Source organism: Gracilinanus agilis, chromosome 3, assembly GCF_016433145.1.
Source record: "Gracilinanus agilis isolate LMUSP501 chromosome 3, AgileGrace, whole genome shotgun sequence".
In the NCBI taxonomy this organism is placed as follows: Eukaryota; Metazoa; Chordata; class Mammalia; order Didelphimorphia; family Didelphidae; genus Gracilinanus; species Gracilinanus agilis.
Window position 1 is genome coordinate 276,316,382 of NC_058132.1, and position 72,089 is coordinate 276,388,470.

Below are 72,089 nucleotides of genomic sequence, written 5' to 3' on the forward strand. Positions count from 1 at the left end.
CATGAGAAGTTGAGCTGGAACAGCTGGGAAGCGTTTGGTTATCAAGAGAAAGCAAAAGTGGATTGACCCTTTCAACCTTCCAAGCAGAAAAGACTCACTTTGAAGGGTTGGAAGCCCTTTGCCCAGATCCTGGGGACCTGGGACAGAGACTGGGTCTCTGCAGCAGAGGTTAGAGTCCTCTGAGGCCTTGGGGCCTGAAAGGTGGCACTGGCAGATGTGCCAAGGGATTTCCAAGAGTAGAAATCAAGGTATTCATTCTTTGAGAACTTAGGGGGAGGGCGCGTTATATTGTCCTCTGGAAATGTTGTAGAGAGTAGTTTTAGTACCTTCATGTCGTTACTGTCCAGTCCTGTTTGCATTGTTGTTTGTGCCTTTGTCTTATTGTTGGTATTGTTATTTTTATTAGGGCCCCTGATTTCTTGGCCTTTTGGTTCAGAGAACATGGGACAGACAGAGGCTACTCCACTGGCCCTTATTCTCTCCCACTTCCAAATTTTCAAGGCCCGCACTCAAAATCTCTCTTTGCAAGTCAAAAGAGGGAAGTTAGTGACCTTCTGTAACTTCGAGTGGCCCACTTTCAACCTCGGATGGCCTAAGGGCAGCACCCTCCACAGAGACATCATTTCCAAAGTCCAGGCCAAAATCCTTGACCCCAGTTTGGAGGGCCACCCTGAACAGATCCCCTACATTCTTACTTGGTAGGACCTGGTCTTGAATTCCCCCTTTTTAGCTACAGCCCTATGTTTTCTCAGAGCCAGAGAAACCCGTCCATACCTTAGCTCTCAAAGATAAAAGGGAAGGGATGGGGAAACCCCAGGGTCCCTCAGCCCCACTGGTCCTGCCTGATTCCAATAGCACCCCTCCTGATTTACCTGTACCACCACCCCCATATGCTCCCTTGTACCCTCCCTTAGACCCAGATGGGGGACAGGTGGAAGCTGCTGAAGCCACCCCACCACTGGCTCACCACACTTGTGGTTGGGGCCAGATCCCCTCACCCAAACCCTAACCCCCATCTTCCACCACGGCCCTTCCTGTCCATACTGTGGGCCCCCTTGTCCCTGGAGGACCTTGAGTCCACCAATATTGGCCTTTCTCCTCCAGTGACCTCTATAATTGGAAGACCTAGAATCTCTCTTTCTCTGACCAACCTCAGAAACTTATTGACCTCATAGAATCCATTCTCTTCACCCACAATCCCACCTGGGATGATTGCCAGCAGTTATTACAGGTTCTTTTTACGACTGAGGAGAGGGAACAAATCCTCCTGGAAGCCAGAAAGAATGTCCCTGGTGTGGATGGTCATCCCACTGTTCAGCCCAATCTCATCAAAGATGCTTTCCCGCTGTCACATCCCGATTGGGACTTTGACCAACTCGAAGGTAGGGAGCATCTCTGTGTCTATCGCCAGACTCTAATAGCCTGTCTCCGAGCTGCAGCCCAAAACCCTACCAATTTGACCAAGGTAAATCTAGTCAGAGAGGGACCCCATGAAAGCCCAGCGGTATTCCTTGAGCGCCTCCAAGAGGCTTTTCAATTATATACCCCATGTACCCTCAGGCCAACATCAGTAAGGCGGCTATGCTGTTGGTATTAATCAACCAGGCATCCCCAGATATCAGGAAAAAAGTCCAAAAGGGGGACAACTTTGTCAACCAGTCTATTAGTGAACTCCTGAAAGTGGCCGAATGGGTATACAATACCCATGAGACCCCTGAAGAGAAAGCTGAGAGGTTGCATAAGGAAGATCAGGGGAGACTTGACAGGCTGTGCCTTGATGACCACCAGCAGGATAGAAAATGTCAGAGGGAAATGGTTAGGATAATAGCAGCCAGCATTAAAGCCCCTCTAACCCCTGGACCCACCACGGGGCCAATCCCTCCTGTTGACAACAGAGGATGCCAACGGCCAGCCCTTACAGATAGACAGGCCTCCACTCAATGCTTCTATTGCAAAGAAGAGGGTCATTGAAAGCGCAACTGCCCCTATCTGCGTCCCCCGAGATGTCAGTTGGGGGATAGTAACCAGCCCCCTAGGAACCACCCTGTGAAGATGTTGTTGGTCATTGCTGATAGTGATTAATGGGGACAGGACTTGCACCCCCTCCCCAAGTCCTGGGTAAAGGCAAAAATGGAGGGGAAATCTGTGAACTTTCTGGTAGACCCAGGCACCGAGTTTTCTGTCCTGAAAGCACCTGTGGTAAAGATATCCAAAAAGGTAAGCTGGGTGCAAGGGGTGACAGGCACTCACCAATATAACTGGACAACCACTCGGACAGTGAATTTAGGCAACCATCAAGTCACACACTCCTTCCTGGTTATCCCCGAGAGTCCAGCTCCTCTTCTCAACTGGGACCTACTTCATAAAGTAGGGGCCCACATTTACTTCTAGGACAAGGGGATATGTGTAACAGACAAAGAAGGGCCCCCCCCCACAGGTCCTTACACTGTCCCTTCAGGATGTCTCCATACCCCTCCCCTTCCTGCCAGTATACCCAACCATGTGCACCCCTGGATGGACAGGGTTCCTGGGGTCTGGGCTAAAACTGTGGGGGTGGGACTTGCTGTCCACCAGCCTCCCATCATTGTAACCCTCAAGCCTGGCATCACCCCAGTCCACGTCAAGCAATACCCAATGTCTCTGGAGGCCTGAAGGGGTATAACTGTCCATATTGATAGACTAAAAACAGCTGGGATCTTAATCCCTTACCACTCTCCATGGAATACCCCACTCCTGCCAGTTCAGAAGCCTGAGGGTAAGGACTATAGGCCTGTCCAGGATTTATGAGAGGTCAACATCCAGGTGGAGGACATACACCCCACAGTCCCCAACCCATATATTCTCTTAAGCGCCTTAACACAAGATCTTGTGTGGTACACTACTCTGGACTTGAAATATGCTTTCTTTATGCTTCTGCTTGCACTACTCAGCCAGCCCCTATTTGCTTTTGAATGGTATGATGAAGATATCCAGGTTACTGCTCAGACCATGTGGACAAGGTTGCCACAAGGTTTCAAAAACATTCCAACCATTTTTAGCAAAGCTCTGGCCACAGCCTTGCGAGATTTTCATGTCAACCACCCCCGAGTTACGCTCCTATAGTATGTGGACAACCTCCACCTCGCCGCCTCGTCAGGAGCTGAGTGTGAGTCTGTCACTCTATCTCTCCTGATCACCCTGAACGAGCTTGGATATAAGGTCAGTGGAAAAAAAGGCATCTACTGCTCAGCGGGAGGTCACATACTTGAGATATAAATTCAAGGGAGGCCAACGGTGGCTCACCCAGGCCATGAAGGACACTATCCTCAATAACCCCAGCCCCAAAATCCCAGGCAGGTCCAAGAATTTCTGGGGTCTATAGGGTACTGCAGGCTGTGGATCTCCAGGTTTGCAGAGCTGGCCCAACCTTTGTATAAGGGGTCCTGTGAATCTGCTAACTGGGAATGGACTTTTTTTTTTTAAACCCTTAACTTCTGTGTACTGGCTCATAGGTGGAAGAGTGGCAAGGGTGGACATTGGGGGTCAAGTGACTTGCACAGGGTCACACAGCTGGGAATTGTCTCAGGAATGGACTCTTGAAATGAATTCTGCCTTTGAACTTCTTCATCAAGCCATGATCACAGCACCCACGCTTACCCTCCCCAACCCAGAAAAACCCTTTCAATTTTTCATTGAGGAAAAAGAGGGGATAGCAAAAGGGGTTTTGATACAGCGTTTTGGGCCATGGGATCGCCCAGTCACATATCTGTCAAAACAACTGGATCCTGTTGCAGCAGGATGGCCACCTTGCCTGTGGATTATTGCTGCTACAACATTCCTGGTAAAAGATGCAGATAAGCTTACATATGGACAGATTCTGGTTATCACTACCTCACATGCTACTGAGTGCATCCTCCTACAGCCACCTAATCATTGGCTGTCTCACATGCTTCTAGCCCATTATCAAGCCCTGCTTTTGGATGCATCCCGCATTTCGTTCAAAGTCACCTCATCCCTTAACCCCACCACCCTGTTGCCCAACCCTTCCTTCCACTCCCTTGCATGACTGCCAAAAGATCCTTGCCGAGGCAACCACTGCCCAACCAGACCTTAAAAACACTCCACTGACGAACAGCAATTAAGAGTGGTTCACGGATGGCAGCAGCTTTATTGAAGGGCACCGAACGGCAGGGGCAGCAGTTGTCTATGCCTCTGGATCCTCAGTCTGGGCTGCCTCACTCCCAGAAGGCACATCAGCTCAGAAGGCCGAGCTGATTGCTCTAACGGAAGCCTTGAGGAAGGGCCTAATGGTGTACACTGACAGCTGCTATGCCTTTGTCACCCTGCATGTGCATGCACCCATATACCGGGAATGCGGATATCTCACGTCAGGTGGGAAGCCTATCAGGAACCTACCAGAAATACAGGAGCTCCTATTGGTGGCAAAGAAGCCTAAAGCCATGGCTGTAGTCCACACACCTGGCCACCAAAAGGGAGAATCCCTAGAAGCCCGTGGAAACCGGGCTGTGGACCAAGTGGCTCGTGAGGCTGCAGTATTTGCACCTTCCTTAATCCTTCCAGCCATCATACCACCACCACCTGAAGGAGAGCCTCAATACACCAAAGAAGATTGTACCTAGGTTGAGAAGCACCAAGGATGCCCTGATGGACACTGGTATCGGGATCAGGAAGGGCATCTTCTGCTGCTCCAAACCCTAGGCTAACTTCTTTCCACCCACCTACATCACCTGTCACATTTAGGAGAAAAGAAACTGACCCAACTACTGGATAAAGGGAAGCTTCGCTTCAACGGCCATAGTAGTTTTCTTCATCAGTTAGTGACCACATGCCAAGCCTGCCAACTCATGAAAGTGGCTAAGCCGGGCAATCATCATGGATATAGGGTTAGGGGTCAGTGGCTCTGCCAAAACTGGGAAGTAGACTTTACTGAAATCAAGCCAGGTAAATTTGGCTTCAAATATCTCCTCATCCTAGTGCACACCTTCTCAGGCTGGCCAGAAGCATTCCCTACCAAATCTGAAACAGCCCTAGTAGTAGCCAAGAAACTCCTTGAGGAAATCATCCCTAAGTTTGGATTTCCTGATATGTTGGGGTCTGACAATGGACCAGCCTTTGTAAGCAAGGTGTCCAGAGGGGTTGCCATGGCTTTGGGGATTAATTGGAAGCTATACTGTGAGTATAACTTCCAAAGTTCCAGCCAAGTAGAGAGGATGAACAGGACAATCAAGGAGACCTTATCTAAATTGGTCCAAGAGACTGGCATAGAATGGGTGACCCTTCTTCCTTTGGCCTTGCTCCATGCCCGGAACACCCCTGGCCCACATTCTCTTACCCCTTACGAAATCCTATATGGATCCCTTCCTACTATCCTCCCTTCCATTCCCTGAACCATTGAGGGCACCGATACTCCAGCTGAATTGAGGCCCATGTTGTTGGAGACCTTTGGCCTCAAGTCAAGGAGGCTTTCCAACTGGAGCCTCACCCCCCGCATGAGTACAATCTGGGAGATTGGTTTTGGGTAAGGAGACACCATAAGGGTTCCCTACAGCCCCAATAGAAGGGTCCTCATGTTGTTTTGTTCGTTACCCCTTCTGCCCTTAAGGTCGATGGCATCAGACCTTGGGTCCACCACTCCCATGTCTGAAAAGCAGAACCTCCCAATCTACAGCCTTCGGACCAGTGGCGAGTCACACGTCATTCAACAAACCCCCTGAAGCTTCATTTGACCCGACATTATGAACCCCCTTCTGTTCCTGCTACCTTTCCTCCAACTGATGATACCAAGCAACTGTTATCAGCCACATGATAGCTCCTTCTCTAATCCGCATTTACCCTGGCAATGGACTCTCAGCAGTTGGGAAAGTTCCACTACTCTCTGGACTGTTATCTCCTCTGGAGCTCCATTTTTTAAGGTCTCCCCCTGTGACCTCCTCCCAATCTTGGGGACTTGTCTTGAGAACACCCCTGGAAACCCATGCTGGCTCCCAACTTATGATCGGTTTTATGCATGTCCTTCCTCCATCCTGGGGAAATCATACTGCAATAGCCCAGGCCATTACTACTGTGGTCACTGGGACTGTGCGACCCTAACAACTGAAGAATGTTCCCTTAACAGACCAGATCCCTTTTTCTCCTTTTCATGTGGCCCCCTGGTTGCAAAACTCAACAGGGGATGAGGGATGCCGTAGTAGAAGGGGACCGGGGGCCGTGGACCAGCTGCTTTTATCTCAACCTTATGGTCCAAGCCCCACAGGATATGGGTTGGATCTTGGGTCGTACATGGGGACTAAGGGCATATATAAATGGCGTTGATCCAGGGGGGCTTTTCCTTATAAAGAAGGAGGCTGTTCTCCCCTCTACTCCCATAGGCTCCAGTAAAGCTTTAAATCCCCAGCAGACCCCTCCAGAAACCGTCATACCCACCCCCTGCCCCAATCAAGCTCCAGACACCATCATACCCACCCCACTACCTACCCCAAACCTTAACTCCTCTGTTACACTTACACCCTCGACCCCAGTCCTGATCTAGGACCCATACCCCCTATGGCCCATGTTGCAAGCCTCCTACCTTTCACTGAACCAATCCTTCCCTAATCTTACTGAGAGCTGCTGGCTCTGCCTAGATGCCAACCCCTCATACTATGATGCTATAGCACTGAATACTTCCTACAATACCTCCAACGAGGTGAACTCCCCCCCATCCCCCCGAGTGTGACTGGAATGACAGGAAGAAGGGCCTCACTTTGCAATCCATCTTAGGGTCTGTCCACTGTATAGGGAACATCTCCAAACCCCTAGCCCAGCTATGTGATAGAATCTCAAGTGCAGACAATTTCTATATTCCCCCTAAAGGAGCTCCACCACTGGACTAACACCCTGTGTAGCCCAGACCACCCTGTCCTCCACGAATGAAATGTGTCTCCTTATCACAATCCTACCCAGCATCCTCTTCCACCCTGAGGAGGACCTTTACTGCTACTGGGAAGCTTGCTCCCCAGCATCCATCAGGACAAAGCAGGAACCTATCACTATCATCACCCTCACAACTATCTTTGGTCTAGCGGGTGTAGGAACAGGTATAGCCTCCCTGACGCTTCATCATCAAAGTCTTTCAGCCCTCAGGGTTGTAGTAAATGAGGACTTAGCCAGAATAGAAACCTCCATCACCCACCTTGAAAAATCCCTTACCTCCCTGTCTGAAGTAGCTCTTCAGAATTGCAAGGGCCTGGACCTCCTTTTTCTCCAACAAGAAGGCCTCTGTACAGCACTTGTAGAGAAATGCTGCTTCCATTCTGATCACACAGGGGTCGTGAGGGAGTCCACAACCAAACTCAGAGAAAGCCTCACCAGTCAACAACGGGAGCAAGAGTCTCAGGAGAGGTGGTTCGAGCACATCTTCTACCAATCTCCTTGGCTCACTACCTTCATCTCCACCCTATTAGGCCCCCTCCTCATCTTTCTTCTTCTTCTAACCCTCAGCCCTTGTATTATCAATTGTTTAGTGGCTTTTTGTGAAAGATCATATTAGCGCTGTCCTGAAACAGCAATATCAAACCCCTCCCGACCCCCCAGAAACCCCACATGATGATGCTAACACATCTGTTTGAGGATGATTCCTCAAAGATTCATTAAAGAAGTGGGGAATGATAGGCCTGGGAAGCTAACTGAGCCCCAAATAATAAGAGCTGACACAAACAGTAATATCTGCTAACAGTAACATCTGCTAAATGACAGGAAGATCCCCAACCAGTAGCATCTGCGGAATGAATGACAGGAAGACCCTCAAACAATAGCATCTGCTGAATAAAAAAGCAAACATCCAGCCCCCAAGTCCCTACTCAAACTATGTAAGCTGGCTAAACCCTTCATTCAGGGTTCCATTTGCCTTGGAGGCTGTGGGACCCAAGCTCAAGCTTGCAATAAAGGAGTACCTCTTGCTTTTACATTATCTGGTGTGCCTCCTAATTTGGGAAATCAGAACCGGGCTGAACAGTGTTGGGTGCCATGAACTAAGATTAGTGAGAGGGAGGGGAAAATCTTTAACTAACCTGCCCTTTTAGTGACTTTTTTGTTGCTGAATTTCATTTGCTAATGAAAATTCATTTAGCCACTAAGTCTTCATTTGAAGGTTGGTATTTTGTACACTTCAAGCCCAAGGAAGTGCTACTAACTTCATCTGTCATGGTGTTTCTTTTGTTGGTTTTGATATTATTTAATGCATGCGACCGCGTGTCATCGAAAATGGCTACCTGTGACATGTGTGTCATAGGTTTATCATTAGGGCCCTAAGCTATGGAAACTGAAGTGTTTTGTTGTTATTCACTTGGGTTTGTTTGTTTGTTTGTTTGTTTTTTTCAGTCATGTACTATTATTCCTAGCCCCATTTGGGATTCTGGGCAAAGAACTGGAATGGTTTACCGTTTCCTTCTTCAGTTTATTTTACAGATGAATAAACTGAGGCAAACATAGTAAAGTGACTTGCCCAGGGTTAGCTTGCTAGTTAAGTGTCTGAGACCAATCTTGGACTCCATATCTGGCCATCTCTATTCACTGGGCCATCTAGTTGCCCCAAAGTATATTATTCTCTAATGCAATTTCCTTCCAGATTGGATCTCTTTTATTTCAAGCTTCAAAAAAATGTCAAACACTCTTAAAGAAACTTAAAATGATCTATGCAGGAACTCACTCTCTGCCAAAGGCAGAATAGCTGAAAATTTTAAAACTTGATTTAATGATCATTTCATTCCTTGAAAAGTGAATTGCTTGGGGCAGCTGGGTAGCTCAGAGTCAGGCCTAGAGACAGGAGGTCCTAGGTTCAAACCTGGCCTCAGCCACTTCCCAGCTGTGTGACCCTGGGCAAGTCACTTGACCCCCATTGCCCACCCTTACCAATCTTCCACCTATGAGACAATACACCGAAGTACAAGGGTTTAAAAAAAAAAAAGTGAATTGCTATCCAGGATGAAATTCTGGTCTTCAAGGAAGAACTGATTGCTAAAGTAGACTAGTGCTGTCAACTTGGAAAAACACAGAACTACTAGTCAGAAAAAAACAAGTCTTTAATCAGGAGATAGGTCCAATAATCTGAAACTATCACAGACATTGATATATATCTAGTGTAGGAAGGGGATTATCAGATAGTAGGGGTGTGACCTAATGACCCACCCCCAGACAATGGAACACCTGGGCCAAAGTTGTTTACTCCCTCTCCCTATTAGGAAGACTTTTGAGGGTATAATTTGGATGGGTGCTCCCCAAACTGGAAGGGTGGTGGAGATGATGGAGGAAGGTGTTAGGATTAGTTTGAATCCTAAATGACTTCTGTCCAATGTTCAGAGCCACTAAAATCTTGACAAAACTCCCCCAAGAACTTTCCAAATGTTTTTTCTTCAAGATGGAGTCTGTAATGGGAAGAAATTTGAGGAAAGGTGTGTGGTAAAGGAGATTTTGAAGGGAGGTTGTCAGGGACTTGCTAGGAAAGTAACATGGATTACAGGTAGGCTGGAATAGGGAGATTCAGGATATAATATGGGCTGAAGTCAGGGAGTATAGCACTAAAGGTAACAAAGATTTTCAGGGAGAGGAGGAATTAATCTAAACAGGCAAAGAACAGCAGGGTTTATAGACTAGGACTTAGACTAAAGACAAACTGAGGGAAATAGACTGAACTGAAATTAACTACAGGCTTTAGTTGATTTCACAGGAAGGGACTTGTTTTGAAGTTACACCTTCCTTCAAGATGGATACCCCGGCTTCCCTTCAAGCCCAGAGTATATGTTGGTTCTTTCCCTCTTCTTCCCTCTCTTACTAATTAACTGACAAAGTATCTAACAGGTCTGTTGAAACACAAAAGGGTTTATTGTCTTATAAGGTTGATTTGTCAGGAAAAGTGGATTGAGGAAGCCCTAACAGTTGTTTAAAGAAACCTCAGGTGGGGAAGGGAGGCAGAGGTGGAGTTTGAGCAAGGTCCTGCCTTAACTCAGCTCTCAAGGTGATCTTGATGTCTAAAGGGAATAAAATGATGACTAACTAACTTCTCTAGATAAAATACTGCCAAATTATAGTTAAACCTCTCACAGATTTGAACTACTCTCTGACTTACTCTCCTTATTCACTCCACAGACATTTAAGGTAAGGGAAGGAAGGTAGGAAATGAGGTAGGGTATGGAGATACAAAGGGTTTATCTAAACTAACAATTTCTTAAATATTCCAAAACTAGGCTAAATTTCAATTCTTCAGATAGGCAAGGAAGCAGCTCAGCTGATCTGACTCTCTCTCCACGAGATTCCCACACCAACTGCCCTCTCTCCCTCAAGATTCTAAACTCCTAACTGATTTCAGAACTCAGCCAAAGCTTGAAAAAAACTGTCATGACCCCCACTCTCTGTACTACAAGTCAAATGTTCTAAAACCTCCCTTCAGACACCCAACAAATACCTCCCCCTTGAAGGTCCCTACTCCAAACTCTAATCAATGTAACTAATATATCTGAACAGGGATTTATTGTGAAGATAAAGTATTTGGGGTTCAGGGAAGGGGAAGGATATGGGGAATCAGGAATGGGGGGAGGGAAAGGAATAGACTTCACTAACAACCATGAACTTCCCCCTGGGGCAGACAGCACTGGATCTCTTTTGATGCTTGATCTCAGTACTTGTACCTCACCCCCTATAATCTCCTAAACACTATTCAATAACCTAATATAAAAGGGGAGTAACAAGGATAAATGAATCAAGCAGGATCAGGGAAGGGACCACCCCCACCCCACCCACCCCCACTTCGAGCCTGGTCCCCCAGGAGTCCGGGTTCTTGGGCCAAAAATGGAGAACTGCTGTTCAATGTCTTCTTGGTTGGTAAAGAAAGCTTGTAGAAATCAATGATGGCATTTGTGGTCTCCACTCAGTCTCAAATATAGGGATATAGAGGAACCAGATTCTCTCAAAATCCACTACTCTCACATCCCTTGATCCAACCCCCTTCTCTCCCTTCCTCCCCCCTCCCCAAGTTCAAACAGGAGTGAAGTGACAGTTGAAGCTGCTCCTCCTCTGACCCCTCCTTCACATTCCAAACCTCCAGCCTCTTCCTGAGGCTGCTCCAAGTTCCAAAGCTGTATGCTTTACTTAGCTCCCTTTGCTAAATGCAATCAACACTGTTACACTAGTGAGTAAAAGACAACCAACTAACCCAATTTCACAATACAATTATGAGTAATTATCTTAAGACAGGCAGCAGCTTACTTCATGTTAGACTCTGAAGCATTTTAGGAAATGCCCTTTGCTTGACCATAATAAAAGGATCCTAGTTTTGACCACCCAAGTTCCTCATGGTTCAGGGTGTCACAGGGTTATTCTTCATGGCACAAGTTATCATGTTAGGTGGAAAGATCTTGGCTATTTGGGGAGTCCTCTGTAGCCCCTTCAGCTGATTGGTTAGTCTTAGGAAGAGCATGACTTTCTCAACTCTTTGACAAAGGTGTTTTACAACATTTTCCAACCCTGGGGACCCTGCCTCATTTCCAGAGAAATGAATTGGTAGAGATCACCTCTGCTCCTGTGAAAATGTATGGTTTTTTAAATTACTTTTTTAAAATTGAGAATATTTTCCCATGGTTACATGATTCATGTTCTTTCCCTCTTTCCCAACCCCCGCCCCACTCCCCATAGCCTACTGCAATTCTACTGGGTTTTACATGTATCATTGATCAAGACCTATTTCCATGTTGAAAATGTATGTTTTGAGTAAAGATGGAGACGCCAAAGCTTGTCCTTGTTCCAATGAGAATACAACCTGAAGGGAATCTCAGTTTCAGACTGAACAACAGACCGTAAGATATTTAATGGACTCAGCTAGGTAGGGTTAACAGATTTTAATGAAATGCAAAAATATTCTTTTACCCCAGTAGCTTCTCCCATAGTATTGGAGAGCCTTTCCCAAGAAGACCCACACCTGGGCAGGGAACATCCTTTCAGTATCCTTTGTAAGGTAGGCGCCCTAGCCTCTGGCTGTGGTTTCTTTCTTAAGCCTGATAGTATCTTGTCAGTGTAGTTTGAGCACTCCCATTTCCTAGTAGTCATGGTAATGCCAATCAATCATATTTCCCTGTCCCTCGGTTCCCCCAAAAGTATACAAGTTCCCCATTTCGTTTGTCCTTTAGAATTGTCATCTAGCAGTGCCAAACCTAGGGGTCAGTGACCAGAGCAACCAGTCTTGGGACTCTGTGTGGAGGCCTAGAGAAAAGCACTGAACCCCTTTTCCTTCATTAAAGAGTGTTTTTTTTTTTTTTTTTTTTTTTTTTTTTTTTTTACTATTTAATGGTTCTGTGTTTTTTCCAGTTTAACTCTGTTCAATAGTCCATGTCTCCCCTAAAAGTCCTTTCGCCTTTTTTTGCATCCCCTGCGCTTAGCACAGAGCTTGGTGCACACTGTATGTACTTAATAAATATTTAATTAATTAATTCGTCTAGGGCCTCTAACTGTCCCTATCTGGGTGCTGAAAGTGGAGGTAGTTCTAGCACTTGGGAGCCAGACAGCAGGCCCCTTTATGGCTGGTGACCCTCAATGTTCAGCTTCCCACTTGCTAGGCTCGCATTGCAAAAATGTATACTGGAGTCCCTTTCTCTCTCTCTCTTTCTGAACTTCCATTAAAATCTGCTTGGTTGTCTGTCCCGTTCTCCCTCTAAACACCACTACAGTTTCCCTCCCTAAATTGGGCACAGACAACAAAATGTCTCCTAGTTCCGTGGCCTCGGTCCCGCCCCACCTCGAGCCTGAAAGGTAAAAATGTCTTTTCTCCCAAGAGGAACATCCCTGAACTACATTTCCCAGTAGACCCCGCAGCGAGTACTGGGAGACACACCTCTAACCTGGAGAGGTAAGATCGAAAGCCGGCCAGCTACACCTAAAGCTTTCCTCACAACCCTGCAAGTTAAATGATATTTCTTAATTTCACGGAGGAAGAATTAGAAGTTTCAAAATGTTAACGGATTGCACAATTAGTCAAATGTCACGTAACATAAAAATTTGAACCTAGGTCTCATTAGCCACTGTTCTTCCCACTATTTCGGTCACGCTGGGAGAACCAAGCCTGGGCACCAAAGCCTGTTTTCATTCCCGTTTCTCGGGAACCCGGGGCCTGTGGAGGAGACCAAGCAGTGATGAAATTCTGGGGTGGGGTGAGTCGTTTCATCTGCCTAAGGAGCGATGCTTCCCAGGTAGGTTCCTGGAGGACGCAAGAACGCAATGTGAAGCCTGGGTATGGGCGCCCCCTGCTGCTATCAATCTGTTTTGTGTCAAGCTCTCGCCACCCTGACGCCCCGCTTGTAGGCTTCTGTCACAACTTCCGGGCCTCGAAGGTCCTCATTCCGGAAGGGGACCTCGAGATCGGGAGGTGGTTAAGGCTAACGCCTGAAGATCGCGTGACCCTGGAGTCAAGGTAGTCGCCCTCCCTTGAACCTGCTTATGGAGGAGGAAGCAGGAGAAAGACGCTGATAGCTGATCTGGGCCTAACCGAAGGAAGGAGTAGTGCAGGAGCCTCAGGAAGGGGTCTCGGTCCCTTGAGAATCAGGCACGAGCAAAGGCAGCTGCATTTGCGGAAGTCCTGAGGCTGGGTCGGAGGACCATCGAGGAAGCGGCGGCTACTGGGTTGAGGAGGGAGGAGGCTCTGTCGCCGCTGTTACTGGCTCTGTCGTCCTTATCTCGCTTCACCTGTAGCAAACCTGGTCGCAGCAAGATGCCCTTATTCACGCCTAATCCTTTTGAGCAGGATGTTGGTGAGTCACCGGTGCGGGCTCAGGGTTATTGGGGCTGTTCCCCTGGAGACGGGATCGGGGTGAGAGGAAGGGGCGGCGGTGGTGCCGCTCGGGGCTCTGGGGAGCTAAGGAAGGGCCTGATGGCGGCACCTCTCAGGACACTGGGCCCTCTACCATCCTGCCCCTCTTTCTCTGTGTCCCTTCCACTTTTTCTGGGGAGTGAGGGGAGCTGCGAGCGAACGCCCTTTCCCAGATCCCCTCTCCGGCCCTCTCTCCCCCATCCCCAGGCTTCTCTTCCCACTACCCGGGGACCCCGAAGATAGTGGCTAACGTGGATATGGGGGTGTCAGTTCCCCCCGTGTCTGTAGTGCAGTGCTAGCTCCCCTGAGCCCACCTCTTGCTAGCCTGTCTAGGGACATGATGCAGCAATTTGAGGTGTACCCCTGAGGTGCAGCCTGGTTCTCTCTGGTCAGGCTTTTTACTGTAGTGGAATGAAAGCATCTTTGACAACTTTTACCCACTCCCTGACCCGGGTCCTGACCACAGAGCCTTAGTTCTGCTGATCATTTCTGTTCGTTCTGTACAAATAAAGATCGAGAGCTGTCTTCCAGTCGCTTAAATATTGTAGAATGAAGTAACAGGTCTGGTATCGTAGGATGGGAGTGCATTAAAGGAGTGGATTTTGTTAATAGGATCTTGAGATCTTTGACTTTTCCAAGATTACAGGTTTTTGATAGAATGACATTAGATGGGGCTGGAACTAAATTGTTTTAAAGTACTAATGGAACAGCCTCCGCCCCTCCTCCAACTCCCCAAATTAAGTTCTCCGAACCTCTAAAACGACATCCTCACACAAGACACTCCCATCTCCCAACTGGGCATTTCCACTGGTTATCCCCCCGCTGCCTGGTACCCTCTCCCTCCTCATTTCTTGCCCCCATGACTTCCTTCAAGATACTCCGCTAAAATCTAATCTCCTGCAAGAGGCCTTTCCCAGGTCTCCTAAATGTTATTGTCTTGCGTATCAATAATTTATTCTGTTTGTGTCTTATTCATACGTAGTTTGCATGTTCTCTCCCATTCCCCTACCCCCTTAGATTTTTGAACTTGAAGGCAAGGGCTGCTGTTTGCTTCTTTTGTGTCCCGACACTTAGCACACTGGCACATAAGTAGGAGCTTAATAGATGCTTATTGACTTAATTTGCTGACTAAAAGTTATAGAAGGCAGTTAGTCTGTGGTAAGGGGGGAAATATGCCCTAAAGTGAAGAAAAGCATACCTGACCCATGGGAAATTTCATAATTATGCTCTTGTTTTAGTAATTAAGATTTTCTTATTTGAAAGCCAATAATTGTTTATAACCTGTAATAGTTATTTTACATATTTATAGTACTTTTTAGTTCTTTCAAGTTGTTTTCTTTGTTATTATAACAATCCTGTGATATAGGATAAAATATTTCTCCAATTTGCAAATGAGTAACAGGAGTGTAGAGATTGAGTGACTCATGCTGTGACACCTCACTGATTTGTGGTAAAGCCAGTATTGTAATGGATCTCCTGACCCAAGTCAGCCAGTATTGAAACCCTTTTATTTGTGTAATGAAAGGAATGCCAAATTAGTCAGAGGAGCTCATATATTGAGCTTGACACTTAGTACTTTGTGACTTTGGGCAAGTTACTCATTCTTTCTGGATCTCTAGGAAAGTTGATTTTTCTGCGCTTCAGTTTCTTCATCTGTAAAATGGGAGGATTTGACTCCATGATCTTAATGGCATCTTTCTACTCTGATTCTATGTGCAAAACACTATAACAGTACTTGTGATGACAAAAAAGGAAAAACAGCATATTCCCTGCTATTAAGGAACTTTCAAGGTTGGGTGGGGAGGAGATAGGTACATAAAGAGAATCAGGGTAGAATTTGCTAAGTGGGAGGAGGCAGCAGGTTGAGACATTAAGAAATCTGAGGGAGGGCAGCTGGGTAGCTCCGTGGATTGAGATCCAGGCCTAGAGATGGGAGGTCCTAGGTTCAAATCTGGCCTCAGATACTTCCCAGCTGTGTGACCCCCATCGCCCACCCTTACCACTCTTCCACCTATGAGCCAATTCACAGAAGTTAAGGGTTTAAAAAAAACATAAAAAAGAAATCTGAGGGAAAAAGATCACTTCATAGAAATGATGATTCTTTTGATGGACCTTAAAGATTGAGAATAACTTCACAGGTAGAAATATTTTAGGAGGAATTTCTAGATAGGGGATGAGAGTCTACAATGCATGAAAAATCAGAGCCGAGGGCAAGATGGGAATGAATAATTTGCTGCATTTAGAATGTATGAAGTGAAGTAGAATGAGATGGAATCAGAAAACCTAGGTTCTAGTCTCACCTCTCTATCATCTGTGTCACCATGGGCATATCAGTTAACATCTCTGCACTTTATTTTCCTCATCAGTAAAATGACCTTTAAAACCCTTCTTAGTTCAGTAATGGTTAAGACTGGACAGTTAGGAGAGACTCTGATTTCAAGGAGAGGGCTAAGAAATATTACATAGTCCAAAGGACTTCTTAATAAATTAATAGAGAATTGTTTCAGTAGAATATTGGGGATAGATGTTTAAGAGTAAATCGGATGGGGGCAGCTAGGTAACACAATGGATAGTCAGGCCTGGAGTTGGGAGGATTGAGATTGGAATGTGGCCTCAGATACATCCTAGCTGTGTGAAGCTGGGCAAGTCACTTTAACACTGATTACCTAGCCCTTGCTGTTCTTCTGTCTTAGAATTGATACTTAGAAAGAAGGTAAGGTTAAAAAAAAAAAAGAGTAAATGGGATTTAAAGTTCAGGCAATGAAGGCAACATGAAATAATGATTGCTATAGGGCTTAATTTGAGCAAGTGGGGTCAGGTGAAATTTAATTTTTCTTTTTTTCAATAAATCAATATTTATTGAGTAGCAGATACTGTGCTAGGTGCTTGGAATATAAATACAAAAAAGAGAGTCTGCCCTCAAGGAGCTTACAAACCAATGAGGGAAGAGAGCACAGAAAAAAAAAAAACCAAACAACAAAATGCTGAAAAGTAGGAATGGGGAAGGGAAAGTACCCAATTTGAGAAGAATATTGTAAAAGTCAGAGAAGTCCCAAAGTAGTGCAACCAGATGAGAAATGAGAGATTCTGAGCTGAGCTCCCTCCTTAAATGGAGGTTTGGAATTCAGTCTCCCTTCAGAGTGGCTGAGATTAGTGATGAGATGGAGTACCAAGACTAAAGCCCAGATGCTTTACTGTTGGAAAGGGGGGAAATAGCTTCCATATATGTAACAAAAAATTACATACTTCATGTCTAAAGCACCCTGAAAATGTTAAAATTATAAATGTAAACTTGTATTATTAGGGAATGGAGATGAGGATATGAAAGTTCTCTACAGGGATGGCGGCATCAGTCTTCTCAGTAGAGTAGGAAGGAAGCTGTGTTATCCTAGAATTCTTGTATCTTCTGGACCTGGAGAGAGGGAGAAGATATTTAGTAATATAAATACATGAAGTTCTGTATCTACTTAATAGAAGAGATTTGGTTTTGTGGTTGCCTTTTTTCCTCTACATCTTTACTAGTACCTAGCAAATTCTTATTCTCCACTTCATTTTAATTTAAAGCATATGAATGTAACAAAGTAATTGAAATTATCCATCTGGCTTTAAGATTGTTTTTCTGTCATGTCCATTAGATTGTTCTAGAATATCAGAAAATATTCAAAAATATCTTTTTAAACCAATTCTCTTGGGTTCAGTTACATAAAATTTTCTTACTTTCTCCTTTGTTTTTTTATGACCACCTCTAATACCTATACTAGCTGACATACAAACTGCTGCCTTTTTCTTTAAAGTTATTTTCAAATCTTCCTTCAGAAAGGCTTCCCAGGTTAAATATGTAGTAGTTTGGTGAGTTACATAATCATTTCATACTTTTTACCTTTTTATATAATATCAAGTACTAAAGATATCCTAATTTTACAAACAAGTAATGCTTTTAAAGTGCTTTGTAAACATTAAAGTGCTATAAAATGTAAGCTATTATTTCCATTGTTCCAGGATGCCATACCCAAGAATTCTGCCTGCCTCTGAAGAAAAATAATTGTCAGAAATAAATTCCCAGCAGTTCTTCCCCTTTCTCCCTCTCAAATCACCTATCCCATATTTTCTCTTCCATTTGCTTGCATTGAGTTTTGTTTCTCTTTTGCTATCCAGCTTCCATTCCCTTGTCTTTACTCAGTTTTGCTCCAGATAAACGTATTATTCCTTGTATATATATCCCCTTCTTAGAAGTGTTTGATAATTACTTGCATCCTAAACTTAGTCTTCAGCTGTGAATTAATATTTTCCCCTATCCTGCAAAATTTAGTTCATATTCTATTTGCACTTCAAAAATTTTGTGCCCACACAATTGGAGATTTTATAAATCTGGTCACAGCATTCAAAGAAGAGGAGGGTGCCAAATGTAGGGTGTATAAGGCATAACTTTTGACTATTGCGCATATCTTCTGTTGATAAATATGTGGATAATCTGGTTGGTGGTGATTGTTTAATTTCATCAAGTGCTTGAAACAGATAATTAAAAGCAGTTGTATGCTGTGGATGTTAGGTTTATAGCTCACTTAATATTTTTTTGGGAAAAACTATCCTTAATTCATTTTTCCTTTACCAATACAATTAGGTCTTTTTTTCCCCTAACATTTACCTTCCACTTTACAGTTAATACAGCATATTGGTTCCAAGGCAAAAGAGTGGTAAGGGCTAGGCTGTTAGTGACTTGTCCGGGATCACACAGTTAGAAAGTGCTTGAGGACATATTTGGACCCAGGATCTCTGGTCTCTAGGCTGAGCTTTTAATCCACTAAGTTACCTCTCTGTTCCCTGTAGTAAAGTCTTTAGCGGGTCATACCTAATAACAAGAAGGCCCATTAAAATATGTCTTACTAAGTTTCAGTTACCCTGAAGTAGTTCTTTGTAGAGTCTAATTGACAATTAATTTACTAGTCTTCATAGACACAATAAAATAAAATGTTAGAAACTGCTAAAAAAAATTGTTAGACTTTTTATAAAACAATCCCTCTTTTCTCCCCTCCAGCCTACTACTTTATGTTCTTTTATAGCATAAAATTAAAAGAAATTCTTGTTAGAAATGCCTGTCAAGTGATTAAAAAATTCCTAATATGCTTTTGGGGGAACCATTCTCAATATTGCCATTTTGAATTTAAATATTTAAATGTGTGGTTTTAAAAAAAATCTTTTCAAAGGTTGGTTATTTACATCTAAGCTCTCAGTAATTATTTAGTTTGAAACAATTTACTTTTCTTTCAAATACCCCAAGATGAGAAGCTCTGAACTGGATAATATTTTTTATTCTTCACAACATTTTAATTGTTTCTAGCTGTTTAAAGAGAAATTCTGTCATTTGCAATATTTTGCTGTCTTACAAGTATTATAAAAATTCAATTTATTTTGTGTAGTAATAGTGGCTATATTAAGAGAGTTTAAATTATATTGAATAGAATTGTCTTTAAAATAGATATTTAAACTAAGAAGGTTGGTAGTCTTAGCCAAAAAGGAAATTTTCATTATCCCCAGAAAATGTTGCCCACTTGGAAATGGTCATCCACTGTTGCTGGGCAACACAAGTCTTCTCTTGCTCAGCTAATAAAACCAACTTACTCTTTTCTTGTTCTGCTTTTGAGTGGCTTCATGGCAGAGGCTTCAGTTTTCTTGCTAATTCCCTGTTCTTACTATAGACTTTTTTGTCTTCATGCCACAGTCATTTGTTGGAGTTTGGAAGAGTGGAATCTTTCCCACTTAACCTCTGGATTGAACCCTCCCTCATAGCAAAGAGATAATTGTGCAAAAATACTCAAAACAATAACAGAATATAAAGGTGTATAAAATGTTCTCCTTTTTGGTGAGGAAGGAGATATGTTTTATGATCTTTTTTCTGAGACCAACTTGGTATTTCAGTTATTCAGAGCCTGCCTTCCTTTTAAGTACTCATTTATCAATACTTTCATTTATATTATTGTAGCCATCTATGTTGTTCTTTTGCTTCTGCTTATTTTACTCTGCATCTATTCAAAGAAGTCCTTCATGTGTTTCTAAATTTTTCATACTTGTTAATTTATTTCTACACAGCAAATACTCTGTCTCAGTCATGCCAATCATTAGATGAATATCTAGTTATTTGTTAGACTTTTATTTCTGCTTAGACTTCCTTGGGTATATGTGCCTAGTAATAAGATGATTGGTCAAAGGGTATGATGGTAGTTTAGGGCACTTTTCCTGAATAATTCTAATTCAGTGCCCAGAATTGTTAGATCATTTAAAGAGTAGGCTTTCTTAAAGGTACAATTAAAAGAAAGGAAGGAGGAAAAAAGTATAATGTTGCATATTGTTGTCCACAAGGTCTTTTCGGATACATAAGTACTGTTTATTCTTTTTAATGACCCCCCCAAAAAATAACTTTTTTGAAGTTTTGCTTCTTTTTTCTTTCTTTCTTTCTTTTTTTAAATAGGTTTTCTGGCTCTTCCCTTCTATCAGCTGTCACTTTCAAGTCTTTACCTTCATTGCCAGGTATACTCTCTTTCCACTTGGCAAGCTTTGTAGCATTATGTATTAAGTAATGGCAAATTGGTCTGAAAGATTACTTCAGGGCAAAGTACACAAACTTTGAGTGATCTATTTTGACTGTTTATGACCCTTTCTACTACTTCTGTTCTTTCTCTTTGTATTCCAGATAAATTAATTACTACTGTAGTTTGGTTTTATGATGAGATTTTTATTGCAGTGTATACTCGTGTGGTGTTTTAGAATCAATGCCATACTGCCCAGTTCTTTTGTTATTAAAAATTATGACATGGGAGAGGGGTCCATCTATCTTTTTATTTGGGCAAGTTCCATGATCTTAAATAGGACCATAGGGCTAGTCATAGAAAAATAGAACTAGAAGGTACCTAAGAGATGATCTAGTCCTGGGGTTCTTATAGACAGTGATGGCAAACCTATATCATGGGTGCCAAAAATGGTGCGCAGAGCAGTCTCTGTGGGCATTTAGCCACCCTCCCTTCCAACCCCCATCCCCAGAGTTCATTATTAGAAAGGTAGAGCTGCTCCCCTGCCCCTCTCCAAAGGGCCTGATGACATTTTTTCACATGCCCCACCCCTCTGCCCAGCAGCCATTGGGTACACACAGGAAGTAAGGCTCACAGGTGGCAGAGCTGGAGGGAGGCAGAGAGTGCTAGGGCTGCTCCCCTCCCCCTCTTCTGGCCAAGGACATTCCTCACTTCACCCACCCCTTCACCCAGCAACCCAATGGGATCCCTTTTTCCCTTCCCTGTGTGGGTAAGGTGGGGGCAGGGTATACCCAGAGTGTGGTGGGGAGCGGGGCTGGCTGACACTCAGTCTGGAGGATGGGATGTGGTCAGGGCCAGGCACTCCATCTCTAAAAGGTTCTCCATCACTGTTATAAGGTCTGTCTATTTTGGTAACTTTTAATACGGTGGTTTCCTTTTGTAATCTTCTGACAAGGGATTCTATAAGCTTTACTTACCAAAAGGCTCCCTGAGATATAAAAAAATGATTAAGAACCCCTGGACTACCCCAACCTTATTTTTATAGAAAAGAAATACGAGGCTAGGAGGTTCTGAGACTTCCCTAAGTTCAAGGTTATTAAGTGGAAGTCAGAATTTCAGCATAACTTTTGTACCATGCTACTCCATTGTGTTCCAATTTACAATGTTAAAAGGACTTTATTTAATCATTATTTTCTTTAAAAGTAGGCATTCTTGGGGACAGCTGGGTGGCTCAGTGGACTAAGAGTCAGGCCTACAGACAAGAGGTCCCAGTTTCAAATCTGGCCTCAGACACTTCCTAGCTGGGTGACCCCTATTACCTAGCCCTTACCACTCTTCTGCCTTAAAGGAACCAATTTGTGATATTGGTTCCAAGACAGAAGGTAAAGGTTTTTTAAAAAACCGTTCTTATTGTTTGATGTTACTTTAATAATTTTAAAATTCAGGTTTATATTTCAATTTTAGAAGATACTTTATACTGTAAGGGGTAAAAAAAGGTAAGGGTTTAAAAAAAACAACATATTTACAAACAGATACCATGTATTTTCCAAGTTGTCCTTTTACTATACTAAACAGTCTCAGTTTCTTCAACTGATTTTCTTCTAGTACAGTTTCACATCATCTTGTTATCATTTCCCGCTTCTGGGCAACTTTCATTTTGTCATTATTCTTCCAACAATGTGGGAGAATTGAATGTAATTAATACAAATATGGTCTGAGGAAAAGCACTGGGGAATTTTAATCCCAGTCATTCTGGAGGGTATCCTTCTGTTAAAGCAGCTTCAAATCAAATTAAACTTTTTGGTTGCCATGTCAAACCGTTGACTCACAAAAAAGTTGCAGTGCATTAAAATCTCCAGGCCTACCACAATTATTGTCTTAGCCACATGTCCATTGTCCTGTACTTAAAATTAAGTACTTTATCCCCTTTTATTAGATTCAGTCTTTCCTTCTAGACTTATTGGGAGCTTATTGGATCCTGATTCTCTCATCCTAACTTTCATACTAACAATCCTCCCAGCTTTGTGTTTACTTGCAAACTTGCAAATTGGCTTTACTCTTTACTCAGGTTACTAATAAAAATATGGATCAGTACAGGACCAAGGACAGAAGCCTGTAGTCCTTCCTCCTGTTGATGTTGAATGATTTGTTCACTATTCTTCGGGTTTGGTCACTAAAATAGTTCTAAGCCTATCTCACTTATTATCCAACTTATGTCCTCCAACTTTTCCATAAGTATACTGCAGCAGATTTTATCAAATGCCTTGCTGAAAACTAGATATATGGTATCTATGATATCTTTCTGATCTACCAGTTTAGAGTACCTGGTTTAAAAAAAAAGGAAACTAAATTGGAATGACGTAACTTTTTTTTAAGAATTTAAGTTCATTTAATTGATTAATTAATTAAGACTATTTTCCCATGGTTACATGAATCATGTTCTTTCCCTCCCTTTCTCTTATCCCCTTCCTGTAGCCAACGAGGAATTCCACTGGGTTTCACATATATCATTGATCAAGACCTATTTCTATATTATTAATATTTACACTAGGGTGATTGTTTAGAATCTACATCCCCAATAATATCCCCATCAAACCATGTGATCAAGCAGTTGTTTTTCTTCTGTGTTTCTACTCCCACAGTTCTTTCTCTGGATATGGATAGTGTTCTTTCTCATACGCCCCTCAGAATTGTCCTGGATCATTGCATTGCTGCTAGTAGAAAAGTCTATTATATTAGATTATGCCACAGCGTGTCAATCTCTGTGTATAATGTTCTCCTGATTCTGTGCCTTTCACTCTGCATCAATTCTTGGAGGTTGTTCCAGTTCACATGAAATTCCTCCAGTTCATTATTCCTATTTGCACAATAGTATTCCATCACTAACAGATACCATAATTTGTTCAGCCATTCCCCAATTGGAGGACATCCCTACATTTTCCAAATTTTTTGCCACCACAAAGAGTGAAGCTATAAATATTTTTTGTACTAGTCTTTTTCCTTATTATCTCTTTGGAGTATAAACCCAGCAGTGGTAGGGCTGAATCAAAGGGCAGGCAGTCTTTTAGCTCTCTCTGGGCATAGTTCCAAATTGCCTTCCAGAATGGTTGGATCAATTCACAACTCCACCAGCAGTGCATTAATGTCCCAATTTTGGGAATGGCATAACTTTTATGTATGCATGTTTATTTTATATATTTGGATTTGATACAATAGGTGCTTCTCAGAAGAAACAGATTCTTTTCCAAGTTTATTCCTTAAAAAACAGTTAGCCAGGCCTAGAGACAGGAGGTCCTAGGTTCAAATCCGGCCTCAGACACTTCCCAATTGTGTGACTCTGGGCAAGTCACTTGACCCCCATTGCCCACCCTTACCACTCTTCCACCTATGAGCCAATACACAGAAGTTAAGGGTTTAAAAAAAACATAAAAAGAAAGAAACAAACAAACATAAATAAACAAACAGTTAAGTAAATACACCCTAATGACATGGTTAGGACTGATAGTACATTTGTTTTTTAAATTTTTATTTGTTTTTATTTTCAGATGAAATGGAGAAGAAACTGGTATATATGCAAGGGCCTCACACCACAATTTGTTCTTGGTGAAAGATTTGCTCTTGGTGGCCGTATCTTTGTCCTTTTATAGTTTACCATTTATTATCAGAAAAGAAATGTGTTTTAACATGTGAGCATTGTATGTTGTATTCAACTTGAGTTTTATTTTTATGACTTGTTTATGCTGGACTAAACATGATACAATATAGCAAATTGATCAATATATTCAATTTATATTGCTTACTATACTTACTTTTAATGAGAAAATGAAAGAATATTGGTTTTAAACTGTAATATAAATGTTTGACTCTATAAACGCTAGAATCACAATAATTCTTACCCCCCAAAAAAACAAACACATGAAATCAGAAGACTTTATCATGACCTGTTGTGGGATATCTTCTTCCTCAGTGAACAAAACAACTGACTGTACATTTGGGACTATTTTTAAGGAGAAAGTATTTGGAACTTAGAAGGAAATGTAAATATTATAATTAAAAAACTTATTTTATACTATATCACAGTGCCCAGTATTAAGACCACATTAACCACATACCTCCCTCTTCCCTCTCTCTTGTGTCTGTGAATAAATCCCTTTGTAAAGTTTTCTGAAAGATAGTTCCCTTAATAATGATTCCAAAAATTTTTGCCAAGAATGGAAGTTAAGTGACCATAGATACATTTGGAAATCTATGGTCTTTCCCATTTTGCAATTTGTAAGGACACCTCTAGGGTCTTGGATATTTTTGGTTTGCCACAGTTGTGTAGCTCAACAAGATGTGTGAGTTTTCTTTGACCCTCAAATATAGTTAATCTGGGGTTGTTGATTACACTTTCAGACCTTCAGTTGACTTAGATGTTAATTTTAAGTATTGGTTCTAAGGTAGTTAAGTGGAAAGGGCTAGGCAATTGGGTTTCAGGTGAATTGCCCAGGGTCACAGTTAGGAAGTGTCTGAGGCCAGATTTCTGTTATTTCTTTCTTTTTTTTTTTTTATTTTTTAGAAAAATTTTCCATGGTTACATGATTTGTGCTCTTACTTTCCCCTTCACCTCCCCAAACCCCATTGTCCCCATAGCCAACACGCATTTCCACTGGTTTTAACATGGGCCGTCTATCAAGACCTATTTCCATATTATTGATAGTTGCATTGGTGTGGTCCTTTCAAGTCTACATCCCCAATCATGTCCGCATCAACCCATGTGTTCAAGCAGTTGTTTTTCTTCTGTGTTTCCACTCCTGTAGTTCTTCCTCTGAATGTGGGTAACGTTCTTTTCCATAAATCCCTCAGAATTGTCCTGGGTCATTGCATTGCTGCTAGTACAGAAGTCCATTATATTCTATTTTACCACAGTGTATTGGTCTCTGTGTACAATGTTCTTTTGGCTCTGCTCCTTTCACCCTGCATCAATTCCTGGAGGTCATTCCAGTTCACATGGAATTCCTCCAGTTTATTATTCCTTTGAGCACAATAGTATTCCATCACCAACAGATACCACAATTTGTTCAGCCATTCCCCAATTGAAGGGCATACCCTCATTTTCCAGTTTTTTTGCCACCACAAAGGGGGCAGCTATAAATATTTTTGTACAAGTCTTTTTTCCTATGATCTCTTTGGGTTACAAACCCAGCTGGATCAAAGGGCAGGTAGTCTTTTAGAGCTCTTTGGGCATAGTTCTAAGTTGCGATCCAGAATGGTTGAATCAGTTTACAACTCCACCAGCAATACATTAATGTCCCAAGTTTGCCACATCCCCTCCAACATTCATTACTCTCCCCTGTTGTCATTTTGGCCAATCTGCTATCTGTGAGGTGATACCTCAGAGTTGTTTTGATTTGCATTTCTTTAATTATTAGAGATTTAGAACACTTTCTCATGTGCTTATTGATAGTTTTGATTTGTTTATCTGAAAATTGCCTATTCATGTCCCTTGCCCATTATCAATTGGGGAATGGCTTGATTTTTTTATACAATTGATTTAGCTCCTTGTATATTTGAGTAATTAGACCTCTGTCAGAGTTTTTTGTTAAAGATTTTTTCCCAGTTTGTTGTTTCCCTTCTGATTTTGATTGCATTGTTTTTATTTGTACAAAACCTTTTTAATTTAATATAATCAAAATCATTATTTTATATTTTGTAATTTTTTTCTAACTCTTGCTTGGTTTTAAAATCTTTCCTTTCCCAGAGATCTGACAAGTATACTATTCTGTGTTCACTTAATTTACTTACAGTTTCCTTCTTTATATTCAAGTCACTCACCCATTCTGAATTTATCTTGGTGTAGGGTATGAGATGTTGATCAAAACGTAATCTCTCCCATATTGTTTTCCAATTTTCCCAGCAGTTTATATCAAATAGTGGATTTTTGTCCCAAAAGTTGGGCTCTTTGGGTTTATCATTGACTGAATTGCTGATGTCACTTACCCCAAGTCTATTCCACTGATCCTCCCTTCTGTCTCTTAGCCAGTACCATATTGTTTTGATGACTGCTGCTTTATAGTATAATTTAGTATCTGGTACTGCTAGGCCACCTTCACTTTTTTTTTTTTCATTATTTCCCTTGATATTCTTGATCTTTTGTTCTTCCAAATGAACTTTGTTATAGTTTTTTCTAATTCAGTAAAAAAGTTTTTTGGTAGTTTTATAGGTATGGCACTAAATATGTAAATTAATTTGGGTAGAATGGTCATTTTTATTATGTTAGCTCGTCCTACCTATGAGCAATCAATGTTTTTCCAATTGTTTAAATCTAGTTTTGTTTGGAAAGTGTTTTGTAGTTGTGTTCATATAATTCCTGTGTTTGTTTTGGTAGATAGAGTCCTAAATATTTTATATTGTCTAGCATATAGACAATATATAAATATAATGGTGTTTCTCTTTCTAACTCTTGCTGTTGTATTGTGTTGGAAATATTTAGAAATGTTGATGATTTACGTGGATTTATTTTGTATCCTGCAACTTTGCTAAAGTTGTTGATTCTTTCTACTAGCTTTTTAGTTGATTCTCTAGGATTTTTTAAGTAGACCATCATATCATCTGCAAAGAGTGATAGCTTAGTCTCCTCATTGCCTATTTTAATACCTTCAATTTCTTTTTCTTCTCTAATTGCTACTGCTAGTGTTTCTAGTACAATTTTAAATAATAGAGGTGATAATGGGCATCTTTGTTTCACGCCTGATCTTACTGGGAAGGCTTCTAATTTATCCCCATTGCATATGATGCTTGTTGATGGTTTTAGATATACTGTTTATTATTTTTAGGAAAGGTTCTTCTATTCCTATAGTTTCTAGTGTTTTCAATAGGAATGGGTGTTGAAATTTCTAAATTTTTATTTCTAAAAAAGATTATTCTTCTTGAGAGAGAAAAAAATGAGATATGATTTGAACAGTTCAACCTTTTCTCTTTTGTTGGCTGTTGCTACCCCATCTACTCCACTAGGATTGGTCCTATCTCTTCTTTGATCTTCCTCTTTCCCATAATTAAAAATATCCTTTTTGTTGTTCATAATATTCCTTTCAATTCTCAGTTAATTGTGGACTACTGTGTACCTAATATTGCTAAAAAATTATAACTTTTGTATTCATACTGTTACTTGCTCTTTTTTTTTTTTTTTTTAAACTCTTACCTTCTGTCTTGGAGCCAATACCATGTATTGGCTCCAAGGCAGAAGAGTGGTAAGGGTAGGCAATGGGGGGTCAAGTGACTTGCCTAGGGTCACATAGCTGGGAAGTGTCTGAGGCCAGACTTGAATCTAGGACCTCCGGTCTCTAGGCCTGGCTCTCAATCCACTGAGCTACCCAGTTGCCCCCTGTTACTTGCTCTTAATTCCTTCTTCTGTATATATATCCTTACAGATCTGTGCTGGTTTTTTGAGTTCCCTATTTAGTTTGAGATTATGTGACTTTCTTTACAAATTCACCACTATACAGTTATAGAAGATTGCCCATATTTCTTATTTATATATGCAAGAAGTCCCACAATTCATAGTTCATTAAAGCTTAAAACAATACTACAAGTTTTGGGACACTATATCCTATAACTTGATTAAATAGAAACTTAGCTAATTTGAACAGTTGTGAGTCATATACTGAGCAAGTAGTAGATCCAGGATTTGAACCCAGGTCAAGAACTCTTTCCACTGAACTATGCTTAACATGTATTAAGTACTTCTGTGTAGAATGATGATCCAAAGTACATTAGAGATCTTTAGCATTTAAGAGTAAATTATATTCAGTAGACTACTGAGGCTAGACAAGTTACTAATTCATTAAAAAGAAGATTAGGATAAGCAAAGTATTTAAAATAGAATCCTTTTTTTTTTTTTTTTTTTTTTTTTTGCTTAATTCTTAACTTATTAGAAAAGTCAGTTAAACTTAGCACTCCATTCCCTGATCGTACCTGCCAGAGCTTATGTTTCTGGCAAAGCCTCCACACCACACAGTGAGACGTCATTGAAGTACAGTAGAGTATGTATTTTCAAATATTTAAAAAACTAAATATTAATTTTTAAAAATCCATCTCAAATGAAAATAGCCACATGAAATAACTTAGGAATTCTACTTTAATAACTAGTCAAGTTGATTAGCTTACTATGGACCAGACTAAATAAGAATAATCTGTAAACATTTGACAATCACAGGTTAGCATTAGAAGACACTTTTGAGATCATTTAGTTCAATTCTAATAATTTTTCAGATTGAAAACTGATGTCCAGCAAGATAGAATGATTTTGGCCATGTTCCTGTAGCCAGTGGAAGGACTGGCTAGCACCTCAGGGTCTTAGATTAGTTCATTCTATACTTTTTTCAATAGACTACAAATAAATTGTCTGTACTTGTATCCACTTCTAAAGTAATAGAATAAATCAGGCAATTCTCAAGTACACTAAACTTTAATTTTTATAATCATATTTACATTGCTAATGAATGCTAGTGGTTGTGGGTTTTTTGTTAAACAAAGGTAACATTCAGTTCAGACTCTTGACTGAGAAACAAATTCTGAATGAGTAATATAATTCCAAATTAATAGACCAAACAATTTTTTAAAAATACAACAAATTTAACCATTAACAAAAACAAGTAATTGAATCACATATTACAAAAACTAACTGAAACAGAAATCTTTTTAGCCATGCTGAAACAATAGCATCATATTCAAAGATTAAGAAAAGTGAAAAAAGGTATAGTATTTTAAGCAGTTTTAAATAAGATGGGTTAAAATTTTTTTTTGATGTTCTTTTTGTTTTTTTGTGTTTTTTTGGAACCATGTTAGAATAGCTCCAGACTTCAGTCTAAGTTATATCTTAGATAATTTATCTCAAAGACTTATAAATTCATTGTGAAATATAGTTGGAGAAGGTTATAGAAAATACTGAACATGGTTGGTCTATTCTCAGAATTGGGTATTTACAATTGATAGAGTGTATTTTTACCAGTGTTTTTAATAGATGGGCTCAAATTCTTATTAAATCTGTATTTTAAAACATAATGGACTCTTGAGAGAGCTTTTTTGTGACTCATGGATATTGACAAAGTGTTTCTTTATAATATTTAAAAGTATCTCACTGCTTGTTCAAGGTTCTCTATATTCAGTAATCAAAAGGTGGTAATGAAATGTTATGACTTACACCCACCAAACTCTTGGAAATTCATAGTTTAAATCCCCAGGAAATCTCTTAATGCTGTCTCCTGCGCATGTGAGAGTAGGTGAGGGGAAATACATGGGGTGAATGGCCCTTTCACAGGGCAATGTGACATACTATAAAAGAATTATTTCTTAATTATAATATTTAAATTTTCCCCTTAGTTTGAAATAGTCCTAAATGCATATTCAGTTGTTCAGCTCACCAGAATGAGGTTTCCTTTTACTAGGCCATTACAATAAAGTCTTCAGATTTTATAGGATTGGTTTGGGGGGTTTTGAGTAACTCTTATTCTGGTTGTTGTAGAGTCAGACATTTGTGCCAGATACAGTTTGCAAACTGATGTTCTTTTTTTTTCCCCACAAAAGTTATGAATAATGAGCAACATTTACTGTAACGTATATACCCAGTTACTTGTGCTGACATTCATTAGAATATGGTATTATTCGGTATGCGTATTACTTATCTAGAGGCTTCAGAGATATCATTCTATAACCTTCTCAAAACCACTGAGTTTAGCCTTTAAGCAAATTGTATTTGTAGGACCTTTAATATTTTTCAAATATAGTATTTAAATCAGATTAACACATTTAGGGATCTGGTGTATATTTTTTTGTTCCATATTCACTGAAGTAGACTTGTTTTTAATGATGAGGGGTTAGCTTTAAATTGTTACTTGTCGTCCCACCATATCTTCTAATTATCCTCATTTTGCTTTATAAGGAAAAAAATGCGATGTATTTTCTGCTTTTAGAGAGACAAGACTCAGAGATTAGTGTTTACTGATGTGATAGTGTTCACTACCCTTAACATTAGGGGAAAATCATGCAACTTTTTTTCTGACATTGAAATTGTGTAAAAGCCATGTGATTGTAATACTATATCCTCTCATGCTTAAAATCTTAGTTATTTTCTAAAACATTCTCCCCCACTAGTGTTTGATAGGATTGTGCATATTGTGCCATTTTTGTAGTTTCAGTTTATTCAGTTTAACAATTATTTTTCTTTATCCTTCTGTTTTTCTAACAATATTCTGCTCAAAATTTAAAATCAGGATAAATAGAAATTACTCAGTATTATGAAATTTCTTTATGTTGCTTTAGTCTTTAAATGGCTTCTTTATATATACTTCAGTGTTCTGTAAAATACTTTCTTTTTTCTTGTAGAAAAGGCTACAAATGAATACAATACCAGTGAAGACTGGGGACTTATTATGGATATATGTGACAAAGTAGGAAGTACTCCAAATGGGTAAGATCATTGGTCATAGTTGGGTATGTCTAAATTCTTTCTCTCTGATGTATATAGTATGTCTCTTGTGACCTTTTATAACTAAATGTATGGAAAAGGAGAGATTATGAGGGGCTGGAGATTGAGGAGAGAGTAGAGATGAAAGTAAAGTGCTGACTGGGGTGAGATGACTTTGTCTTAAAGCTTAGAGCAAATGGGAAAGAGCTGAGCCTGCAGGTTTCTTCCCTCAGCTCTGCTTTTGGAGGATGGAGGAAACTTGCAGACAGTTGTTATTATTAAAAATGATGAGGGCCGAGATCAAAAGGGAGAATAGTATTTTAATAAAAGCCATGCTGATAGAGATAAACTGACCACACGCCTGTAAGAAACCTATTCCAACCTCACCTCAGCCATTTACCTTCCTCTCTCCTCGAGCTCAGGTAACTAAAGAGAGAGTTCCAAGTCACTCCCCCTACTTAAAACAGTCCCTCACTTTTAATACGTCATCCAAAACAGGAAACCCATGAAACCCGTTGGACCACGGGAAATGTAGTTTTAAGGACCCCCACAGGTCCACAGAAGTTTGTCAAACACTATATTGAGGTTCAATCCTTCCAAATAGAACCCCAGGTGATTTTAACTAACACACAGTTGAAATCTGACCTTAGAAATTCATTGTCCAAATACAGAATAGTCTTTTAAAAAGTGTATAATTCCTTATTTAGGGAATGTCTACTTAAGTTAGACATTCTTAGTAGCCTTCCCTTTGGCTAACTGGATGATAGCAAGTAAATATTAGACATAGTGTTGATGATTAATCATTAACTTCTCATACTTGCTACTTGGATGAAATTTGTGTTATACTTGATTTTCCATCTCAAAGTCAGCTGTTGGGGGTGGGGGAGCATAGGCACACCAACCACCAGATAATGTTTTCATCTTATATTCCTTATGTTTCTCTGTTTTGACTAGATCTCAGCTCCTACCCACAAGTGTTCTACATCCTTGATCAAAAACTGACAGTTCTTTCTGACTAAAACTTCCTATCATTCTAACTTCCGATGCCATAGCCCTCCTTACTCTTTTTTGTTTGTTTGTTTTAGAAAGAAATTTATTAAGTTATTTGAAAGGAAGAGAGCTGAGGAAAAAAAGAATGTTTCCCTCCAGGAGTCTTTGTGAGGTTAATATATTATATAGAGTGCAGACAAGGGCTTAAGGACATTTGCCTGGTAGGCAGTATAGTCTCCAGAAGAAGGGCAGTTTGAGATGTATGTCAGCAGGTGAGTCAATCTCATTTGTGAAACTTTAAACACAAACTTTGGATGGACCCAAAACAAGACTTGAACTCACCCAAAACAAGCACTAGGGGTGGGATCTAAGCATTCCTTATAACCATCTGGCTTCCTTGGAGTATCTCTGAGGTCAGCTTGTCCTCTACAGTAAGCTTTTGGGTTAGACAATTTTCTAGTCACGTAAAGCCAGGCTTAAATAATATTAATAAAGAATTAATGAACATTTTCTCCACAATCCCAACTTTTGGGCTCAAATCCCAGCTTTCTCATACCAATGAAAACCTAATTACAGAAGCAAAAAGCTGGGTTATGATTTCAAAAGGAGTTCATCAAAATAACCTAACTCAGTTATGTTCTCACTACATAAATCACCTAGAGTTCGTTAGAATTCCTTTAAGGAGAAGTAGTGACTGGATCGGTGACAGACTTCTCTCAAAGTCTCATGGGCTGACTTAGAGGGGTCAGTTTGAGCCTCAGAGACTGCAAGTCAGAGGACTTGAACTAGGAAACAAATGCACTGTGGCCATAAGTATCTCCAACATCATAATTCCACTTTTCCTTCAGTTGCATAAAAATTGAACAAACATAGTTAAGTGGAATCATAATCTCATATCTCCCATAAGGAGACAAACCTTGTTAAACAGACTTTAGAGGTAAACTTAAGTCAGGTTACAGATTAAACTACATTTGGAAAATTCACAGTGGACTGATTGAAAGAGGAGATTTACCTGCCAAGAAGGTAACCAAGAAAACTAGTCAGGGAACTCTTCCCTTACTCTAGCTAGGGGAACAACTAACTCATTTTGGGGAGTTTAAATTTTGGTTTCTACCTGAGGAATGTCAAACAATTAACATTATTATTCCATAAGCCATGTTTTGGTCAGGTCAAAGCCTTCTTTATCTTCATTATGATGTCTAATTGCTCTGCTCCTTAGTACTTTCTTAGCCTGTTACTACCTCTGCTGTCATTTTCACTTTTCTCTTTCCTTCCTAGTCTCCACCCAATTTAACTCCACACTTTTCTTCTTTCACATTCCTCTTCTCTGTATTCTTGCCATTTATCATTTACCAAACCATTTCCCTAGATTATCCCCCCTGCTCCCCTACTCCTATAAATGTACTATTGAAAGGAGCCAGGAGTCACATTACTTTTCTGACTGGGTCTATCTACCTAGCATTATTTTTATTTTACTTCAACTAGGCTCTCCCTCCAGCTAGGGAAGCCTTTTCTATTCATACCTAATTGAATTCCAATCTCACTCCCCAAGGAATCATTCCTAAACTTCTTTTCTCACTTAAGCCTCCTATATCTCCTTCCCTACTCTCTCAGCTGTAGACCTTGTCTCTTACTTTACTGAGAAAATTGAGGTCATTAGCACCGAATTTCCTCTTCCTTATAATTAACTCAAAACCTCCTCATATTATCCTTCACTCTCTCCTTTCCTCTAGTCTCTGCTAATGAAATGACTCTTCTCTTTATGCTCTGTTAATTTCATCTTCTTCCCTCCTGTTTTCTCTAGCAGATTACCCTCTCAATCATCTTCTGATTTTCTCTCTTAATCTTTTCTCAATCAGTTGGTTTCTTCCCTATTGTCTTCACATTATATACTCATCTCCTTCATCCTTAAAAAAAACCTTCCAGCAATATTGTCCTATATCTCTCCCTTTTTTACTGCTTGTACTTGTTGCCTCTCTTGTTCTTCACCCTCCTGCAGCGTATCTTCTCAAATGAAACCACTTTTTACCAGTTACCAGTGATCTCAACTTTTCTGTCTTTAATGATCTTTTCTTACCCTTCATCCTTCTTGACTTCTCTACTGCATGTGGCACTGTTAAGCATCTCTTCCTTGTTATTCTGAGGATTTTTTTGACATTGCTTATTCTTTCTTTTTCTTGTTTATTGGCTCATGATTCATGTCATACCTAAGCGTGTATGTTCTTCAAGGCTCTGTCCTGGACCCTTTCTATCTCTATATTCTTTCTCTTGGTAAATTCATCATCTTCTGTGAATTTAAGATCCTTATTCAAGTGACTTAACATCTATCTTTTTTCCTGAATTTCAGGTTCTATGGCACCAACTCCCTCTTAGACATTTGAAACTCTCTGTCCTAGACACATCACAAATGTATTATGCCCACAACACAACTCAGATTTTCCTCTTAAACCTCCCTTCTTCTAGATAACTCTTTTTCTGTTAAGAACATCATCATATTTCTAGACTCCCAATCTTGAAAACTTGGTGTCATCCTCAACTCCTCACTCTTACCCGATACATCAAATCAGTTCCTGAACCTTGCTATTTCTATCTTTATAACATCTCTTCCATCTAACCCCTTCTTTACTCAAGACAGCCACCATCATACATCAGGTGCTTGTCAGCTACTGCCTAGAATATTGCAATAGCTTCTCCTTGCCTCCAGGATCCCTACTTGAATCCATGTGGTCTACACATAACTGCCAAAATGATTTTCCTTAAGTGTAGGTCAGACTGTGTCATTCTCTAATCAATAAACTCTTTGTTTGACTTTTAGAGCCCATCATAACCTTACTCAAACTGTCTTTCTAGCCTCATTATAAATTATTCTTCCCCAGTACTTTAGTTCAGCCAAACTGACATTCTCTTTGTCCCTCATACCTGCCACCTTATCTCCTATCCCTGGGGCTTTATACGTCCCAACCTCCATAACTTCAGTGTATTTATCTCTTGATGTCTAATTCATAGAATTACTCTTTTAAGTAGCAGTTCAAATATTACCTTCTTCCAGAGCATTTCTCTATTCTCCTAATTACTAGCACAGTGGATATAAACTACTGGGCATGGAGTCAGGAAATCCTGAGTTCACATATGGCCTCAGACACTTAATAGATGTGTGACTTTGGGCAAGTCATTTAACCCTTGTTTGCCTAAGTTTCCTCATCTATAAAATGGGCATCATAATAATAGCATCTACCTCCCAGAGTTATTGTGAGGATCAAATGAACTAATAACAATATAATTATCATTTACAGCTTAGTAATTATAAAGTGTTTAGCACAGTGCCTGGGACATGGCAATGTCAAGGTTAGCTATTTATTGTTGTTATGTATATATTGTTTCCTAGTAAATTGTAAACCCCTGGAGAGAACACATTTTCTTATTTTTTATATTTTTATCCCTGGTACCTAATGTAGTTTTTGGCATGTAGCAGGAACCTACTAAATGTTTGTGGATTAATTTTTTGCCTGGTCCTGTTAAAGATGATTATCGTCCAGTATTGGGATGGGTGCTCTGGATTAAGCTTAAAGATATGCAATATGTACAATACTTGGACAGAAATACTGAATTTACTGAATTACATTTTTTCCACTTCTTTGTAGAGCAAAAGATTGTCTGAAAGCCATAATGAAAAGGGTAAATCATAAGGTTCCTCATGTTGCTTTGCAAGCACTTACTGTAAGTTGAAATTAGTTCATTATTTGATGTGAATATTAAATGTGTATATTTCTTTAAATTTTAGAAATTAAGATTGCTATTTTAATGTTATATCTTGAATATTATATTTCTTTTTAATAGCTTCTTGGAGCCTGTGTATCAAATTGTGGAAAGATATTTCATTTAGAAATATGTTCTCGTGATTTTGCAACTGAAGTACGTGGTGTGATAAAAAACAAGGTAATTTTTTAAGAAACAAGGCTTAAAGACACTGAAGTAAAATTGATTTTCTTCACCACCCAAAAAACATTTAAATCTCATAATGTATACACATTTGGTGCATATCATCATTGAGGTAATTTTCACCTGTCATAGATACACAGCAAGAAACCTCTTTAACATTTATCTTTGACATCATATGTCAAAGATTTTGTCTCAGTAATTATTTCCATCATTGAGTAAAGAAAACAGTATGTTTTAGTCATTTTTTAGCAAACATTAATTAAGTACCTACTATGTGCAAAACACTGTGCTAGGCATACTGAATTACAATGATGAAAAACTTCATCGTCCCTTCTCTGATGAAACAGTCTAATTTGAGGATGAAGTAAATGCAACATATATACTAAGAAATCTGATGGAATGTGATGAGGCTCAGTGTCTAGACACTGAGCTCTGGGAGCATTTGCCAAAGAACTGATCACTTTTCAACTAGTGGTATTAAGAAAGGCTCTATAGAGGAGGTAACTCCTGAGCTTGACTTAGAAGAAGAGAGAAGTCTCACCAGGTAGAACGAGCGAGTAAGCACCAGACATGATGAACGGCCTGTACATATATACCAAACTGGACATATCAGTCAGACTCCTTGTTTTAATCCTACCTCTTAACATATTTAATGGTAATGGTGCAGAGAAATTGTTCCATGATCATTTTGGGCAAAAACCAAAAGTTTTTCTCATGTTAATATAATACAGTCCAATAACATCATGTATCTTAAATATTTTTCTTAATGAACCATAAAAGATGCATATTTCTTGTAATGAAACTTAAGAATTCTTGAAAATTAAGAACTTTGATAGGTTCAGCAACTGTTATTTTCAGTTTTTTTGATATTTAACATAATGAATGTATCAGTCCCTACCTGTCAGAGAATGTAGACTTAGAAACTTGTTTTCTACATTTCATATAAAAGACACGTTTATTGTTATTTGATTCATTTTGTCATTTGTAATTTAGGCACACGTATGCAGGACTAGACTAGTGTTGTTTTTTATTAAATCTTTGCTCTCCTATCACATAAAAAGGCTCATCCAAAAGTATGTGAAAAGCTGAAATCTCTAATGGTGGAGTGGTCAGAAGAATTTCAGAAAGACCCACAGTTTAGCCTGATATCTGCAACTATTAAATCCATGAAAGAAGAAGGAATTACTTTTCCTTCAGCAGGATCACAGGTAAATCCAAAACTTGCTTTAGTGAGTTAAAGACTGTCTCATGTAAAAGCATGAAAATAGTTTAGAGGAATTGGGAAAATGGGTTAATTTTTTTGGAGAAAACCCCAACTTATATTAATAAATGCCTACCATGTTTCAAATGCTACATATGATAAAAAGAAAATTTAAGATAAACCTGACTTCACAGAGTTTGTGATCTAATTGGGAGAGAGGTTATAGTCACATGAAAAGATAACTAATGATATAAATAAGTATATAACAAATGATGAATTAGTGCCATAGATTATATTCGAGTTCAAAAGAGTAAGAACACTTCAAACTGATACTCCAGGAAAATTTCACAAAGGATTTTATTTGGTGAAAGAATTGTGTGAACATTTCTAAATCAGACCTGGCAGGTTGGCAGCAGAGTCAATGGTGCAGTTGATGGGTGAACTGTATTAAGACTGAACAGAGAAAAGTAAAGATAGTAGTTATGATGAATTGGAAGAACAGAGAGGATAGAAGAACTGACTTTAAGCGTGATCAGAAACAGGCCTAGAAGGAGTGTTGTTGGGGACAGCTAGTTGGCTCAGTGCATATAGAGCCAGGCCTGGAGACAAGAGGTGCTGCGTTTAAATCTGGCCTCAATCACGTGGGCAAATTTCTCAACCCCAGTTGCCTAGCCCTTCTCACTTTTCTTGCCTTGGAACTGATACTTAGTATTGATTGGAAACAGAAGGTAAGAACTAAAAACAAACAAACAAACAAATAAATAAATAAAAGGAATGAGGTTAGAGGGAGAGATGAAAGAACAGGAGATTATAATCAGATGAATTTTAGAGTTCAGAATCTTAGAAGTATCAAAATTATGAGTGATGGTGAGATACTGTTCTTTTGAGTTAGTGTTTGTGGAACTTGGAATTTAAAAGATTGGTGAATAGGAAGCCAGGCTGTCTGAGGAAGCATCTACTTTCTGGCTTTAGGCTTGGTCCTGAAGCCTGATTTCTATGGACTGTTGTGGTGCCTTATGTTGTCCTGTGCTCTTCCCATATATTAAGTTCTATCTCCTCACCCGCTTATCTTTCCACATTTTCAAGTACATTGAAGGTAGGACATTCTAATATAGCTATTATTTTAGGACTTCAGGGACTCATTTTAGAATTAAGGAATTATAAACAAATGGTGTTAAAATTTTAGAAATTCTGCAAATACAGACATTTGAAATTCACAGAGATATAGTTATATATGTTATAAGGTATTCTATGTGTTTGAATTTTTCATATCACCAAAGCTTTACTTCATTAAGGCTCAAAATGTTTATTTTAGTAATCTAATATCAAAAATATTCCAAAAAATATGACTTTTTACCTTCTTAAAGAGAAAATAATGGAATCTTTTCAAACTAACTCAGAGACATCATTATAAACATGATTGTTGCACAATGAGTCCCCAAGAGCTTTTGAAATTTACAGAGTTTTTTGCTGTTAGCCAAGTGATTCCAGCCTGGTGGTTTTTGCCTCGTTTTTGTTTTTTATTTTCTCTTTCATTCTCAGACTGTTTGCTACAGCATCAGTGGACTTTTTCTGGTAGTTTAGTAACTTCTCCTCTCTCATCTCACCACTTGAACATATCCTGAGTACTAACTTAATGCAAAGCATATTAAGTATAGATGGAGACATTCTCAAAACAGTATAATACAAAGTCTCTTCTCTCCAGGAAATTACAGTTTTGTAATGGGTAGGTTTTTTTTATTATTATAGGGCAGCAATTAGGTTCATGTTTTAGAATTATACTGGAAAATAATTTAGTCATTGTCAAGGATATAATTTGTAATGAAAAAATGAGTAGGAATGGCAAATTAAAAAAAACAATAGATGCAAGTAATTTATGAATCTTTGATTTTTGTTTTAAAAGTAGCTGTGTTTATTTTGCCTTTGCCTTTAGACAATTTCAAATGCTGCCAAGAATGGTACATCATCCAACAAAAACAAAGAAGATGAAGATATAGCCAAAGGTGAATTAATAGGAATGTATGATTCTTTATTAAAATTTTAGTTTTTGCTGTTTTAAAGTCTCTGTTTTCTTTGAGACAGCATACATAGGGCGTTGGACTTAGAATAAAGAAGATGGGGTTCAAATCTTGCTTCAGATACAAGACAGCTGTGTTACCCTGGCCAAGTTACCTAATCTCTCTATACCTTTATAGAAGAATTTTCCTCTGTAAAAAAAAATATTTGGACTTATTGTCCTTTAACTTCCTCTTGAAGTCTAAAAATCTACAAAATGGTAGTTATAATAAATTTGCACATAGACCTAAAAATACAGTGATCTCTACAGCTGGAAAGAGAAATGACTTGAATAAAAAATTGAGCCCCATTTTACTTGACAGCAAGGTTGATTCATTATTTAGTATGGTATCTTCATATAGCTTACATTTTACCTATTATATTCCAGTATACCTAATATGTTAGTATCTTTGTTATCCCTTTCTTCCTGATTTCATCAACACCAGCACTTTATTTCTTTTTTTTTTTTTTACTTTTTTTTATTTTTTAAATTTTTATTAAAAATCTTTACCTTCCATCTTGGAGGCAATACTGTGTATTGGCTCCAAGGCAGAAGAGTGGTAAGGGTAGGCAATGGGGGTTAAGTGAATTGCCCAGGGTCACACAGCTGGGAAGTGTCTGAGTCCAGATTTGAACCTAGGACCTCCTGTCTCTAGGTCTGGCTCTTAATCCACTGAGCTACCCAGCTACCCTCACTAGCACTTTATTTCTGATAAAAGTGAGTAACAGTTTTCAGCTTCATGAGCTGTCCATGGATATTTACTGTATGGAAAATTATTTAGACTCACAGTGACAGAAATCCATCTCATTTTTAAAAATTGGGATCTTACTTTTTAAGCCAGTAATCATCTAGTAATTCTTCTAGCAGTTTCTCTGTCTGAAACTTCATTGCTAGTTAGCTAGACCCAGCAACACAGCATGATTCTGGTTAAACATAAAAGGTATGTGAAACCACCTAGTTTTTATTTTTAGACTTCATTGTGTTCTTGAATTACAGAAAGTTAATTTTTTTATTTTACATTTTCCAAACTAGCTATTGAATTATCTTTGCAAGAGCAGAAGCAACAGCACACAGAAACAAAATCCTTATATCCATCTGCAGAAATTCAGTTGAATAATCATAAAGTTTCCAAAAAAGTCAGAGCCTTGTATGATTTTGAAGCAGTTGAAGACAATGAACTTACCTTTAAAAGTGGTGAAATTATTATTGTTTTGGATGACAGGTATGTTTTTTTATTTTTTTTTTTTAATTTCTGAATTGTGTAGAAGCATTTGTAAGACAGGAAACTTAGGTTTTTCATCTCTGAATTTGGATGTAACCTTTTGGCAAGTTGCAGGTTCTATTTCAGTTTCCTTTCAAGAGAAGGAAGATCTAATGATGCATTTCTCTCTTAAAAACGATAATGTCCTTTTAAAACATTTTTAATTTTTGGATGAAAAAGTAGAATGTAAATATGAAGTATTATTTGTGGCTACATAAGTGCAAAGATACAGACCAACTACATCTATATTAGGAATTGTGCAGTCAAAATTACTTGACAGAAAACTTAAGAAAAGGAAGTATAGATGGAGAAATTGATGTATACTGGAACAAATTCCATTGTTTACTTTTGGTTTTGGAATATACATTTTAGTAAGAACATGATTTTATATCCTAACATTAAATAGTGAAAAGAAATTATAATATTTTTAGTAATTATTTTGAATGAACTAGCTTAAAAGGGCTAGCCTGATATACTTTTTAAATGGTAGATATGAGAATTATATGTAAAGGACTGAGTATTATGTGGAAGATTTTATGTTAGACAGTGATATTGCGGTTCTGAGGCCTGCACAATAATATTTGCTTGGGGAGAGTAGAAAAAAACTTGTGAAAGAAGTGTTTTTTGATCTACTTTGACAGATGAGCATAGTAGGTTAGTTTGACTAAAAGGGAGGTTTAAAGGTTCTGAATGCCATAATGAGGAATTTGATTTTATTTAGTAGATAGTTTTGAGTTGAGGAATAACTTTATATGAGCTGTCCTTGAATGTATAGTATTTTCTTCACACAACTTAATCATTTTTCAGTACATGTAAAATGTTTTCTTATCTAGCATACAAAGTCATGCAAAATAAATGCAGTATTTTAAAATCTGTAATTGTGGAATAATATATTCAAGTCATCATTATGTTCTTGAGGAAGTTTTAACTAATCTTAAAAATAAAAATTGAATGACTTCTTATATGTATTCCTGCCTGATCCTTTTGAATTTCTCTTCTAAAATGAATAACATTCAAATGCTGCTTGATTTCAAAGACCTATCAAGCCCAAGGGGGAGAAAAAAGGCAGGGAACAGATGAGGCACCTACAGAATGTGGAATGTTATTTACATTATCTTATTTGAATTTTCAAAATTTTCTCTGTTACAAGGGAAGATTCATTTGGAGGAAGAAAAGTATGTTGAGAAATAATTCTAATGTTTAACAAAGGGATAAATAGAATTTTACCATTTTACATTCATCTTTAGAATTTTTTAGGTGAAATTCTCTTTCATTGTATTGAAAGTTTATGCATCTTTAACAGTATCTACTAAATCTAGTATCATAGTATATATATAATTCAATATTTCCAACAGATTTTTTTTAAAATACTTATGTTGTTTCATTTCTGCTTAGTGTTATGAGTAAAGTTAGGGCAAAGCACTAGTAACATTCCTTATTTTTACTATTTTATCTTTAGCGATGCCAATTGGTGGAAAGGAGAAAATCATAGGGGAGTAGGACTATTTCCATCAAATTTTGTATCACCTAATTTAAACATAGAATCTGAGATAGGTAAGTTAAATGTTATTTTAAAATTTTAAACTCAATTTTTTTTTATATTGCAATTAACCACTGTAGTTTTGATTATGAAGTATATTAGTATTTGAGATCTTTTAAATTGATATCAATTTTTGTTTTGATGAACTCACGATTTATATCCTTGTTTTTTTAGTTCTTTTAGAATTTTGTTAGGACGTTAATTTTTTTAAAGTATATATGTTAAGGATTGAAAATTATGCAGAATTTTTCATTGTAAAGGTATTCATATCAGGATTTAACTGTATAGGAGAGTACATTATATCATAATAAGACTGATTTATGTGTATGTAAATAAATGAATAAGTAAATAAAGAAAAGTTTAGCAATGGTTGTATTTCAGACTTTTCTTAGAAATGGACATACATAACCTTAAATAAATAGATTAAATATTAGTTGAGTTGCTTATTTATTGTAAGCTTTTGCCCTGGATAATTTGTATGAGTTAATTTTTTAACTTTTGGCTAGCCTCACTTCTTATAGAAAATAAATTTGTGGTTGTAAAGAAAAGCCTTGGTAATCCCCCATTCTTTTGAAACTTCAACCTCTCACTATTAACAAACTACTTCTCTTATGCCTTCAAACATGCTCAAGTCTGCCCCCAAGTTTAACAAACCTTTACCATGTCTTTCTCAAGTAATTTTCTTCAAGTGCAAACCCTGTAACTCCCTTACTCAATCAGCTCTAAGTGGCTTCCTGTTTGTTCTTAGATGAAATATAAACTCCTCTGTTCATCATTCAAATTCCTACTTGAGTCAACCCCAACTTACCTTTCCAGCCCCAGTGGACATCATTTTCTGTCTCTTATTCTTCAATATAGACAAATTGATCTTCTCCCTGTTTCTCACATTCAATACTGACCCCCTGTCTCTGTACCTTGCCTTGAATGTACTCTTTGTGCCTCACAGAGGAACCTTCCTCTTAAGGTACAATCCAGGCATCATCTGCTACATGAAGCCTTTCCTGATCCCCCAATTGTTATTTTTCTTCCTCTCTAACTACTTTGTATTTAATTAATTTGTGTATGTGTTTAGTTTTTGACTGCGTTTGTGCTACATATGTTTCTATATGTACTTGATTTTCCCCTGTCAGAATGCAGTCATTTCAAGAACATTTATTATTTGTTTTTAAATCTCATTGGCCTCATACAGTGTTTGGCCATGCAGGTGCTTAATAAATACTCACTGATATGTTGTCAATCAATCATCAATAAGCATTTATTAGTCTCCTTATGTGTCAGGCTCTGTGCTAGACAATGCAAAGAATGCAAAAGAGAATCCTTGCCCTCAATGAGTTCACAGAGACAACAGCAAACAAATATATACAGTCATTTTATATACAGGATGAATAGGCAATAAAAAGCATTGGAATTAAAAGGGCTTGAGAAAGGCTTAATATCATGTAAGATTAAAATTAAATATCATATACTTCAAGTATTATTTTTATAAGATTTATTAATAATAATAACAAAGTAAAGGGAAGTAAAGTGAGAGAGAGAAAGAGCTTTTTTCCAGCCCCGTTAGCAGGAAGAAAAAAGACCCTGAGGGTGTGGTTACAGAAACATCTAACAACAAAACATAAGCACATATGTGAGGACTCAGAGGAAAGGAATTCTGGGAAATACTAAAGGAATTCTGGGGAACATCGTCCTAGGGTACAAAATTCCAACTACACAATTGAAACATTCTCAGTTGTACTAAAAGAATCCAAATTACTGCCCATATCAGTATTAACTTATTTAAAGTACACATTAACCAGTATAGATTGGGAAATAAAATATTTCTTTGGTTTCCACTTTTAGAAATTTAGTTTTTATATGAATAAGTTAATGAATATAATTACCAAAATTAATGTTGGAGAAATAAAAAATTGATTCATTTTTCTCTAGCAGCCGTGGACAGAACAAATGTAATTGATGATGCTGCAGAAGAAATTAGAAAATCAGAACCTGAACCAGTTCATATAGATGAGGTAGAGTCCTTCTAATCATCATTTTTTATATAATGTGTTTTCTATTGCTTAAATTCCCTTTAAGCATCATCTTTCTGCTTTTCAGGATAAGATGGATAAAGCACTGCAGCTACTTCAGAGTAAAGATCCTACAGATTCAAAGCCAGATTCCCAAGACTTGCTGGACTTAGAAGGTATTTAATGAATATTAGAAAATAATTTAGCTGGAGGAAAGGAGGTTGGGTAATAATATTGAGTGTTATAATTTCTTGTTTTTTCTTGTTTGTGTATGCTACTAGAGATATGAGTTAATTTTCAAAGATGGGTATGATGAGAGTAGGGTAGCATAATAATACCAACATCACTCTGAGGTGACTATCATATGTGGATATATTCAAGAAGAAGGACTAACTTAGACTTGCCCTTTGACCTTTCAGTAAAATTTTCTGGAGAGATTGGAAGGCATAAAAGAGTAGAGAAAGGAGTGACTGAAGGGGAGATGGTCTTAAGAAATGTTGGTCCTGAGGGCAGCTGGGTGGCTTGGTGGATTAGAACTAGACTCAGAAATGGGAGGTCCTGGGTTCAAATGTGACCTCAAACACTTCCTAGCTATGTGACCCTGGGCAAGTCACTTACCTCCCATTGCCTAGCCCTTACCTCTGCCTTAGAACCAATACACAGTATTGAGTATAAGATAGAAGGTATGGGTTTAAAAGAAAAAAAAAAAGAAATGTTGGTCCTTTTACAGCCAATAACTTAAAGGTCAAAGAAGTACTTGATTCATTTCAAATTCTGTAATTTCCATAGGAAAACTTCATGCCTTAGTAGCAGCTTTACAAAATTTTTTGAGGAGTGGAGGTTGGGAAGTAGTGAATGTATGAGATAAATTACATTTTGACTTTGGCATATGGTATTTTGTAAGCTTATTTTAATTTTCTTTTGGAAAAAATAATCTAAGGTATATATAAATGAGTAGTTTTTTTAGTATTTGGAAATCTTATGAGTAGCAGAATATTGTTTCAGTTATTGGAGAAATGTGAAATAGTTTGAATAATCGGTATTATTCATAAATGTGGTGGTAAAAGAATTTTGTAGCTCATCTTTACAAGTTCGCCTTCATGATTGTATATATTTTTTTGCACTGTGGCTCAAGTTTCTTCATTCATTTAGATAAAATGTCTTCCAAAATGTTTTTGAAGTTTGGGGATGATTTCCAAATTTTACAATTTATAAGGCCAATTAATAATTCTTAATTAAATTATAAGGTGGTGATATTTTACTTTTAATTCTGGCCTGGCTTTTGTGTCATGTTGTATATATATTGGAGGAACACAATTAGCTGTTCTGTAATCTTTTCTTGAATTTAGAATTGGAAGACATTTAATTCTGTGTGTATTTTATAGTCTTTATTATCAAAAAATAGTTTGAAAACTTGTTTGACTTGGGCACATTCAAAGACTTATAATAAGTGGCCTTCTATTTACAGATGTCTGTCAACAGATGGGCCCTATGATAGATGAAAAACTTGAAGAGATTGATAGGTAAGCCACATTTATTGGAATCTGTCCTGTCAGGATTGAAAAGTATGATTTTTTTATATTTCATTGGTATTTGGCAGAACATTCAACTGAGAAAAATGTATTCCTAAAATCATCATCTTTCAGTTAACCATATTTATGTGAGGATATATAAATGTACAATCCTGTGATTCTGTCAAAATTTTTTATTGATCCTTTCCATTGTGATTAGAATTAGGAATCTTTGTTAATCTTGCTAATTATAAAGGAGCACAATTAGGATAACACTGTTCCTTGTATTCTTTTTGGTGCTGGGATAGAAATGGATAATGAGCAGTGAAGGATAAAGAGGAAACTCATTGTAAAATTTAGAGTAGAAAAAGAAATATAATCAGAAGTTAGGTAGATACTGGTTTGTTATATAGTAGTTAAGTTTCAGTTAGAATTTTCCTACATTTTGGCAGTTTTTATAGTGATAAGAAGAGAGATTTTATAAAATCCAAGGAAAACGTAAAATCTTATTTCTTCTCTCTTGTTATTCTTTTCATTGATTCTTTCTCCCAGCATTATCCTTTGTAGTCCCTCCTGCCTTCTACTGAGAATATTATAATTGTGCCATTAACAGTGAAAAAGTGGGGATGAAAAAACTTCTCCAAATCCTGACTTTACTAGATGGATGAAGATAGTGGCATAAACAGGAGGATAAAATTAAAGGATATTGGTTCACATTCTGCCTTTGACATACCTCTGTGATCTGTTAGGCTTCAGTTCCCTTGTCTTTAAAATGAGGGTGTGGGACTAAATAAGGACCCTTACAGCCCTAGATCTGTGATCTTATGATGGATTAAGAAAGGAGTAAACAAGAATCGCCTCAATCCTTACCAATTTCAATTTACCAATTCATGATTGATATTAATAATAAAATGTAGTAACAAAATTCTGAATGCTGAAGGTAGACTTTGTGCTACAAGGGTATTGAAAAATTTTCTTTGGATTTTCTGTAATATTGGAAAACCAATGGCTTTGGAAGTGCTCTGATTTTCCGTCGTTACTTTTATAAACTGGTAGTATTGTTATCTGCCAGTTTTAACATTGTTACCATTTAGAAGCAAATAATAATTGTTTACTCGCACATAATTGGTAATTGAGATTCAATTAGCAAATAGTTCTAAAGTTTTAATTTCTTGGATAAGAGCTATTATAAACATAGAGTTCAGATTTCAATCACGTCACTATCATAAGTCATTTCCTTTTAGACCAGTTTACAATTCTTTTTTTCACATCTAGTCTCTTCAAAATGTTTGTTTTACAAGAGGTTTCTAAATGAGAAAATGAATCTCTCCCAACTTCTAAAGAAAGAATATAAAATGTATATAGTGATGATAATTAAGGGTTAATTCAAAATTTTTTTATTATATTCTTGCTACGGGGAATATAAAGATAAGCATTGGTCAACTCTGGTCATCAGACACTGACATATTCTAGCAGGAGAGATAATTTGTATACAAATAGTTGTTATACAAGGTGTAAATAGTGCCATAGGTGTAGTAGAAAGTACCTTATGAGCTCCTTAGGCAGAAAAATTACATTTCTGGGAAAAACAAAGAGGATTTTAGGAAGAAAGTGGTATTCAGACTTGGCGTGAGACGATGAATAGAATTTGGATTCTCCTCATAAAAAAATGGAAGAGAAAGGACATCTATACAGAAAGAATGGTATTTGTTAGCCAAGGCATGGAAGCAGGAACGGAGAGAGAACTCCTGAGTAAATTGGTTTGGCTGGAGTATATGAATCGGAGTCCTGGGAGATAATACTTAAAAGATAAATCATAAAAACTTTGAAGACAACCAAAGGAGTTTGTACTTTATTCATCAGGGAACCCTTGAAGGTTTTCCAGTACAAACATTTGATCAGTCTGTGCTTTAGGAGGGTTATTTTGGCAGCAATACACAAGCTAGATTGGAGGGGAAAGATTAGAGTCAAAGAGACCAATTAGGAGACTTTTGAATCATAGAATCTCAGAAATAGATGAGACCTCACAAGTTATCTGATGCCATCCTGAAGCTCTAGTCTCTCCAGAAATCATTGATATATACTATTCCAGCCTAGGATTTGCAGTGAAGGAAGAGTAATACCTCTAAAAGCATACCACTCTCTCTTGGGACAGCTCTTAATTTTTACAAAAGTTCCCTGTAATAGTTTACAGAAGAGGTCATGTAATTAGGTAGTGGAAATGATGAGGCAGGCACAGACGAAAATGATAGTGAGGAATCAACAAGGATATGCTGACTGACTAAATTGGGGAATAAGGAAAAGGGAGATGTTAAAAGACGAGTCTTGAGTTTTGAAACTGCATGATTGGAAGGACCAAGATTCAGTTAAAAGAATCAAAACAAGCCTTATATTTTTAGAAGCTTCATTTTGGATTTGTTGAATTTGAGGTACCAGCAGGAAAGGAATCTAAAATAAACCAACCAGAAGGTTAAAAATGTGGGTTTTTAGCCCTGGGGAGGTAGTAGGGTCCTATATGATGTAATTATAGGATATGAGCAAGAAAGAGAAATAATGTTAATAATACAAAGTGATGTAGACTTAAAAAAAAAAAAGTTCAATAAAGATTTAGCTAAATTGGATAAGAAAGAAAGCAGTTAGTTCCACTCTGCCATACTTCTTTGCCACTGCTCCTCCACTTTTACCCTTGGTTTTACTTGGGTCCGTCACCTCACTGACACACACCTTTTTCATTTCTATTTTTTCACCTTCAATCCTGAGGCTTAGCCATCCTTCAGTGGGCAGACAGCTCATGTCCTGCTTCTATGAAGTCTTCCCTTACTCTACTACATATTGTAATTTGAATAGTATACATTTCTCATCCACTTTGTTTTTCATATGTAGGTGGTTAGAAGAAGTTTTTACAATAGTGTAAATTTTGATAAGGAGTTATGGTAGTTTTCAGTGCAGTTATCATTTGCATATAGGACAATTTGGAGAACCAAATCATCAATAGGAAATCTTTTTTTATTTCCCTCATTTAGAATGTATACTTGACATCTTTCATGACACTTGAATACTTTTGATGTACAAATATTAACAGATTGCATGATGTCTACAGTCAAAAAATTATGAAACAATTTAAACTCTGTAAAATCTTCAATAATATATTTATGGAAGAGAAAAAAAATCTCTTGAGAGTCGGTAAAGCTTCATTTTATATTAGTGAGTTAAAAGCTTTCCTTAAAATCCATCAACAATAATAACAGCTAAGGTTTGCAAAGAATGTTATATCACGGATCTCATTTGATATACCTTCTAAGTTGTAAAGAAAGTTCTTTGCAGACATACATGATTATTATTATTCTTGTTTAATTATAGATGGTTCTTATTAAGATTTCTTAAGGTGAGAAAGTAGCCTTATGGGTTAGTTGCAACAGAACCCCCTGAAATTCTTGCAGTCTATGAAATTCACATATACTTGTGGAAATTCAGGCATGTCATCTGTGATAGACACTAATGCCTTGAATGAAGGTAGCATGATGATTTAACTTGATAGGGTACCTAAATCACTTTTCTCTCTGTTTCAGAAGAAAATAGACCAGATTATTTGTTAATTGAGATATGGTTGTGTCTACACATGTATATGTCTAGTCATATCCTGATTTGCTCAAAATTTGCATTGAAATGGGGTTATTCATCTAAGATAAATCAAGAAATGAAATTTTTTTGGACTGTTTAAGTTATAGTAATATAAATAAAATTATCCTACTTTTACATTTAATGAATGCTAAAAGGGAGCTGTTGCTATTTGCCCTAGAGTAAGAGAAGAATCTATCCTTCATATAAATTGACAAGACTGGATTTGACTGTGGAATAAAAACTGCCTACATTTGAGGATTTGGTCACCAGATGAAAGAAATAAAAAAGAAACTTCTCATACAGTAACAAAGAACAGTTAGCAGATTCACTTAATTAGAGTCTTGTTTTCACCCTCATTTTCAGAATTAATCCCTTATTTTAGATGTGATGATACACTAATAGATGAAACACTAATAGTTAATAAATGAAAGCATATTTGTATTTCATAAATGTTTTCATTTTACATGTATTTCATTTCATACTAGGGACTAAAGCTCATTCTGTTCTACTCTGTTTTGGGATCATAATAAAGATTAGGAAGTGTTTATTAAACCATCAAATGATAATATCACATATTTGTGATACCAGAAGGATAAATTGATTACTGTTGCTTAGGAATTTGCCATATTATTAAAACATGCTTCCACCTAATTATGTTATGATAGACTACAGTTTTTAAGGCACAAAATGTTCTCCAGAATTAGATATTTTAAGAACTGAAAATTGTCAATGAGTTATTTTTTCTCCTTATTACTGACTCTTAAGATTTTTTTAACTATACTAAGTTTTAAAAATAAATTATGTAGCAGATAAAGTAAGGAGATTCATACAGCACCTTTTTTCCCCCCTAAAATAGGAAACATTCAGAATTATCTGAATTAAATGTAAAAGTTCTAGAAGCTTTGGAACTATACAATAAGTTGGTGAATGAAACACCTGTGTATTCAGTCTACTCAAAGCTTCATCCTCCAGCACATTATCCACCTACATCAGCTGGGGTCCCAGTACAAGTGAGTATACTTTGGGAAGGGTAACTTATTTATCTGTTGTTTTGTTTTGGTTTTAAAAGCAGGCCAGGTATTAAGACTGTGCAATATTAAAATGTACCAATTGGATGCATTTTTAAAAATTTAGAGCTAGATAGTAAGATTTCATTAGTGCTTATTAGATTTCTGAATTTAAAAAAACTTCAAATGTGGAAAGGATTCCTTTGATTTACTAAATATAATTGCTGCACAAATAGTTTTTGGGTATTTGTGAATGTTGTGATGGACCAGGATAAATCATCAGCTTTGCAAATAAACAAAACCCAAACAAACAACAAAAATTTAAAGTTATTAAACTTGTTAAACACAATTTGGAGTAAAAGAACAAGTTGTGAGACTATATAAAGTACCACTACCAGCCACATGAAATTCATAAGTAATCCCCAGTAAAGCTTTTCAAGCAAATAGAATTAGTGATTGCATTCAGATTGAGCTCAGAGAGACAAGAACATGTGTTATTTTACTAAAACAAAAATGGAAATCTCCTTCAGACACTAAGGAGAAAAGGTAGAATGTAGTTACATAATTTAGGTGCATTTTACATGACTTAATTGTTTAGTGAAAAAAGAATAGTAACTATGGTAATTGCCACATCATAAAAGATGCACTTAACCAATATGTCATGCCCTGAACTTTTGAAAATGATGAAAGATTCATTACATTTGTGGGTGGAAAAGAGTTCTGAGTGCAAAAGACAGCTGGAGCTTATTTGGTGTTACAATTGTCTCTCAAAGATGATGTTTGCTGCTGTTAGAAAAATGAAACAGAATGGAATTGTCTACACTGTTGTTGGATAAAACTATATCATTTTTGTAACCATCAATCCCTGAAAAGGAATGTTTTCCAATCTCATATCTACCTTTTGTGTTCAGCTGTAGTACTGATTCTGTTTCCAGACTTTCCTAAGTACAGATCATTTTTTTAAAGAAAAACCTTCTATGAATTTTGATTTGCCACATTACCCTATAAAAGGTGCTGTTCCTCTTTCATAATGCATTCCACAAGTGTTCCTACAAAAGGGTATCAAAGATGCTCAAAGAGCCCTGTTATTTGACTACTTTAGCTGTGTATTCTAATTTCAAAATGCACATGCACACATACACACATACAATGTAGAGCCTGTAGAGAGGGAGACCTACCACAGATGGCTGAAACCATGGCAAAGTGAACACCTGCTGACTCCAGACATGTGTTCTTTCGCTCATTCTTCCCCCCACCCCTCAAAAAATGAAAATGAAAGCAGAATAGATAACTGCCCCTTTGCCCTTCTACTGCCCCCCTAACTCCCATTGGATTGTGGGTCAATTGCTTTGTGGTTAGGATAACTGAAACTGTGAGCAGGACTTCTGGAGCTTCTTGTTCAGGGGTAACTGAAAACCAGGGACCCTCCAGCTCTTTTATGGTTGACTGCAGATAACTGAAACTGTGGAAAGTGAAACTACAGATAAAGGTGCCTTTATTTATTTATGGAAAGCAGTTATAGTAATGCTCTTAGTTTTGTGTGTGTGTGTGTGTGTGTGTGTGTGTAGATATACATATTATATATATACAGGTAGTAAATATATTATATATGGCAGTAGTGTGGAAGAAATACATTTTGTACAATCTCACCTTGTTCTTGGTGAGTTTGGTATAAAAGCATAATTTAAACCAACAATATTTAAAATTAGAAATATTTTGCAGGTGTGATTGGTTGTAGCAAAAACAGGCAAATTTTGAATTGAAGAGAAAATAGTCATCACTTGCTATTTATTAAGCACAGATACTTGTGCTAAATGTTGTATGCAAGGGATAATCTTTTTCTTCAAGGAATTGCCTCTGAAATTAGGTTAAAGAACACAATGACACCCCCCCCCACCACCACTGTTTAGCCAAAGACACCTTATACCTTAATTATCATTGGTTTGAATAAAAGTAAACAGCTTTTCATTCAACTCTTACTATGCTAGTTATCATCTTTCTACATTAGGTATCTAGCTAGTAGAAGGAAAGAAGAAAAGGGTTAGAGAGAAACCTTGTCTTGCCTTTGTCTCCTTGCACATTGCCTTGCTTATCTCTATCTATAACTGACACCATAACTGTTGGCTTTTTCTTTGGAAGCTGTCATATGTAGGGAGGGGCTGTGTGAGTCATGGCAGAGGCATTCAGTTCTAGTGGCATGAAGACTGAAAAGAAGTGATAGTGTGCTTCCTTCCTTTTGAGGGAGTGCACAGTTTTGTATGGCTTGTCAGCAAGTCTTTTTTCTAACAAGAGGCAGCTTGGATGGACTCCAGCAGAAAATACCTTCTAGCCCTCCACTTAGAATAAAATTAGGCATGGGCTTGGCACTAGGACTTGGAAGCTCTCCATGAGGGGGCCTACAAAATCCAGTACCACCCGCTTCTCAGTAGGTAGGCTGGTAGAAGAGACTTGAACTACCTACATTACTACAGTATTTTTGTTTCATTTAAGGGGGGGGGGGCAAATCACAATCCTAGAAGCCATTGAATGAATTTTTTTGTTTTGATTAATAGTCATATCCTGGCCAACATCATGGTGGAAACTACATGGTTCGGGGCATTCATCAAGTCACCATTCCCCAAGGATATAATCTGGGACCAGATCACATTGGCCCCCTGAGATCTCTGCCTCCAAATATAAATTCTTCAGTAACAACACAGCCTGCTCATACTCCATATTTAAGGTGAGTTTTTTATAAGATTGGTGTTTTTCCTCAAATGGATTAATTTCTGTCAGACTGTCAGAATTAAATTTTTTAACCTCCTTTTTATAATTACAGTGCCATCCTTAGATATAGCCCAATTGTTTGTGGGTCTCCGTCCCCACCCTCCAGCCCCCATACACTTTTTGAAGCTTTTTATATAGGAATTGTGGATTTGTGTTCATTTAGGCAGATTATCATCATCATCATCATCATCATCATCATCATTATTATTAGTGAGATGGCTACCCTTGGTCAGTATATAGTCCTGGAACCAACAAAGTAAAATATCTCTATACACATCAAGTCCATGACCATGTCCTTTTTGGTACTTTTTTTTTTAAACCCTTATCTTATCTTCCATCTTGCAGTCAATACTGTGTATTGGCTCCAAGGCAGAAGATTGGTAAGGGTAGGCAATGGGGGTCAAATGACTTGCCCAGGGTCACACAGCTGGGAAATGTCTGAGGCCAGATTTGAACCTAGGATGTCCCATCTCTAGGATTGACTCTCAATCCACTGAACCACCCAGCTGTTCCCTTTGGTAACTATTCTTTAACCATACTAAGTAATCAGGTATCTATAAATGACTGTTTATTAGAAGCCAAAAGAAATCATTAAGTTAAATCACCTTTTCTTCTATTTCAGTCCAAACTTGTTCATATATTTTAGGCAAAATCTTGATGATAAATATGCCTTTCTTATACAGTATCCTAAAAATTAATACCTTGGTTCCTTAAATGAGAGAATTGCCTAAACCAGTGTTGGACAAACTACGGCCCGCAGACCAGATGCAGCCCCCTGAAATGTTCTGTCCAGCTGTGCAACATTATTCCTAATCTGACGAATACAATGAGTAGGATACAATACAATGAAACTTTGAAAGAGTTGCCTTAGAAACAGACTGACAGATGAGCATTCTTTGGTCCCCTCTTTAAAAAGTTTGCCCATCACTAGTCTAAACTATTACCAAAATATTAATTGTGTGAAGTTATTTGGGTAGATTATCTTAGGACTCTTTCCAATTCTCAAATATGATGTCTCCTGACTGATTATTATAAATGAATTTTTGATGTTACTTTATTCCAATACCTATTTGAGATTGTCTTAAGATTAACTTTCATAATTTTAGGCATCACTTGGAAGCCTTCTGAATTTGGAAAAAAAAAATAAAAATGTGAAGTATAGCCAGGAGTAGAAAAAGTTTATTTAGTTATTTTAGTTTTTAGAATTTTTCATTCATCGTGGGTATTCCCAAGGTTCATGTTTCCAATCGTAATCTTTATTCTGAGCTACAATTGCATCACTGCCTACTGAACATCTCTACCTGGATGTCCCATAGAATCTTAAGATTTAGCATGTCCAAATTCAAACTCATTCTATTTTCTGCCAAAACTGCCCTTTCTCCAAACTTCCCTATTTGCTTTAGGGGTACCATTACCCCTCCAGTTATCTATGTTTGCAACCTACTCAAATCCAACTCTTCAGTATCTATCAGTTTTCTTATGCAGCCAATTGCTGTGTATCATCAACTCTGCCTTCCTAACATTGCTTGCATTCATAGCCCCTCTATTTCAGACAGCCTTATGTTATAAGGGAATTTGCAGGATATAATATGGGACTGAAGCTAGGGGTAATAGCTGGTTGTAATAGGGAATAAGGCAAGGCAAGGGACCCAAGGCTGGAGGTAATCAAGAGAATAAACTAGGTAGTAGGGAATTTAAGGCAGAGGTATGGTTGGAATAAAGGATAGGCACTGTGAATAGGGGTTTGTGAATCCCTAAGGCAATATGGTGGATGAGGAAGGTACAATAGTGAAGGTTGGTAGTTGAGGTGGTAGGAGAAATAAGGGAATGTCTGAGTTTAGGAAATATAAACACCGAGGTACCAAGAGTTGCAAGGGAGAGGATGAGTTAATTTAAGGCAGGCAACAACAGCAGGGAAACACAGACTGGATACTCAGGTTAAAGACAAAACACTGTAGGGAAACCGACTGAGCCCTTCAAGTAAAAGGGACACTTTACAGAGCCAGGTTAGAGCCAGCCAAGAACAGCTTGAAACTGACTTGAAGCTTCTAGTCAGTTTCACAGGAAGGGACTAGAAAGGAAGTATTGAAGTTACACTTCCTCCAAAATGGATACAGTTCAGCTTCCCTCAAACTCCAGAGAGAAAGTTATTCTCTCTCTCCTCCTCCCTCTCTTATTAATCAACTAATGAAGTAGCCAAAGGGTTTTGATTAAAGACAAATGGGGTTTATTGTTTTTTTAGGGTTGATTGGCAGGGTAGAGGATACAAGGTAGCCCTAACAGCCACTTAGAGAAAGCTTCAGGTGGGGAAGGGAGGCAGGAACGTGAGACTGAGTAGGGACCAGCCTATTTCAGCCCTGAGAGGGTTTGTAGCTAAAAGGGGTAGGAAAACTGGATACAATGATTCAATAGGTAATTTTGTAACAAGGGTAAGTCCTATTTGACTAAACTATCGAAGATTTGAACTAACTCTCAGATCTACTCTCCTTTCAAACTTCTCAGACATTCAGGTAGGGAAAATGAAGATGGGAATAAGGAAGGCTAGGGAGATTCAAAGGAATTAGCTAAATTAACAATTTTTAAAAGAAAAGCTGCAAAATATAGGCCAGGTTTCAATCTAAAAAAGGAGCTCAGATGGACCCTGATTCTCTCCACGAATTCCCAGGACCAACTGAACTTTTTCCCAAGATTCTAAACTCTCCTTAACTGACAGAAGAACTCTGCAAAGCAGTTATTCCCCCTCTCTGCACCACACTTATTATCTGTCACTTCTGCAATTTCAATAGCCTTTTAATTGGGTTCTCTGCTTCCATTCTTTGTTCTTTGCAATCTATGTACACAGCTCCCAAATTAAAATTCCTCAAACCCAGATTTTTTTTTTTTTAAACCCTTACCTTCTGCCTTGGAGTCAATACTATGTATTGACTCCAAGGCAGAAGAGTGCTAAGGGCTAGGCAATGGAGGTCAAGTGACTTGCCCAGGGTCACACAGCTGGGAAGTGGCTGAGGCCAGATTTGAACCTAGGACCTCCCATCTCTAGGCCTGAATCTCAATCCACTGAGCTACCCAGCTGCCCCCGGAGTGGTTTGATTTTAATAAAAATTCTTTTTGGTATGAGCACTGTCTAATATATAGTCTACTGGTCATGGCCATCCTTAGAAGATTATGAAACTTAGTACTATATTATCTAAATGGTTTGTTGCTGAGAGCAGATCTTCAAGCCTTTTTAACTATCTGAACACATTATACCAGAGAAATAGAGATAAAGTGACTTCGATGTGCTGTCTGGTGCCTTTGCTGTGACAAGTAGGAATGGAGGAAACCCTTTGTGAGCTGATTGCTATTTAAGATTTTAAGGTTGTTTTTTTGTTTTGTTTTGTTTTGTTTTTGAAGAATCAACAGGTCAGCTACCTTCTGTGACCAAAATCAGAGCCAGTAGAATGACACCTTTGTTTTATGGCTTTGCTTTCTAAGTTATTAAAATCATTTGAGAAAGAAAATTAAATATACCTTTTGTCATTTCCTAATTCTAGCCTTTTTACATTTTGAAGATAACTTTTTTTTTTTAGTAGCTGGCATCTAGAATAAAGAATCTATTGTTCTCATGTAAGAATAATTAACTTTTAAAACAAAATACTTGTTGATTTTTGAAAGCTAAATCATTGAAAAGTATTGATTTTTTTTTTTAATTTTGAATATTTTCCCATAGTTACATGTTTCATGTTCTTTCCCTCTCCCCAACCCCCCCCAACCTCCGTTAGCCAATGCACAATTCTACTGGGTTTTACATGTATCATTGATTAAGACCTAATTCCATATTATTGGTAGTTGGACTAGAGTTATCGTTTAGGGTCTACATCCCCAATAATATCCCCCTCAGCCCATGTGTTCAAGCAGTTGTTTGTTGAAAAGTATTATGAATGCTTAAATTGGAAGAAACTTTAGAATACTTTGGAAAGCATCAACCTAATCTAGCCTCTCATTATAGATGTGAAAATTTAAGTCTAGAATGGGGAGGTGATTTGCCCAAGGTTCTACCCCTAGCATATATCTGAGTTGGCACTGGAACCCAGAGCTCCCCCAGCTAACAATTTCGTCTTAGTAAAATGGTTAATTGTTGACATGACATTTTTCTCTGCTTTGTTTTCAGCACTGGAGTAGATACAGTTTCCAATCCCACATATATGAACCAGAACTCTACCCTTCCATCAGCTACTCTTCCAGCTTCTTACACACAGCAGATGGGAATGTCTATGGATATGTCATCTTATCAGAACACTGCATCCAGTTTGCCTCAAGTAGCAGGCTTTCCTGTGACAGTTCCAGCTCACTCAGTTGCACAACAGCAAACAAATTATCATCAGCAACCTCTTCTTTAAAAAAAACACAAAACAACAGATCAGACATAGTCTTCAAAACATTCATTAGTATATTGCTCAGCTCTTGTGATTTGAGTCATCTAAGAATGATATAAAAATAACAACCATTTTTCTCAACTCAGAAGGACCACGAGTAAAGCACAAAAAACTCGCTTACTCCCCTAGACCATGAAGCAATTTTGGAAGTAATTAGTTATGTTAGACTATTTTTTCAGAGGTGGCTTATAAGATAGTTTGCTCTGACTTAACAAGTTCCATATAGAACTTTTGGACAAGTACTAAGTAGTCTTTTGAACATTATATTTTTTTTTAAAGCATTGTCAGTTTTTGACATGCTTTAAAAAAAAAAAACAATTTTCTTTTCAAAATGTATTTGGGAGGGCACTTTCATCTATTTAAAATTTTTGTCTGCATATTGTGTTTTAGCATTTTCCACATTTTTGTTTTGAAATTTAAACATCTTTTCATTTAAAACCTCTACCTTGCTAATAGTCCTTTTTTGGTTAGCTAAATTGCAGTTTTGTTTATGTTAGTGGCAATTTGGCTTTGACTCTACTATGAGCATCATTATCTATTGAAGCAGATATGAATTGGGAGGTGAAAATTATTTCACAGTATGAAGAATAGAAAAATGTAGAAGTGACATTTAGCTAGTTCTAAAAAATCAGTCCTGCTAAGAGTAGATTAAAGAGTGCCCCCAAATCTTGTTTCTCTATGTTAGGGAAAAAAAGCATTTCATTTTCTTCTGGGGTCCATAGAGTGGAGAATTTTTATTAATGGCTCTTTTTGCCCAATAAGGCCATTCCCTAGTGAAGACCTGGCCTAATTTTATTCCCTCTCTGCCATATGGATTTCTCTTGCATGGTAAGTGCCCATGATTCCCTAAAAGGAGCTTGACATGGATTAGAAACTTCTTAAGGGGAGAAAATCAGGTTCACTATTAACTCTCTTAGTGTCAAGGGACCCTGATCATTTGATGTGTTATGTGTTAGGCCTGGCATGTGCCCTCTGTTTAATGTGTTTAACCTTTCAAAATGTGGTTTGAGTATCATTGATGTGTCACCTCATTTAAAATACTGGACGTTAACTTTTAACTCATCATTCTGAACATATGGAATGATAGCATGCAATGGATTGACAAATAATTTACCAAGACAGTTTTCTGGAAACCAAAATTTAGGTGGTTTTATAGTGTTCATAGTTCCTATAGACTGTAGGAGTTGGGTAATATATTTCAAGAATGTGGGGTTTGTTGTCCCTTCTAAAAATTTGCACACTACTTCCTTATTTACCAGCTTCTTCACATGACTCAAAATAGAAAATACTCATAAATATGATTATGAATAACTGATGTTTACACTGGGGGAAAATAATGGTCATAACTTTAGAAATAAAAATAGTTATTTGCATGTAAGCAAGGTTTCTACATGTGATTTTTACATACATAATCCTTTCTACCAAAAATTACTTGGAGGAAGAGGTGGTAATTCACCAAATTTTTTGTTGTTTATCTAATTAAAGGAATTATTTAGTAATGTGCTCCTTTTTCAAAGTGACTATATCCTGGAACAAAAGAGATCAATACTGGGTTTACATTCAAATGGAAAAAAAAAAGCAAACTAGTATTTGAAAGCCTACTCCAAATCATTGTCTTATTTCAGGTACACATAACTGGAAAGAAATGTTTAGTTTGTTGCCCCATATTCCAATTTTCATTCCATATTTTCTGTCCATGTGAAGTTAAATATATGTGTGTAAACATACACACACGTATCCTAAAATGGCACCTTAATTTTTTGTTAACTTTTTTTCTGTTTAAACAGTTTATTTGAAAAGCTGCTGTTCTTAATAGTTACTATTTGAAAACATGGAAGAACTTAACACTTTTTCCAAACTATGTTTAATAGAAGTTATTTTAATGTTTATATGTAAGTTCTTCATGTATGATTGTGATTTGGAATATCTGAATAAAGCTTAATTGAATATAGTCTTTGAGCCAGTATAAATCACCCTATCCATTAAATTTGGATCATTTAAGTAAGAGTTAAACTAATGCAGTTTTGGACTAATTTAGTTCTTTATAACATGTGAAATGTATATAAATATTGTATATGGGCATATGTCTGTGGGATTTTATATATTGCAGATGTATTTACTTCCTCTTAAATTAAAAATAACAATTTTATATTTGGCATATACCATTTTTTTCTTATAATGTGTATTGTGTAATCAAGTTATCCAGATTGTAGATAGTGTAAAGTTATTAGTGTAAAAAAAAGTTAAATCTATGTCTTTACATGCTTTTTTTGGTGTTTATAGGAGTTAGAGGGATTTTTTCCCCTTTATAATCTTATGTATTGTTGTATTTATTTTAAGTCTTGTTCATAATTAAATGTTTGCTGCCAAAGGAATTGTCTAACAAGATTTCTACATTAAGTACATACCTACTGTTTTATATCAGGAGTAAATAAATCGCTTCTGCTTTTTCATATGCAACCTTGTTACATTAGAAAGAATTCTTGAAACTTTATAATAAAATTAATTTTATTATTAATGTATATAACTTATTGCTGAGTATTAAAATAATTAAAATTGGGTTTGTGTTCTTTCAGCTTGGGTAATTTGAAGTTTACTGAAAATTTTAACTTGACAGTTTATATAAAATAATCTTAAAACACCTGTGATAGTCACAGTTTTGAACCTAAAGTACTGTTTTTGTAAGTCAATTTATTCTATTTGATTATTATAATTATACTTATTCTAGATAGAAATTCTGGAATTCAGATTCTTTACCGTCACTCGTTTGGAAAAGTTTATTATTTAAAGGGTGTGGACTTAAATTTTTTTTTTGTTTGTTTCTAAGTTTTCATTTCATAAGTCTCAAATTTCAAAAGGTCTTTATAACCAAGGGAGTAATTTTTGGCAATGTCATTATGGTGGAAAAGTTTATTTTTATAAATAAATTCAAAACTAATCTGCCACGATATGCTTTTTACAGAAGAGCTATTTCTTGATGTTTCCTTGCACTAATATATTAGTAATGTGTTGTTAAGAACATGGGATGGGAGCGATGGAGAGGGTTCTATATTTTTTCTACTAAAAATTAGCATTTTTTTTCCTTTTCGGGAAGTAAAGCATAAGAAAAAATGGTTTATATGAACTTAAGTAAAGTAAATTTGAATTTGGTAATTTTGAAAATTGAAGAGTTAGGGGAAAAAAAAGATGACATTGCTTACAATGTATGGCATCTATTTAGAGGGCCTTGGGTTCTAGGTACCATCCATTTCTTTAAAACATTTTAGCATTCTTATAGCAAGAGATCATATTTATTTTTATTATTCCTCATAGAATACTAAGAGAAGCAGTAAACTACCAACTCTGTTATTTTAGCCAACAGGTAAAAGGCAGCATTCATTTCGGCACTCATTTGTTGAATAATTATTGAACATGTTCTGATCACTGAAGATACAAGTAAGAAATGAAATAGCCCTCTGCCCTGAAAGAGCTTGCATTTTGTTAGATTTCTACTCAGAGAAAACAGCATATGCAAGGGGAAGTCCGTGTAAAATACATACTGAATAAACACAAATTTGTGGGAGAGGAAAAAAGAAAACAAAAACCCAGAAAGTTCCCAAGGTCCTACTTCAATACCATTATAAGTAATATTTTCAACCTATCTTTCCAAATAACAAAATTTCCTGGATTTTTTCATCACATTTTTATTCTGTCCACACAAATGTGGATGCTAATGATTAAGAGGAAGATAATTATGGGCTATTGACAAAACATTGACCCTTCCAGAAAGATGACTGGGCTTGGAGTTTGAGTTCCAGCCGCCCCATCATCTCAACTTATTTGTATGATAGGCAAATCACAAAGTTCTCTGAGTTTCCTCATCTGTAAAATAAGCATAAAACATAATTCTTCAAAGGACTTCTGTGAAGGCATCACTTTTTTTTTCTTCCAATTTTAGCAATTTGACATTTTTTTCTTGTCTTCCTTTAGAGGCAACTAGGTGGCACAATGGGTAAAGAGATGGGCCCAGAGTCAGGAAGCCTTGAGTTTAAAACCAGCTTCAGACATAAATTAACTTTATTAACCTGGGCAAGGCATTTCACCTCTTTACTTCAGAATCCTGAATTACAAAGTGGGAATTATAGCATCTACCTTGCAGGGTTATGAGGCTCAAATTATATAGAAATAAAGCATAGTTGAACCAAACAAATTCTTATATTGGCTATGAGCACACTTCTAGATACAGAAATGATGTGGGTTATTTTTTAAAGGGTAAGAAAAAAAAGGAACCCCCCAGATTTTCTCTGAATAGTGATTTCTGTGCTCCTATTTTACACAGCATGGTATTCACAAATGAATAGACTTGCCCAGTGTCTGCAGCAATTTGTCCCTAGAATTTTATTCACCATGCCTGGTATCTTTTTCAGGCCATAGAACCTGAAGTGTAAGTTCATTAAGACCAGAAATATGCCATATATTAGAGTACTGATAACCATCTCACCAGTCCCTTTTTCTAGAAGAGTACCATCTTGCTGTAAAGAAAAATTAGGAAGAGGAATGAGGACAGAAGAGGGATTGGGTGGGCGAATCACTTAATGTTTGCTTCAGTTTTCTACACTAAAATGGAAATAATAGCATCTATCCCACCAGAATTGTGAGGAAAAAGGTTTGCAAGAGACTTGGCCAAAAACCTGGCACGTAGTTTCCTCCCTCCCTCCATCTCTCCATCCCTCTGTTCTTCCTTGAATTGGTCATGGGACACGGGTGGTAGATCCCTATAGATCTTACTTCAGGCAATTACAACCTCACTATGTAAAGCACTTAGCCCTCTTCCCTCCTCATTCACCAAGCTATGGAAACAAGTGTGTCCCCTTGCATGCCATGCACCCACTTTGCCTTCCCCCCTCTTGGAACGTCATGTTCCTTCAGGATTCGGCTCCATGTTCTGAGTCTCGTCCCCTCCTCTGCCAGTAGTGCTTGCCTCCCAAGTTTACCTTGAATCTGCTTTGTATGTATTTTGCACATACCTTTGAGTGAATCTATCTCCTCCAATGGATCATAAATTCCCTGGAGGCTGGGGTGGGGAGATTACTGTTTTGATTTTCTCTTTGTATATCTCCAGTGTCTAGCGCAGTGCTTGACTATATAGTAAGCACTTACTAAATGTTTATTGATGGACTGATTGATTGCAATGTTTCCAAGTCTTCTAATCCTACATGAATCTTGTCTGTGGCTTTCCATAAATCCACCATATTGATTCTACCAAGCTGTGTTGGAAATCTTTCTGTGGTGTGTTTGTGTTTTCAGGCATAGCATTTAGCATACTTGGGCTGTCAGTTTTCATTGCTATGTTATAGGCTTACCTCCTTTTCTAGACTTAGGAGTCCATATCATGGGAGGTGCGGGGCATTGTAATGCTGTGAAAAGAGTACTGAAATTAGGGTTACTAGACTCCAATTAAAAAATCTGATTGCCACTTCCTATCTGTGTGACCTTGAGCAAGTCAATTAATCTCTCTGAGTCTTAGTTTCCGAATCTGCAAAATGAGAGGGTTGACTAGAGGACCTTTAAAATCACTTTCAGCAATGAATCAATAAGCCTGTAAAAATAAGTTGATTCATCATTCAAGATGTTAGCTTGTAAAATGAACTCAAATTTTATCATCTGAAGACTAGTTTAAACAAATTACTTCAGCTAAGAGAGACTAAACAGCTACTGATTAAAACAGTATATGCCTACAATTTATTCTTAGACTGAATTTCATCAGTATTCTTAATTTCTTTATTTGTATGATAAACTTAGCCACTTGTGCCCTTTGAAATTGTACCAAATTTGATGTATTGATTAGTTTTGCTGCACTGATTTATTAGATATTTTCTTCAAAAAAATTTTTTTTTGTCACAAAGGATGACTCGGTAGAAAATAGGAGAGGGATATATTTAGAAAGCAAGATGAACTGAAAACAAAAGATACCAATAAAATTGAAAAAAAATTTTAATGTACATTCCTTTCTAGTTATAGATTTTATCAAGTGGCTATTTTTAGGGTTATAAAAAGCAAACATGTCTTGAATATGCCACCTTCTCTCCTCCAACACTGTCAGTAGTCTAGTGTCAGCTCTAATTCCCTCATGCTTGGATTATTGCAATGGGTCTGCCTGCCTGAAGTCTCTCCCTATTTCAATCCATCCTCCATTTAGCCAATAACGTGATTTTCTAGAAGTGCAGGTCCAATCATGTCACCCCCTACTCAAAAACCTCCAGTGGCTTCTTCTTGCCCCCAAGAGGAAATACAAAGCGCTCTATTTGTCATTCAGCTCCTTCCTACCTTTTCAATATTCTTACACCTTTATTCCCCAACACATATACTTCTATCCAGTGACATTGGCCTCCTCGCTTTTCTGCAAACCACTCTCCATTTCTCAGCTCCAGGCATTTCTCAGGAAATTCCCCAGTCCTGGAACAGTCTCCCTCTTCTACTCTATTATCTCTCAGACTTCCTTTAAGTTCCCAATAAAATCCCATCTTCTACAAGAAGCTTTTTTCCAATTTCTCTAAATGTCAGAGCCTTCCCTCAGTTAATTATCTCCTACTTATGTTGTATGATGTGCTTTGTATATATTTTAATGTATGTCTTTCCCATTAGACTGTAAGCTCCTTGAGGGCAGTTATTTTTTGCCTCTTGTATCCCCACTGCTTAGCACAATTCCTGGCTCATAGTGGGGCCTTAATGCTTATTTATTGATACTCCTCACATTCACTAATCCCATATGCACAATTAATTGTCAAAAAACTTTATTTTTAACATCTCTTAGATTTATCCCTTTCCTTCTTCTTGCACAGCTACCTCTTTAATTCAGACTGTCATCACCTCTCACCTCAAATATTATTACAATAACCTCTGAATTGGTCTCTCATGCCTTAAGTCACTCCCTATTCCATTCCATTCTCCAAACAATTGCCAAAGTGATTTTCCTAAAATGCTTGTCACCTCCTTATTCAGTAAGCACCATATTATCTCTTGGATCGTTTATAAGCTCCTCGTTATTTAAAGCTCTCCCAGGCTGACTCCTTCTTATCTTTCTAATCTCATACAGTAGTCCCCTCATGTACACTATAGTCCAGCCATCCTGGTCTACATGCTATTCTGCAAACAAGAACCTTAATATCTAGGTCTTTCCCATTGTTTGCCTTTATCACATTCCACTTTGCATTATTCAACCTTAACTGAATACATGTTGTACCCCATTAAAATATATGCTCCTTGAGGAAAAAGGCCTATATTCTTTTTCATTTCTAGATCCCCAGCACCTGGTACAGTGCCTGGGACATGGTTAGTACTTAGTAAATGTTTTTGAATTGAATTTTTACAGCAGACCTCATATATTCAAATTTCTAATCGCAGCATGTACTCTGTCAAGGGAACCAATTGCCTAAGAATGAAGCTCTTATAAAATAAAGGTAGCAAGTCACAACTATAATTGGGCTACTTCAGTGGTTCCACACAAACTAAGAAAATATTATACTGGCAACAAATGATATTCTGGATCATAATCCAAGGCTGTATACCTAGACTATCAATTGAAAATGAAAAATTCAAAAATTAATCAAAGGTGAAATAAACCTTCCTTGGGAACAGATTAAATATAGGGTGAGAGTGAGGATCCAGGAAGGCTTCTAGGTTGAGAACTTGAGGGACTGAGAAGGATAGTCTTGCCCTCTACTATCACAGGGAAGTTGGGAAGGGGAAGGGTTTAGTGGGAAAGATGAGTTCTGTTCTGAACATATTGAATTTAAGATGTCTACTGGACATCCAGTTTGAGATGTCTGAAAGGCAGTTGGAGATGCCAGTTGGAGCTCAGCAGAGAGTTTGGGGCAAGATTGGTAGATGTGAGAATCATCAGTATAGAGATGGGAATTAAATCCATGGGAGCTGATGAGATCACCAAGTGAAGCATTCAGAGGGAGAAGAGAAGAGGACTCATGATGGAACCTTGAGGGACACTTCATCTACAAGAGGATCTAGCAAAGGAGTGGTCAGATAGTTGGAAGGAGAAGAAAGAGAGGTGGTGTCCCAAAAACCTAGAAAGAAGAGAATGTTAAGGAATAGAGAGTGGTAAACAGTGTGTCAAAGGCTGCAGAGAGTTCAGGGAGTTCAACTTATTAGAGTAAAAATAAAATTCAACATCAAATTTAGAAGAAAAAAAGACTAAGAATCTAAAGATAAGGGAAGTAATTAACACAGCTCCAACCTGAACTATTTAAATAGACTCAATTTTTTTTAAAACCTAGAAAATGGAGAATGGATAAGAGAACCGATATTTACTGAAACATTCCCATTTCCTTATTTATGTTTAACTTTTGTAACTCAATGGTCACAATGAGGATGCCAGTAGAGCCCAGAAACCTCTTCACAAAGAAAACATTTGATCTCCTTACCAGGAAATAAGGCTAGGGTGGTCCAAGGTTGATGCCAATTTAGAATATAAACTCATTTGTAAAACCCTATGAAAGAATATGACTGAACACTATGAACAGCATAACCTCAGAATAGTGAGAAGCCATGGGAAAAAAAGAATTTATAAAAAGGTTCAGTCATTTAAGGATAAATTTGGAAGATAGACCAAAAAAAAACAGGGAGAAGTTTTATCAAGATTTCCCTAACATGACAGAGATTTTTCTATCAATGTCAGGAGGGCTACGGCATTTGGATTCTAATACCACCATCCCCAATGTGCTACAAGGAGAAGTAGGAACGGCACCAAAGAAAATGAAGATACAATGAAAACTTGGACCAGATCAAATATACAGAATGAGATTCTCTACTGGGAGCAATAATTTAAAGAGTATTTAGGCATTGATTTTAAGATATCTAAAAGTGGGGAGAATATTAAATGATCAGGTGAAATTTTGTCAATATTATTACTACCAAAATAAGGCTGTTCAGAATATTCAGTAACTACAACGCCCCCTCTTTCATCTCTATGGAATTTTGTGGCTATAATCTATATGGAAGGACATCAATTAATTAGCATGTTTAAAGTATTGTGCTTACAGTATGTTTGCTACAATGCTGGGCACCAGGATTCCAAAGGCAAAAATAAGACAGACTTTGATCTCAGGGAGCCTACATTATTTTGGGAGAAACAACATATATACATGCAAATGCTGGGGGTAAAAGGGGGATTACCAGCAGTCCAGTTCCCCTTGGGGGTGGGACAATTGAGCGAAAATGGAGTGAGAAGAGCCAAAGACCCAGTAGGTTTGCAGTGGCTGATCTGAAGTGCCATCTGCTGATTTTAATTTTTATATCATTTTTCTCAAGATTACATCAATGTTGGCATGAATTCCATTCCCATCATACATCTTATCTTTGGAGACAATGTGTTAGGTATGTTTGATGTATCTCTTGGGCTACAGTGGTGAAAACGTACAGACCTTTTCATGGGAGACAATTTCTTCATATTTCATTCATTGTTCTTTTATATTAAATTACTGTACCATTTTGGATCTAGGAGGGGGGGAAACTTGGAGACTGTTCTGGCCTGTTCTTGCAGGCACCTGTGTATGGGGATCTGAGTTAGAGATTTAAAATCTTTAACAGTAACTCACTCTATGCTGGTTTGTTGTGAGGTGACTTCTAGGAGAAGTTTCTGTATTATGGGAGTTTGTTTAGGGTTTTATTTTGGGATAGTGTATAGTCTGTGACTGTGGCGGTTCTTGCCATGAACTTGTATTGTTTTTCTGTGTCTCCTTGGGGCTGAATAAGGATTCTGAATGCAATAGTTTCAATACAAGTGACCGTTGTTATAAAATGAGGGATAGAGATGGTATCTTTTATACTTCTAATAGGCTAGTTATTATATTGTTGTTATTAATCTGAGGAAGCTGTGATTTGGTTCCCCTGATGGCTGGTGCAGGGACACCCATGTCCTGCCACTCAGCTGGATGTTATAATAACTGCCCTTCTTTATAATAGTGCCCAGGCAGGATCCCTAAAAGTCAGTGGATGAGTGATCCTTTCAGGTCCCACCTGGGGTTGATTGATTATTAGTATTGGGCTCTATTAGCCTTGGATAATGTTCATCTGACTGTGTTTCTCCCTCTCCAGAGTGGTGATGGAATAACTACTCCAGGCAGGTACTTAATAAAATTTATCTATCTTGTTAATAAGGGAAAGGAATGATCAGGAACAGATTGGGAAATAGGAGACCCTGTCACTAAATTTATGACACTAATCCCTCAGGACTGTAGGCTATTCAGTAATTCTGGGCTCTTGTTCTTCACCTCCTCTGGCTCAGCCTGGCCACGGCAAACCAGAGTAGGCAATCTGTTTGGATGACACAAATATTGATGGTCTCTCTCAGCTTCTTACTGCTAGTTGTTGTGCCAGTCCTACAGCCTTCAGGAAATATCACCCTTACCACCTTCTTCTTCTCCTACCAACTTCCCATTCCCTCCCCCCCACTGCTGGGCCCAGGATTCCTAAATATCTAGAGATGCTTTAAATGCCTAAATATCTAGTGGGGATTCAGAGAGAATCAGAGGATTCACGGTCAGACCCACAGGTCAATCAGTGTTCAAGATAAATTTGATGTTTTAGTCAAGGATTTCAAGTCAAGCTCTTAAACCAAAAGCCAAGGGTCCCAAAATCAAAAAGCCCCTCTCAGAACTCTCTCAGGGTATTTATATCCTCTCTGGCAAACTGCCTTTTTTTTTCTCACGGCCTCTGCCAACATTCCGAAGTCTCCAACTATCATCAACTGTCAATCAAGGTGTAACTCAACTCCCAGAGATTGAATATGACACTGTTAATGAGAAAAGAGTCACATAGGGGAAACTGAGTGAGAGATTTCCATCCTTCTGACAACCTGCTTTGCTGGTTTGTCAGAGCTGGGGATGAGTTGTGCTAAACATCACGGGCTTTGATGGCTTCCTGCATGCAGATAAATATAGAATAGATCCTAAGTAAGCACAAGGAAACATAGTGAGGGGATTCTAAGCATCTGGGGAAGAGTCAGAAAGCCAAAAGTAAGAAGTGATGCTTGAGCTAGGCTTTGAAAGAAACGAGGGAGGGAAGGAAGAAAAGCATTACAGGCATTGAGGCCTGCCTACAAAAAGGCACAAAGATGAGAGATGGAATATTGTGTAAGAGGAACAGCAAGTAAGCTAGCTTCATTGGACCACATTGTGCATGAAGATGAGTAGAATACAATGATCTTGGAAAGGCAGACTAGAGCCAGACTTTTAACTGTGAAGGACTTTAAATTCCAAACAGAGGAGTTTGACTTTTTCCTAATGGCAATAGGGAATCATAGGAACTTCTGAAGCATGAAAATAACCTGTACTTTAGCACACATGCCAAGAGAACTGGCTCTGGAACACCTGAGTTCAAATTCCACTTGATAACTATCTGTATGGAGACATTGGCCAAGTTACTTCATTTATTTGTTTCTCAATTTCTTTATCTATAAAATGAGAGGTTGAGCCTCTGATAGCTATAAAAGCTTTAGACTTATCATCATATTATTTTAGTCTGGAGACTAAAGTAAGGAGACCACTTCTTGAGAATTATTGCTTTTGTATAGATATGAAGTGATAGGGATCTAAATGATGTTGTTGGCTATGTGGGTAAAGAAAAGAAAAAGGATTTGAGAGATGTAGAGATAAAATCAAGGAGATCTGGCAACTGAATGGATATAGGCATTAAGGAAGGCAAAGAATTGAGGACGATTCCAAGTTTGTGAGCCTAGGTGACTGGAAGAAGGTAGTTCTTAATAGAAATTAGGAAGTTAGAAAGAAGGTTTGGTTTGGGGTAAAATATGAGTTCTGCATTGAACATATCCAGTCAGTATTTGGTAATGTGGAAGTTCAAGGGAGAGAGATCCTAAATGAAGGTAGAAGTCAACAGACTTTCACAAATATTTTATAGCAAGTCTGAGATTCTACTTTATTTGGCTACAAAATAATATTCCATTATTTGTTTGTTGACTAAAAATGACATTCCATTAAGTAGAGCAAAGTATTATCATAAATGCTTTCTACCAATAGGGTCTCCCATTTATGTGTTAAAATGATACAAAATTCCCAGTGGTCATGGAGGAGATATAATATAGAGTTCAAATGGAAGGACTAGATCCCTTAGATGTTAGGTGTCAAGGCTCCTATTTGCCAATGCTATTGAACTGATTGCCTCAACATCTAAAACATTTCAGAATTTTCTAAATGAGATTTAAATATGGTTCAAATGTTCACTCCAACAATGCAGACTGTCAGTTTTATTTCTCATCTATCCTAAGTTTTTTTTTTTTGAAGTGGAGTCTACAGGGAGTAATTTGTTTCAGATCAATTCAATAAGTATTTATGAAACACCTCCTGTATGTGAGGCAAAGTTCTCAACATACAAAAATAAAACAAAATATTCTCTGCCCTCAAGGAGTTCTCTGTCTCTGTCTCTGTCTCTCTCTCTCTCTCTCTGTCTCTCTCTCTCTCTCTCTCTCTCTCTCTCTCTCTCTGTCTCTCTCTGTCTCTCTCTCTCTTCCTCCTCCTCCTCCTTTTTCTTCTTCTTCTTCTCTCTCTCTCTCTCTACCTCCTCCACCCCTCCTTACCTTCTGTCTTATAATCACAGTTTCAAGGCAGAAGAGCAATAAGGGAAGTAGAAAGGGCAATCCATGTTAAGTGACTTAACCAGGGTCACACAGCTAGGAACTGTCTGAGGCCAGATATGAACTCAGGACCTCCCATCTCTAGACCTGGCTCTCTATGCACTGAGTCCCCTAGTTGCCCACCCCCCCCAAAAAAAACTTTACATTCTCCTGAGAGATATACAATATACACACAGATAAGATAGAATATACACAGATAAGATAGAATACCTATAATCATATTTTGCTAGAGAAAGTAGGGAGCTCTAACAACTGGAAATATCAGGAAAGGCATTTGAAAGAAGTGGCACCTGGGTTTCTAAGAGGCAGAAATAAGAAGGGAGTGCTTCATAAGCACAGAGACTGCTGGTGCAAAGACATGGAAATAGCAGAGAATAAGTATGAAAACAGCCAGTTGGTCAGTTTGGCTGGGGAGAGGTTGAGAGGGCATAGGGAATTCCTAATGGAGTACATGCTGTTGTTCAGCTGTTTCAGTTGGGTCTAACTCCTTGTAATTCCATTTGGGGTTTTCTTGGCAGATACTGGAGTGCTTTGCCATTTCCTTCTCCAGCTCATTTACAGATGAGAAAATGGAAGTAAACAGGGTTAAGTGACTTACCCAGGGTCACTCACACAGCTAATAAGTATTGAGTCCAGATTTGAGCTCAGTTCTTCTTAACTTCAGCTTAACTGAAGTTAACTTAACTTAACTGATACTCTATCCACTGTGCTACCTAAATGCCCCGAATGATATATAATTTACCTTAAAAAGATACTGTCACAACTCCAGAGTTAATTTTGATGATATTCAAGGATAAATACAAGAACAGCTACTTCAGGGCTATCTTTATACTTACCACATAAGCATATTGTATTTAGCAATTAGCAGGATTATTTCACAGTGGAAAATGACAGTAGAATACAAAAAGAATTTGATAATGAAAGTCCCTTTTAAAAAGTGATATTTTGAAGTGAACTTTCCTTATTAATAATAGCATTTTGTTAATCATGTAAATAACTGCTCACATTCTCCAAAACAATTCTTTTGCAAATCAGTAACCTTGGCTAAATAATTTAACTTGTCTGAGCATCCATTTTCTTCGATATTAATAAAATCTTGCCAGTCTACCTTACTGGGCATGGTGAGGATCAAATGATATAATGGATATAAAAGCTCTTAAGGGGGAAAAAACAACCAGTAACTGTCACTTAATTCTAGGATAGTAACAAACATTTATGTGGCATTTTAAAATTTGCAAAGTACTTAAGAAAATGTCATATTATTTGTGCCTCATGAAAACTCTTAGAGGTAGTTTGTGTGGATGTTCTAAATTCCATTTTACAGTTGAGAAAACTAAGCTGAAAATATATTGAGTTATTTATCTAAGATCATAGTTAAATGATTGAAATAGGATTTGAAGCCACTATGCCATGACCCATAGTAACACAGAATATTAGAGCTGGACGGGGCTTCAGAGATCGAATGGTAAAGCTCCCTAATTATACAGATAAAATCTGTGAATCAGGTTGGACAAAACACAATTTGAGTCATAGGATATGAGTTTGGATCCCAGCTTTGCTCCTTATGGCTTGTAACCTTAGTTTCTTTATGTGTCATGAAAACCAAGATGATTTAAATCTATGCTCTTATGCTGTGAGGGCCAGAGAAGTGGTCTTACCAGAGGTCACAGAATTTATGAATGTCTTCACAGAGCTGCAAGGAATCTCAGAGCCCATTTAGTCCAACCATTTCATTTTAGAGGTAAGAGAAGTAAGGCCTTGGGAAACTAAATGACTTGCCTAAAATCACCCAGCACTGCACCAGAGGCAGGATTTGAACCCAGATCCTGTGAATCCTGAGAGGCAGCATGGAACAGTGATTAGTTAGAGAACCAACCTTTGAGTCTGAAAAACCTAGGTTTAAGTTCTACCTCTGAAACATATTGGCTATGTGATCCTAGGTAAGTAACAAACTCTCAATGTCCCTGGGTAACTCCCTAAAGTTGGTAGACTTGATTCTGATCTATCCTGCTGAAGGGAAATTCCCTATACCAATGAAATCACAGGTCCAGTCCTACCCAGCTATTGTACCTCAAAGACAGTGATCTTTTCCACTATACCAGGCTTCTGACTTAAATCTAACTACTTTTCCACTCTACCAAATCCAAATTCCTTAGCCTGGTATTCCAGAATTTCTCCCACCATCTTCCCTAAGTTGAGAGGTTTTTTTTTTTTTCAATTTCTCCTTTTTTATATTTAAGAGAAAAAAGAGTAATAATATTTTTCACTAAGAGATGCCCCTTGCTGTGCCCCTTGTCAGTTAGTGACATTTAGAAAGGTGTGGCTAAAGGGTGGCCA

General features: G+C 37.8%; 1 protein-coding gene across 1 annotated transcript; it reads left to right on the forward strand.

Annotated features, from left to right (window-relative positions):
- The first annotated feature begins 13,154 nt into the window (after positions 1-13,154).
- STAM2 (signal transducing adaptor molecule 2) lies at positions 13,155-57,195 on the forward strand. Its single transcript, XM_044669125.1, has 15 exons — positions 13,155-13,415; positions 13,565-13,967; positions 30,715-30,799; positions 35,428-35,503; positions 35,624-35,722; positions 36,787-36,933; positions 38,860-38,929; positions 40,015-40,204; positions 41,703-41,797; positions 43,710-43,792; positions 43,878-43,965; positions 45,258-45,312; positions 49,778-49,931; positions 52,481-52,650; positions 56,845-57,195. The coding sequence occupies exons 1-15, from the start codon at positions 13,155-13,157 to the stop codon at positions 57,071-57,073; spliced, it is 2,205 nt and encodes a 734-aa protein (XP_044525060.1). The 3' UTR covers positions 57,074-57,195.
- Positions 57,196-72,089: the final 14,894 nt, after the last annotated feature.

Bases quoted from the DNA above. Each gene is read 5' to 3' on its own strand.
- STAM2 (XM_044669125.1), top strand. From the start codon at position 13,155: ATGAAATTCTGGGGTGGGGTGAGTCGTTTCATCTGCCTAAGGAGCGAT. The intron at 38,930-40,014 runs GTGAATTAATAG...TTTCCAAACTAG, and splicing joins AGATGAAGATATAGCCAAAG to CTATTGAATTATCTTTGCAA. The intron at 43,793-43,877 runs GTAGAGTCCTTC...TCTGCTTTTCAG, and splicing joins AACCAGTTCATATAGATGAG to GATAAGATGGATAAAGCACT.